This window comes from Nicotiana tomentosiformis, chromosome 5 (genome assembly GCF_000390325.3).
Source record: "Nicotiana tomentosiformis chromosome 5, ASM39032v3, whole genome shotgun sequence".
NCBI classification, from domain to species: domain Eukaryota; kingdom Viridiplantae; phylum Streptophyta; class Magnoliopsida; order Solanales; family Solanaceae; genus Nicotiana; species Nicotiana tomentosiformis.
The window spans coordinates 56002457-56074545 of record NC_090816.1 but is presented as its reverse complement, the minus strand read 5'-3'; the positions used below and the strand labels follow the sequence as shown (position 1 = coordinate 56074545).

The following is a 72089-nucleotide window of genomic DNA, read 5'->3' as shown; positions in this document are numbered from 1 at the left end:
CTATCACACAAGCGCAGAGCATATCCTCCAGTATCTGAATAGTGCGCTCGGACTGTCCGTCCGTCTGAGGGTGAAATGTTGTGCTCAACTCAATCCGAGTACCCAGCTCATGCTGTACAGCCCTTCAGAATCATGATGTAAACTATGTACCCCGGTCAGAGATGATAGATACTGGTATGCCATGAAGCCTGATGATCTCGCGGATGTAAATTCAAGCCAGTTGCTCGGAAGAATATATAATCACCACAGGAATGAAATGAGCTGACTTGGTCAGCCTATCCGTAGTCACCCAAACTGTATCAAACCTCCGCTGAATCCATGGGAGTCCAACAATGAAATCTATAGTGATCCTCTCCCATTTCCATTCCGGAAACTCTAACTTCTGAAGTAACCCACCTAGCCGCTGATGCTCATACTTCACCTGCTGGCAATTTAGGCACTGAGCCACATACTCCACTTTGTCTTCTTCATCCTCCTCCACCAGTAATGTTGCCTCAAGTCCTGATAGATATTAGCGGCACCCGGATGAATAGAGTACCGCGAGCTATGAGCCTCCTGAAGAATCAACTCACGTAGACCATCTACATTAGGCACACAAAGCCTGCCCTGCATCCTCAATATGCCATCATCCCCAATAGTGACCTCCTTAGCATCACCGTGCTGAACCGTATCCTTAAGGACAAGTAGGTGGGGGTCATCATACTGACGCTCCCCAGTACGATCATAAAAAGAAGACCGAGAGACCACATAAGCCAATACTCGACTCGGCCCAGCAATATCCAATCTCACAAACTGGATGGCTAAGGCCTGAACATCCAATGCTAAGGATCTCTCTGATGCTGGAAGATATGCTAAACTCCCCAAACTCTCCGCTCGGCGACTCAGAGCATCTACCACCACATTAGTTTTCCCCGATTGGTACAAAATGGTGATATCATAATCCTTAAGTAGCTCTAACCACCTCCTCTGAAGCAAATTAAGATCCTTTTGCTTGAACAGATGCAGCAAACTCCAGTGATCGGTGTAAATCTCACAAGTAAAGTTGTACAAATAGTGCCGCCAAATCTTCAGGGCATGAACAATAGCTGCTAACTCAAGGTCATGGATATGATAGTTCTTCTTATGCACCTTCAGCTGTCTGGACGCGTAGGCAATCACCCTACCGTCCTGCATCAACACTACACCAAGACCAATCTGCGACGCATCATAATATACAGTGTAGGACCCCGAACCTATAGGCAATACCAAAACTGGGGCTATAGTCAAAGCTGTCTTGAGCTTCTGAAAGCTCTCCTCACACTCCTCTATCCACCTGAACAGAGCACTCTTCTAGGTTACCCTGGTCATAGGTGCTACAATAGATGAGAATCCCTCTACAAAGCGACGGTAATACCCCGCCAAACCGAGAAAACTACGGATCTTCATAGCCGATGATGGTCTAGGCCAACTCTGCACTGCTTCCACCTTCTTCGGATCCACTTTGATCCCATCACTCGATACTACATGGCCCAAGAATGCCACTAAGTCTAGACAAAACTCACACTTAGAAAATTTTGCATATAACTTCTTTTCTCTCAAGGTCTGAAGCACAGTCCTCAGGTGCTGCTCATGATCCTCCCGAGTCTGGGAATACACTAGGATGTCGTTAATGAACACAATAACGAAGGAGTCAAGATAAGGCCGGAACACACTGTGCATCAAATGCATAAAGGCTGTTGGGGCATTGGTCAGCCCGAAAGATATGACAAGAAACTCATAGTGACCATATTGGGTCCTGAAAGCAGTCTTCGGAATATCTGGCTCCCGAATCTTTAACTAATGATAGCCTGAACGTACGTCAAACTTGGAGAACACTCTGGCACCCTGTAACTGATCAAATAATTTATCAATACAAGGCAATAGATACATGTTCTTCACTGTAACTTTGTTCAACTGGCGATAATCAATACACATATGCATAGAACCATCCTTCTTCTTTACAAACAAGATCGGAGCACCCCAAGGTGACACACTGGGCCGAATGAAGCCCTTATCAAGTAACTCCTGCAACTTCTCCTTCAACTCAGGAGGATCCATACGGTAAGGAGGAATAGAGATGGGATGAGTGCCCGACAACAAATCAATGCCAAAATCAATATCTCTGTCGGGTGGCATGCCCGGAAGATCAGTTGGGAACACATCTGGATAGTCCCTCACTACTGGAACTGACTCAACAATAGGGGTATCAATACTGACATCTCTCACATAAGCTAGATACGCGTCACACCCCTTCTTAACCATTCGTTGAGCTTTAAGAAACGAAATCACTCGGCTGGGAGTATACTCTAAGGTACCTTTTCTTTAATCGCGGTAAGCCTGGCATAGCCAGTGTCACGGTTTTAGCGTGACAATCAAGAATAGCATAATGGGGTGACAACCAGTCCATGCCCAAGATAACATCAAAGTCTACCATGTTGAGTAGTAATAAATTGGCTCGGGTCTCAAAACCACTAAGAGCAATCAAACATGATCGATACACGCGGTCCACAAAAAGGGAATCTCCCACAGGAGTAGACACATAAATAGGGGAACTCAAAGAATCCCGAGATACGCCCAAATGTGAGGCAAAATAAGAGGACACATATGAATACGTAGAGCCTGGGTCAAATAATACCGACGCATCTCTATGACAGACTGCAAAAAAAAATGCCTGTAATGATAGAGTCGGAAGCAACTGCCTCTGTACGAGCCGAAAGAGCATAATACCTGGCCTAACCTCCCCCTTTAGGGCAACCTCGACCTCCCCGACCTCCACCTCGAGCTGGCTGAGCAGGTGGGGCGGTAGCTGGTGCTGGAATTATAGCCTGAGGACCCGGTGGAGTACGTGGTGTCTGAGAAATCTGTGGAGGTGCAACCCTCCTAAGTCTTTGGCAATTCCTCACCATATGGCGGGTGTCTCCACACTCAAAATAACCCCTCGAAGGGCATGGCTGATGTGACTGACTCGGGCCAGGTCTGCTGGACTGGCCGCTAAAAGTACCCCCAAGCAGGAGGCACACTAGATATTGGCGGTGCATAATAAGGCTCCTGGGTCCTAGAAGGGGCTAGAACACCACTGGCAGTTGAAAGAGCTGAATTAACGGGGTGACCCACATAACCCCTACCATGGCGAGCTGCTGGGGCACAAGCTCTAGAATAAGAACCAGTCTCTCGAGACCTTTTGGCCTCTCTCTCCCCTAGGTCCCGGGAAAGCATGCCATCCAATCTCCTAGCAATACTCACAACCTACTGGTAAGGAATATACATCTCCAGCTCCCTGACTATACTAATCCTGATACTGGGGTGGAGTCCCTCAATAAACCGATGAACCCTCTCTCGAACTGTGGCAACCAAGGCCGGTGCATGTTGGGCCAAACCACTGAAGCGGACTGCATACTCTGACATGGTTATAGCACCCTGGCGCAGCTTCTCAAACCCTGCGCGCCATGAGTCCCTGAGGCTCTGAGGGATATACTCTCTCAAAACATGTCCAAGAACTGAATCCATGTAAGTGAAGTTGCCTCATCTTGACTACTCAACTCATAAGTACGCCACCATTGATAGGCTGCTCCTCTAAGATGGAAAGTTGTAAAAGAAACCCCACTCATCTCCGCTACGCCCATAGTACAGAGAATACGATGACACTCCTCCAGAAAACCCTGAGCATCATCTGTAGCCAATCCGCTGAAGGTAGGTGGGTGGTACTTCTTGTACCTTTCAAGTCTGAGCTGCTCCGCCTCAGAAGTGGCTATCCTAGTCTCGTGCTGAACTGGAGCTACCAGTGGTATAGGAATGAACTCTAGGGCCTGATCAACCTGGATTCTCTTCTCAGGAGTGCGGGCTACAGGATTTTGTACCCCTCCCCTGATCTGAGATGTGGCGGGAGCTAACGGAATCAATCCAGCCTGAGCTAAGGTGCTGAACTTGCTCATGAACTGGGCTAGAGTCTCCTGGAGGGCTGGTGCAGCAATATGAATCTCTGGTGCCTTCCCTCCAGCTAGAAAACTGCTATGGGCTCCTCTGTCGCAGCTCCCGCGGGTGCTCTGACTGCACCGCGTGGCCGTACTCTACCCCGACCCCAGCCTCTAGCGGCTCTAGCAGGGAGTGCATGTGCCTGGTCGTCAGATCCTCCGGTATGGGTCCTCACCATCTGTGAGAAAGAATAGAATAGAGAATTTTTAGAATTTGATGCCAATAACTCGTACGACAAGGAATCAAAAGAAGTATGTTTGTTCCTAACAGTTCCATAGCCTCTCGAAGATAAGTACAGACGTCTCCGTACAGATCCGCGAGACTCTAATAAACCAGCTTGTGACTCACGACACCTATGAACCTAGAACTCTGATATCAACTTGTCACGACAAAAATTCTCCCTCTGTGAAACGTTGTGACGGCACCTAGTCTCTACGACTAGGTAAGCCTAACACTTGCGGAAACGAAAGGAAAAACATGAAAATTTAACAACTAACAGTAACAGATATTTTAATAAGCAGTTGAGATGCCGCTCGGCATATACAATAATCAACTCTCGAAATATACATGACACTCCCAAGAGCCGGAACACTGTAAGTCACAAGCTTCTATGAAGTTCTAGCTATTCTATACATCAGTGTCTATAGTAATAAGAGAGGCATCAACATAGGGGATAGAGGGGGACTCCGATGATCCGCGGGCACGGGAAGATATACCTTGAAGTTCTCCGAAACAGCAACAACTACAACTAAGGACGAGGCTGGTAAGAGGAACCTGGATCTGCACACGAAAAACATATGCGGGAAAGGCCGTGAGTACACCACATCGATACCCAGTAAGTGTCGAGCCTAACCTCGGTCGAGTAGTGACGAGGTCAGGTTAGGCCCACTGGTATATAATAATAAAAATAGGAGAATAAGTAGTATAATAAGAGACTAAGGTTCAATGAAGGAAAGCACAGTGAAATAACATAACAGTGCACGGAATTAAGCGATAGGGGATCTCCCGAGATACCGTCTCGTAGTCCCAAAAGTAAATATGCAGGGAGAACTCCCGAGGTACCGCCTCATAGTCTCAAAGTAATGTGCAGGGGGATCTCCCGGGATACCGTCCCGTAGTCCCAAAAGTAAATATGCAGGGGGGATCTCCCAGGATACCGTCTCATAGTACCAAAGTAAATATGCAGGGGGGATCTCCCATGATACCGTCTCGTAGTCCCAAAGTAAATACACAGCGCAATCAATTACATACCAGCTCCCATGATAACAATGCTCTTTTCACGAATATCCAGCTTCGAATGGCCCAAATCTAGCCAAAATCAATTACATACCATAAATACAACTATAAGAATTAATCTAATTAATGAAATTAAAGCTAAAGCAAGAAATTAGAAAATTGCCCTAAAAAGCCTCCTCGGGCCCACATCTCGGAATCGGGAAAAAGTCACAAAATATGAATACCCATTCAATCACGAGTTCACTCGTACCAAAATTATCCAAATCCGATGTCAAAATCCCAATCAAAACCCAAAAATCTTAGTTGAAGAACTTCTTCCCATTTTTCCCAATTTTCAACCCAAATCCGAAATTAAATGATGAAATTAATAATAGTTCAATGGGATATAACCAAAATCAAGTGTAGAATCATTACCCAATCGGTGTCCCTGAAAATTCCCCAAATTCTCATCGAAATCCGACCTTCCAAACTCAAGTTTTGATAAAAATGGCCAAACCCTCATTTTTGAAATGTTTAATACTGCTCAGTGATTCCTTAATCGCGATCGCAGAAATTGCCTTGCGATCGCGAAGAACAACTTTGTTGCCCCAGAAATTAACTCTACGTGAACGTGTAAAATACCATGTGAACGCGATGCTATGGCTCTCAGACTCATGCGATCGCGAACGTCCCCATGCGTTCGTGATGAGCAAAGCGCATGGCCCAGCTTTGGCCCACTTAAACCTACACAAACGCGACCTTGTCTCTATGTTCGCGAAGCACCACCTCACTTCACTACGCGTTCGCATGCCCCTGTCCATGAACGTGAAGAACAATTCCATCCTCTCGCCCAGCTAGCTTATGCGATCGCGTATAAGGAAACCAGAACTCAGACACCAGAAACTTCAGCAGCCTCCTAAGTCCAAAAAAAGATCCGTTGGGCGTTCGAAACTCACCCGAGACCCCCGAGACCTCAACCAAACATACCAACCAATCCTAAAATATCATACGAACTTAGTCGAGTCCTCAAATCACATCAAACAACGCTAAAATCATGAATCACCCTCCAATTTAAACTTAATGAACTTAAAACTTCAAATTTCCACAACCGATGTCGAAACCTATAAAACCACGTCCGATTAACCTCACATTTTGCACACAAGTCGTATTCAACATTACGGACCTACTCCAACTTCCGGAATTGGAATACGACCCTGATATCAAAAAATCCACTACCAGTCAAAATTCCCAAAAATTCGACTTTCGCCATTTCAAGCCTAAATGAGCTACAGACCTCCAAAACACATTCTGAACACGCTCCTAAGTCCAAAATCACCCAACAGAGATAACGAAACGATGAAACTCCATTCCGGAGTCATCTTCATACAGTTCCGATTACGGTCCAAATCCTAAGGCTTAAACCTCCATTTAGGGACTAAGTGTCCCAAAACACTCCAAAAACCAAAACGAAACCTCCCGGCAAGTCACAATAGCAGAAATAGATATGGGAGAAGCAGTTAATAGTGGATCGGGGCTATAACTCCCAAAACAACCGGTCGGGTCATTACAATAACTCATTGAACCTCATAGCGTACTCAGACATAGTCATAGTCCCTTGCCGCAACTGGTCAAACTTTGTGCGCCACGCATCCCTAAGGGTCTTTGGAACGAACTCCCACAAAAATAGATCAGAAAGCTAAGCCCAAGTGAGTGGCACTACATCAGCTGGCCTACCCTCCTCATAAGCTTGCCACCACCTATATGCCAAGCCCGTCACCTAGAAAGTAGTAAGGGAAACCCCACTCACCTCCACAATTCCCATAATGTGCAAAATATGATGACACTGGTCTAAAAAACCATGCGCATCCTCAAACACTGCACCACTAAAAGTAGGAGGAAAATACTTCTTGAACTTCTCAAGCCCCTTCTGCTCCTCCTCTGATGTTACTAGCCTGACCTCAGGCTGAACCGAAGTAGCGGCATGTACCGGCATAATACCCAAAACCTAATCAACATGGACCCGCTGCTCTGGAGTATGGGTGGCAGGAGTCTGAGCTCCTCCGCTAGCCTATGAAGTAGCTAGTGCAATCGAGATCAATCCCGCCTTAGCCAATGTACCAAACATGCTCAGAAAGTGCATTAATGCCTCCTGAAGCCCAGGTGTAGTAACGGGTGCCTCAGGTGTCTACTCCCCGACTGGAGCTATTAGTGGCTGCCCAACTGCTGCTCTAGTAGGTGCTCTAGATATAGCACGTGACCCTACTCTGCCTCTACCTCATCCCCGGCCCCTCGCAGCTCTAGCAGGGGGCGCGGGTGTATACTCAATTATTCAGTAGTGTGTGTCCTCACCATCTGTGAGAGAACATAAATACAAAGGCTCAAACTCCAAAATCAATAAATTCGCACGATAGGAATGAAAGAAGTGGAATTTTTCTAATATTTATGTAGCATCTCGAAGATAAGTACAGACGTCTCCGCACCGATTTGCAAGACTCCACTAAACTTTCTCGTGACCCATAGAACCTATGAACTTAGAGCTCTGATACCAACTTGTCACGACCTAAAATCCCACCATAAGGATCGTGATGGAACCTAGTCTCTAAAATTAGGTAAGCCGATAGTTTACAACAGTTAAACCAATTAAATATGACATGGTGAAAACAGGGTTCAATATAAATACGGAAATAAAGGTGATACAAGCTAACGGAGCAATAATCGCAACAATCTTCCCAACACTAGGTAGTACATAGTTACAAACTCTAGCTGAATACATAAAAATATCTCAAAAACGAAGATATAAGACTGTTCTGATAGAGAATTGACAGTATAAACATAAGGAAAGGACTCCAAGGAATAGCGACGATCAAGCAGCTCTACCTTGAATCCTCGCGATCAAGAAGCTAACACTGTTTGGAACCACTGACTCCAACACGTGTATTTGCAGAAAAATATGCATAAGTGTAGCATGAGTACACCACGGTCGTTACCCAGTAAGTATCAAGACTAAACTCGGTGGAGTAGCGACAAGGTTCAAGTTAAGACGCTCACCAAATAACCTATGTAGAATATTAATATACAACTAACAACAGAAAAAAATAGATAAATGCAACGAAGGGAAATCATTTGAATGAACAACAAAATAAATCAAAGCACAGATAAAATACAAGTGAAAGCAATTAAGGGAAGGCAACGAGAGTTCTAATCATCAAATTGTTTGACACAAGGGTCATAACCAGAATCACCCCGAGGTACCACACCTCATAATCACAAATCTAAAGTCACAAATCACAAATCTTATGTACATGGAACCTTGTGCCCACATTATCAACCACCCTCATACGGCTAAGACCTCATGTCACAATATAAGTCACAACCGCACGGACAACTCACGTGTTGCACGGATAACTCACGTGCCAATCTCACAATCTGCCTCACTTGGTCACAGGCTCAATATCATAATCCGCCTAGCATAATCACAAGCTCAATATCACAATCCATCTAGCGTGGTCACAGGCTCAATATCAGAGCCTGCCAAGCGTGGTCACAGGCTACTAGTCCAACCATATCGCAGAGAAAACCAATTTACAAGAATACATGTGCATGATCAAAGAACATCAAGTTTCATCCTCCTAGACTGGTCTAAATGACATGTTATGGTATATGCATGTCCAAGTGTACTAGCATAGCTCAAATCGTCAAGTAATATTAGATACATCGAGTAGCACGTTGGGAACAACACAACAAATCACGTAATATGCATGAAACAAATAAGGAAGTCATGAGCACAAGCACGAATACCTTTTTGTCAATAACACACCCTCAGGCCATCACATATCATCCCCACATAGTCACCCTTATCCCACCGCACTGACAATATCATAATAGCTACTCGTATCGCTCTGCCCAGACAATATATCAATAGCCACCAGTATCGCTCCGCCCAGACAATATATCAATATCTACCCTTATCTCTCTGTCCTGACAATAACACAATAGCCACTCGTATCACTCTGCCTAGATAATATACACAGAGCAACTCGTATCACTCTGCATAGTCAACAATAGTGAAATGCCACCCTTATGCTCCGCATAACCACAATCAATCTATACAACAAGTCTGCATATGTCACGATATTACCAAAATAATAATACCAATATCAGAATAAATCATAGACCACGGCTCAACAAAAATGTGTACAATAATTTCAACAACATCACAATGAAATGGGAGATAACTCAACAATGAAAGATATTACATAGAACAATAACTTTAATTAAAAGCATATTAATAGCCTAAGTGTCTAAACAGGTCAACTACCACATATAAGACCGGGTATACACTCGTCACCTCGTGTACACGTCTTTTGCATAGCACAAATAATACAATTAGACCAAATCCTACGGGGTAGTTTCCCCCACACAAAGTTAGGCAAGATACTTGCCTCGAAGAAGCTAAATCAATACTCTAAGAAGCCCTTCTCATGTGAAACAACCTCCGGATGGCTTGAATCTAGCCAAAATAACTTAATATCATAAATAAAACCCATAGGAAATGATTCTGAATAATAAAACTTCGATCTTTAATGAAAATCAAAAGTCAACCCAAAAGCTCAACCCCGGGCTCGCACCTCAGAACCCGACAAAACTCACAAAATCTGAACACCTAATTCGATACGAGCCCAACCATACCAAAGTCATCCAATTCTGACCTCAAATCGGCCTTCAAATCATCAATTTATGTTTTAGAAACATTTTTACTAAAATCCCTATTTATTTTCAATTCAAATCATCAATTAAAAGCTAAAAACAATGAAGGAATCATGAAATATAACCAAATTCGAGTCAAAAATACTAACCCTAATCCAAATCATAAAAATCCTCTCCAAAACCTCCCAAAACCTAGCTCTCTGACTCAAAAGGTGATCAAATGAACAAAACCCTCGAACTAAATACAATATGCCAGTGAATCCGCTTTTGCGTTCATTTAGTCGCATCTGCGACAGCCGCTTCTACGGTAAAAACCTTGCATCTCCGAGTTCCCAATAACTGCCGACCAACCACATCTGCAGTCAACAACGCGCATATGTGGTCCCTACCTTCTCCGCAGGTGCGATTCTATTTCTGCGCCTGGATTACCGCATCTACGGTCCCTGTCTATTCCAATCAATTTCTGCACCTGCGCTCGCCTAGCCGCTTCTGCAGGCCGCATATGAGGCCCCTTATCTGGAAGTGCGAAAGCATCAGTACTCAGAATCTTCAGCAATTTAACAAGGTTCAAAATGATCCTCAACTTATCCTAAACAAACCTAGGGCCCCGGGACCCCGTCCAATCATACCCCCGGGAAGCAGAGTTGATAGGGCCAGACCTGGTGCATCAGGATATGAAGAAGGTTAAGATCATTAAAGAACGATTGAAAACTGCTCAGAGTCTCCATAAGTCCTATTTGGATATATGTCGCAGGGATTTGGAGTTCAAAGAGGATGATTGGGTATTCTTGAAGGTTTCCCCCATGAAGGGTATAATACAGTTTGGGAAGAAAGGGAAATTGAGTCTGAGGTATGTCGGACCGTACAGAATCATTCAGAGGATTGGCCAGGTGGCTTACAGGCTTGAGCTACCACCAGATATGTCATTGGTGCACTCGGTGTTTTATGTATCTATGTTGAAGAAGGTAGTTGGAGACCTGGCACTCATTGTCCCGGTTGAGGCTATTGAGGTTAATGAAGAATTGACTTCTGAGGCGATTCTGATTGCCATTCTTGATAGGCAAGTCCGAAAGTTGAGAAATAAAGAGACTGCCTTTATGAAAGTGCTATGGCGAAACCAACAGGTTGAAGAGGCCACCTGGGAGGCCGATGAAAAGATGAAGAAGAAGTATCCTCATTTGTTTGAATAACTATGTAGTTGTGCTCTATGAAACTGTTACGAGCTTACTTTCTATAAATTGTGTTCCACTTGTACTGTTTATGTTAAGGATGCTCCTTTTATATAATAAAATGTTTATGACGTTATGATCGATGTTGCTTTCATACTGTGATACATCATTGTGTTATGGTTATGTTGTTAGGAATGGTTTCTAGGATTCTCTGACAGTTGGATTGTCACGCCCCAAAATCGAGGAGCGCGACCGACGCTCAACCGCATGAACCTGACCGAGCAAGCCTGTTAGATTTCCTTCTACCCAAACTCATCCAAGTGTGGAGATAATACATATTTTCATTAATTATACAAAAACATGACCATGTCTACAATACCAATTCATTACCAATAGTTTTCATCATTTTTAAAGTCTCAAATGGGACAAGTAATACAACCACATTATAACATAGTTTCACTTTCCCAAAACCAATACACAACCCACACTATGTCTACGGAGCCTCTATAGATAAAGAAGAGTACAATGATAATGCCGGCAACAAGACCCTGGCTATACCTCAAACAAAATACACAAAGAATAAAAGATACATGACCCCCGGATGAAGTGGGGCTCACCAAGTCAGCTGGGAAGAAGGTGTACTGCTATCACTAATCAATACCTCCTGATGTGGAACCACCTACATCCATTTAAAGATGCAGCGCCCCCGGCAAAAGGGACTTTAGTACCGTCGAATAGTACTAGTATGAAAACCAAACACCAATTTAAGAATTCAGAAATATAATATGAATATGATGAATCAGGGCGGCAATAGAATAATATAGATAACTATTTAAACCAGAGCAAGCTTATTAAGAACTATCAATAATATTTATAGGATCTAAGATGAGATCCTCTGTAACCATCTTCACACAAAGCGGCCTCGCCGCCTCACCCGATGAATGCAGGTGGAGGTGTAAGTACAATACCATAACTCTACTCAAGCGGCCCTGCCGCCTCACCCCAATGTATGCGGGTAGATGTATAACCACAGTACCAAGAACCTACACAAAGTGGCTATGCCGCCTCACCCTAATGTATGCGGGTGGAAATGCATCAACGATACCAATACCAACACAAAGTGGCTATGCCGCCTCACCCCAATATATATATGGGGGTGGTGGTGCCACAACAATACCAAAACTATACCACAACAATACCAAAACTATACACAAAGCGGTCGTACCGCCTCACCCCAATGTATGCGGTGGAGGTGCAGTCCCGCAATACCATAATCCCCACACAAAGCGGTCATGCCGCCTCACCCCAATATATGCGAGTGGAGGTGTATCACAATCAAAATCTCTACACAACTTGGCATAATAACTTTCACATAAATCACAACTTGAAATTATAACATGTGGATACACAATCCATAGTTTGGGACACATTCTCAATTTATAATGCAATATCATAAGAGCATTTGAATCACGAATTAAACATATATCTTTATCACAAAACGGGGGAATACTCGATTTGGAATCAACATCTTGGAACTTACAAGGATAATGGGAATTCCAATTCTTAAAGAAGAGTTTAGCCAACATACCTCACTTGAGCTTCCTTGCACTCTAAATGTTTTGGAATTCTTAGCAACTTCAATCTATTTTAGAAATATAACAAATTGAACCAAAATTAGGAAGATGATCATGGTTCTAGCTCATTTGAGCATTTTATCAAAAACTAGGTGTGCATAAGGTTTCAAGGTCCTTTTTATGGAGAATTCCATCATCCCACAACCCAATCTTTACCATGCCTAGTTCAACAACCTTCCTACACCCCTTGATATCACATGCATGTAAAATAAATAACTCTCATGCCCAAACATTATCTTGCTAATTACCTATTTTCAGAAAATTTTGAAATTAGGGGTTAGGATGTAGAATCTTACCTCTAGGATGAAGATCTAGTGAGTTTTCCTTCTTAATCTTCCAAAACTTGAGCAAGAATTGAAAAACAATTATTGAAGAATACCTTCTCACTCTAGGGCACTCTCTCTCACTCTAAAATGTCAGATTACAGCTCAAAATGGCCCAAAGAGTGTATTTAACGAAATAGGTTCGGGTTTTAAAAACCCAAAAATGAAGCTCTGGAACAGGTTCTGCGATCACATAATAAATATGCGGATCGCATATCGGTCGCATAATTGCTGACCAAAATGACCAAAAATCTGCATGTGTTTGCGGTCACTATGTGGTCTGCATAACTGTTCTGCGGTCGCATAATGAACCACAGAATAGTTATGCAGTCTCATAGTTGACCGCATAATTGTATCCAAGCTGACCCTCTTCTGCCTCACTTCTGCGGCCATTATGCAGCCCGCAGAGTGGTTCTGCGGTCGCATAATGGACCATAGAAATGCGTTTTTCTGCCAAAAAAATTTCTTTACTTTTCGGTGCATTGTTCAACCCAAAGAGTCAGAGCACCATGAAAAAATATTTTTACTTTACTTTGTAAAATTTTACGGGGCCTTACATGGATAGGCCCAATTACAGGGGAAATTCTGCCGAAATTTCTGAAAATTCTGGGAGTTAGCTAAACAATTTGGGGGTTTGACATGTGTGAAAGAAGAGATGAGTTATGTTGGGTGTTTAGGCATACTCTACTCCTCATTCGAGGATGAATGATCCTAAGCGGGGGAGGATCCCCGTAAAATTTTACCTAAAACCAGGGTTTTGTGGTGCCGAGGTAGGCTAACATGTTTGAGGGTTGTAAATAATCTTCGCGGTGAGATGGATGTTTTGGGTTGTGCAATACGATGGGGAGTTGGAAGGAAGATTTTTGCAGAACATGGCATTTTTCTGGTCCATTATACGACCGTAGAACTACTCCGCGAACCGCAGATCCGCCGCGGAGTGGAGCAGAAAAAGGGCTACTTTTTGGAGGTCGTTTTGCGGTCAACTATGTGATCGCATAATCATTTCGTGAGCCGCACATCCTTCATAGAACCAGCATAAGAATATTACGGAGGGAGATTTCGCGGTGCGTTATGCAACCGCATAACTATTCTGCGAGTCGTAGAATGGCCGCAGACTTGAACAGGCCAGCCTAGTTTTGGGGACTATTTTTGCGGTACATTTTTCGGGCCGCAGACCTGATCTGTGGTGCACTCTGCGACCGCATAGTTGAGTTAGGAGGGTCTAATTTCTATTTTTATAAACTGACCCCATTTTGATTAAAACCCATTGGGGCTCGTTTAGAAGGAAAAATTAGATATTTTAAGAAGTGGGGAGGAACTAGAGAGAGAAGGAGGGGATCCAACATCTTCCACTTCAATTCATTGAACAAGCCTTGGATAATTCACAAGGAAAACTTGCAAAATTGTCTACTAAAGAGGTAATGTTCTAATCCTAGCTTTCTATTTCGAATTTGGGGTAGAAGATGAGTAATGGGGAGTGTGATTCTTGGGAATGGGGGTTGTTCTTGTGCATGCATGTATCAATAAAGGTGGTGGGTAGGTCATTGAACTAATATGAGTAAGCTCTTGGTGTTGGATTGGTGGTGGGGTGAAGGAAATCCCATAAAAGAACCATGTAACCAAACTGCACACCTAGTGCTTGATGAAATGCTTAAATGAGATGAACCCATGAATCTCTTCCTAATTATGGTTCAATTTTGTTATGTCTCTAATTAGATTGAAGTCTCTAGGAGTTTCAAAATGTTTTAATAATTTAAGAAAAGCTCAAGCAAGGTATGTTGGTTGAACTTCTCTTGTAGAGCGGAATCTCGTGACGTTCTTGTAAGATTCAAGTATGATTGGCTCATGTTCCGAGTCATCCCTAATATATTCAGATATTCCAAATATGCATTGTGTCAAAATTTATATGCTCAAATGTGTTTCAATTGCTCCTATCATATTATGCCCTCCTCTGGGAATGTATTCAAGTATGGCTTATGTACCAAAATGTTATGGCTTCAATTCATGCTTCAAATGCAAGTTTATTATGCTTAATTTTGGAAAGACAACTTAATGTGCTTAAGACTCCTATTGTTCATATACATACTAAAAGTCTTGATTTCAAATGCTTTTATTTTAGATAACCTATGATGAGACTTGAAAGTGAAAGAAGTGAATATGAGATATAAAATGTGGCCATCGTGCCAAGAATGGAAATTACACTTGTGGCCAATAGTGCCAATGAAATGAAAAGAATGCGTGAAAGATTATGAAATGAGTTGTAACTCCTTTATATAATAAATGTTTTGGGAGTATCGTTTAGTAACCGGGGGAGGGTTGGTTGAAATAACTTGACCCCGTAACTACACGTGTCAATGTAGGAGTAATTGAGGGGTAAATCCCTGTATTGACGTGTTGAGATTATTCCCCTTAAATGGGATGAGATTGATGTGTTGAGATTATTCCCCTTAATTAGGATGAGATGATTGCAAGCGAAAAGTGATTTCGATCCACACGGCATTGTGGTGAGATGGCTTAGCCGATCAGGCTGAGATCTGACGCCATGCTGCGCACATGGTGGTGTTGTGATTGGATATCTTGGGGTGAGATGGATTAGACGATCGGGCCAAGATCAGACTCCGTTATAAACACACGATGGTATATCGGTACTAAAGATCTCCCAACATAAAAATAATGATATTTACTTGGAAAATTATCTTTCTCTTAACTTGATGCTTTAATACTATTTGAGGCTCTCAATGATTCCATGTTTCTTTCTCCTTGTACTGCTATTCGATTCATTGAGAGGGTGTTTAGTCTTACATACTACTACTATTCCATGTGTACTAACGTCCCTTTTGTTGGGGGCTGCATCTTTAATGGATGCAAGTAGTTCCACAACAGGTAGCCTCGATCAGGGATAGCGGTAAACCCTCTCCTATGTTGACTTGGTGAGCCTCATTTCATGTCGGGATCTTGTATCTTTTGTCCCTTTTGTAAAGGATTTTGAGGTATAGTCGGAGCCTTGTTGTCGGTACCATCACATTACTCTTTGTTTCCATTAGAGGCTCTATAGACATAGTGTGGGTTGTATCTTGATTTTGGGAAGTCATACTAGAAACGTTGTATATGTATCACATGTTTCCACTTCTAAGCTATGAATATGTAATGTATTTTGGGAATTATAAATGGAGTAACTAATGATGACGAAACTAGTATGATTACGAAATCCTCTCATTGTCTAACGAATGGCATGTATCTTCACTTTATTCATGAGTAAGGTCGAGTAGGAGGCATCGAGTAGGCTTGCTTGACTGGGATATCTCGGTTGAGCGTCGGTCGCGCTCTAAATGTCGGGGGTGTGACAAACTTGGTATCATAGCCTAAGGTTTTAAAGCATCCTAGGATGTCTCGGAGCCGTGCCTAGTAGAGTCTTTCTTATCATTGTGGTGTCGACCATATCTATAATTACGAGGCTACTTGGGCATTTATGAATGTCACCCTTCTTTGATGATCTAGATCGTGCGATATAGCTAATTGTATGACGGTTCCTCCTTTAACTCGTGCATTGTACTAATTTTCAGTATATGGCGCCTAGGAAGAAGGTAAGAACTGGACAAAGAGCCAATGCCACCCCAGGAGTGACATTTGATGTCACGACCCAAGCTGATGGGCCGCGACGGGCACCCGGTACCTTACTCAACCGAGTACCAACATAGCGTATCTTTTCGTATCATACTATCATAGATAACTGAGCCAGAGAGGCTGCCATGAGATAGGTAGAATAAGACATATGGGCCTATAAAACTAAAATAACCACTCGTACACTGAACATAGGCCGACAAGGCCATACAATCTTTTACGTACATGATATCTGTCTACAAGCCTCTAAGAATACATAATTGTCATAAGGGTAGGGACAGAGCCCCGCCATACCAAACAATACGCATCTAAGTCATACTGACCAAACAAGCAACTCCAGAGCAAATGGAGTGTACCAACATCTTTCGCTGAGTTGATCACCTACTTGGAGGACTCTCGACCAGTCTATCAAGACCTGCGGGCATGAAATGTAGCATCCCCAAGAAAATGGGTCGTCAGTACAAATAATGTGAAAGCTGAAACTGAACTGATAATATAATAACTGAAAGTAATTGGTAGTCAAGATAATCTGAAGATATTCTTACCTGCTGATACTGACTCACCTCTCTCAATATAGTAAGTAAAATAGTTGTCCGACCCTATAAGGCTCGGAATATGTATATATCTGCTCTACCGTAGTCGACTCACTCATAGACGCTCGGCTATACTAGGCTCTGTATCTCGGCCAACTGGGCTCGCTCATAGGCGCTCGGCCACAGCAGGCTCGGTATATAACTTACCATCTGATCAGAGGTTGCCCAATAGGGGCCTGCTCATCGATTATAGCTCGATGGTAATGAAAATACTGTAATACTATATATAGGCTCTCTACTCTCTTAAAATACTGTAATACTATATATATATAGGCTCTCTGTTCTCTTGACTGGAAGAAGACAATACTCAATTAAATATGAAGTCCCGATAAGGAGAATACTGTAATTTATGAGACTAGGATAATGTATATAAATTCAGGAGTATGAACTTCTCTTTATGCCTCATTATCAAACACGTGTAATTATGAGATCATGCCAAAATGAAGGAAGGGCTTAGCCTTATCATACCCGGAGTAGGGAAAAATCCGTATGATATTCTTGGAAAAGGTTGCACTGTACTCCCTTAGAATCGCAAAATCCCGTTGCTATTACCTTATGAAATCTCGTATGAATTTTTGTAACAAATTCTGTATGATCACTTTGTGAATTTGATCACAACCTTGAAAGATACCTACTGAAGCAATAACGTTAGAGTCTTTATGGCTATTTTGTGAATTCCATATCTTTGTGAGTAATGCAAATCTTGATTTTGAGAAGTCATCTTTCAATCATTTCTTTAAAGATTGCCACCTTGCAAAGTTGTTCAAGAGTCACTTAATGGCTCATGTATGTGGCTGCCACGTTAATGGCTTAGTCTTTATCCAAAGACTTTAATTAATCATCCACTCATTATTAATTAACTTGTTAATTCCCCTATTATCTAATAATTACCCAATTATCCACATAATTAGGAATTATCTCAAAATACTTAAAATACTACTCATTTTTAACACATTTTGCACACCTTTCTATTATGGTCATGTGGTACCATGTATGACACTAGTCCATAAATACGGGGTATTGTAGCTTGGACCGTATTTTATCTCAAAATGTCAAACTTCGACGAAAATTTATTTTCTTTGATTTGCTTACCCTCTCACCTTCACGAATTTACTCATCACTTATTTGAAGTAGCATAATGCTTATAATCTCCAAATAATCTTATTCCCGAACTTACGTCGATTAGCTTACGATGAAACTTTAACGTACGAAAATGCAGGATGTAACATCTCATTTTCGAGCTTCCATCAATTTACTTATGGCGTACTTTCGCGTACGAAAATATGGGGTATAACATCATTCCCCCCTTTGAAACATTCGTCCTCGAATGTTGACTGATGCACTTATCATTATCATAACCTATAGCTCTTGCGAATACTTTAGTACTCCTCTTGCCATCTAAGCAACTGTGCTGTGAATGAATCCCAAAGGCCAGGGCATTCCCCCCTTTTGGCCTTTTTCTCACACCACGACTCGTGGTCAGAATCCTCCCAATCTTGTAACTGTTTCTACCTTCTATCATGCAGCATGTACAACTCTGACTTTGTAAGTGCGCCTATGCGACTCTTCTCTCCTTTTTTTTCCTCCAGCTTTTAGCCAATCTTTAGGCTTCACTTTGTGTTCATAAATAAAATTATGTCAAGTTGTCCCTCTGGGCATCATTAGCTTTACTTCATCTAAGTAGTCCATACTATACCATAAATCTTACTTCAATTAATGGTTACTGAGGTCTGCTACCAAACTCCAGGTTACTCTCGTTGCTTATCCTATATGCATAAAGCTAAGTCTTTTAATGCTTCTTCATTACTGTTCATCTTAAGACTGATAGCCTAATCTCATCTCGTACTTTGCAGCTTTTACCCATCCATTGTTGATTTACCTCAATGTTTATCTACAACCTTCCATTGATAACTTGAAACTTCTTACGTAATATATTGCCACTAAGGCTTACACTGCATCGTGGAACATTTGAAGTGATTTTCCTGATCCACCTGGGGGTGATACTATACTTTCATAACCATATTTCATAGCATCCCAATGTGATTTTCCTCATGTGAGTATTTTAATCCTATACAATTCATGAAATCATTACTCAATCGAAGGCCCAAACGTCATCATTCATTTATCACAATTACACCCTTATTCTACTACCAGGGCAGTATTCCATCTCTTCTAAATGCTACTAGTCTTAGACTCCTTTGAGTTTACTCAAGCTATACTGAGCTTTCTATAACATAGAGAAATTATTAGCTCTCTTGTCTTCATGGGCTTACTCCTGAGGACTTATCCATTCTCGTCACCTTCTCACTCGCCCTTTCTTATCCATACTCCTGCCTTCCTAAAACCTTGTCGCTTTACCATACTTTAGCTTGCGACCTACACGTATCTATTTATACTACTCGCAACCTTTCTTCAACTTGCTTGCACCATAGATTTCCTCGTGTTATTCTGGAACATCAAGCGAGACATCACATCGTCTCTAACTCTTCTTTACTCTTTTAACTAGACAATTCGATACATAGAAACCATAGGCCGGAAAATATTCCACTGACGGTGCCGTTATCATTCCTGGATACTGAGTCTCAGCGCTTTTGGCCTTCTATCTGAAGTGTGGACTATTCACAACCTTCTGCATTTGAGTATCTCGTACGTTGTTCACCTTTACCTTACTTACCTTAAAATATCACCTCACATCTTCTATCTCTTTTATGACCTCCCTTATACATAGGTATAATTCACACCCACGACTTGATACTTGCACCTCTGGTGCATACACAATCCGGTGGGATCTTCATACTGACTTCTTATGAGGATGGTACTTTTCTAATTGGCTTTATTGTAGAGCCGTTATACAATATGGTTTTTGTACTATCTTTCTTGTACCTATGATATTAAGAGTGATTCTGCAGTGTCCTCAATCACGATTTTTATAATTTTCTGGGTCCAATAATCAGACTCCTGACTTTACTTTGTTGTTGTAACTCTTTAGTTTCCTCTTCCTTCTAATCAGCCTTTATGTAGGTGTAAGTTATCTTCCGATCTGCGGCTCATGGTATTACTTTAGCCTTTCGTGGACGCTATGGAAACCATGATATAATCTTCTAATGATTCAATCCTTTGTCTATGACCTGGACCTAATTCCTTCTTTTAACTTATACCGGAGTCTTCTACGGCTGATCATTAATCGAATAATTTCTTTTTTTCCATCTCAGCTTTCTTCAAACGTAAGCAATTGATTTTCCTGGTCTTTTTGCCCCCTTGTTGGGTGCATACTTAGCTTATCTGAGTTCTCACGCATGCCGAAATTTTTGTGCAACTCATATGGTCTCGAATATTACTTTTGGTTTTATTCCCTGCTCATTAGCCATGGTAGGTTCCACTTTCTTTTGGAGTGCATAAAATTTTGTAGTGAGACTATTGTTACACGAACATTTCCTCTTTAGGTCAATGTGCTTAGGTTGAAGCCTTCTTCCTTATTTCCTCAGCTAGTCTTTCATTGTAGTACTTAGGGAGAATCCTATGACTCTTGTAAAGCTACAAGCTTATCACATCGTATACTTGACAGAATTTTTGATGTTCTTCTCTGCCTATAATTATCCGTAACACTCATACGGTATTTTTATCTACCCCAACTCCTATCTGAATATTTCTCAAGGTTCACGATGTCATATCTGCGAGACTGAATCCCCCATGTTAGGATTCACTATGTTTATCTTGCACAATCTATTGATTTGTATGTATCCTCTTGTCTAGCCATAACTAGGCTCTTCCTGAATTAACTACTAACTACTCGTTGGCCCATTCTCATATCAATATTCCGCGTAATCTTTCTTGGGTTATTTTCTTTGTCTTAACTTACCTCTCGCACTGGATCCTTATTTATTAATAACATCTCGGGCAGGAACCCTTACTTCCTCTCCTTGACGTCATGCTTGCATAATAGTCTGGAATCATAGCACATCTGTAGGATTTGAATAAGTGTAATCTCATCCCCTTTTCATTTTTGTCGCACTCTTCCTTTACCATTCCATAGTTACTAGAATTACTTAATTCCGACTTAGTGCCACATAACTCCATATTCCCCCGTTTAGGGGAGCACTAAGATTTAGTGCTACGATGATCTACATATAGATGTTTTACCTTCTCATCTTTGGCATCTTTTCACATCATTGATGATCCTTACTCGCCTCGCGGTAATCCTTCTGTACCAAGGATAACGAAACTCCTCACTTACGAGGGTGACACTTAGTGTAACTGGCACATATAGTCCCTTAAGCTTAACTTTACTCACCTTGCTTGCTTTAGGGAAGCGTCTTCCTGAATGACCTTTAAAGGGTATTCTTCTGTCGTCCATTCTATTATCGCCGGGACGCAATCTCTGAAATTCTCATGATGCCGACTATTACTCAGTCCCTAGTTCATGTTTAGTTTATCTTGTTCATCAGTCCATGCTGATTTCTTATTATTATGGGGTCTAATTTTTTTCCTTTTGGTAATCACGTTGGAGTCACAAATTTATTTCTTGAAATAAGGATACGACTTTATGGCCTATACTCTTTTGTTGTCTCAAGGCCTGTCACCTCTCATCTTTTCCTTCACTTGACTATAGACTCTGTAATATCATTTATTTCATTTTTTTTAATCATCCGTTGTCATCCATGTATCACCTCTTACTAATAATGCTTCATTAACTCTCTTCTTTTTTCCCTGCTAACATTTCTTTCTATCACTTTATTCTCAAAACTTCAACAAGACATTCTTTTGCTTTTAGCTCCCCTTGATCCATCCACTGGTTCTTCGAATTGCCTTACATTCTCTCCCTACTAGGGACGGGAGCCATACTAAGGTAATATTTATCCCTTCAAGACTTCTAGTGCCTATCTTTGTAGTACTCATATCTAGCTGTACTATTTTAGAATGCACCATCTCGGTGTCTCACAAAGAGATCTATTAGCACATTTGCAATATCCTTCGGAAATGTCAATTAATACAAACAATCCATTCACCATTCTGGGTTACTCAAACCCCAGCCGGATCCTGATATCCGTCCTTCTCTTATACTACTTTTGTTAGCCCCCATACGGCATAACTGAGATGGGTGTGGCCAATTGTACATACCTCTATTACTCTTGAAGGTAACTCAAAATGCTTATATTTCTCTGCATGAATTGTAAATACTGTTAAGCTTTATTAACTGGGTACCTCGTACCCTTCTTCACCTACTTGCTGAAACTTGTGTCTACCTTCCAATTCTCTTATTCCATTTTACCATAAGAGTGGATAGGCATTCTTGCCTTAGGGATCCTTATCAAGAAGCTTACACATCTTAGTACACACATGATCAACTGAAGACCTTACATTTACTCATCATAAACATAATGAAAAATCGAGTTCCTCTGACTCAACTCTTCTATAGACACATTCAATCTCTTACCAATTGTCATTCTGGATGTAGGCATCGTCATATTATGAATAAGATAGATTTTAGGAAATTGAGTTCTTTCAACTGAGCTCTACCACATGATCCAGAGTAAGAAGAAAGAGTGACAATCCTAAATGCCCTGTAGCCCACTGCTTATAAGTGTGGTGCACAACACACCCATAAACAAGACTCTAGACACGGCTTAAAGACTCCCTAGGACAGAACTTCTCTGATACCACTTTTGTCACGACCCAAACCGACGGGCTGCGACGGGCACCCGGTACCTTACTCAACCGAGTACCAACATAACGTATCTTTTCGTATCATACTATCATAGATAACTGAGCCGGAGAGGCTGCCATGAGATAGGTAGAATACAACATGTAATACCAACTTATACATAAGACATATGGGCCTATAAAACTAAAATAACCACTCGTACACTGAACATAGGCCGACAAGGCCATACAATCTTTTACGTACATGACATCTGTCTACAAGCCTCTAAGAATATATAATTGTCATAAGGGTAGGGACAGAGCCCCGCCATACCAAACAATACGCATCTAAGTCATACTGACCAAACAAGCAACTCCAGAGCAAATAGAGTGCACCAACATCTTTAGCTGAGTTGATCGCCTACTTGGAGGACTCTCGACCTGTCTATCGAGACCTGCGGGCATGAAATGTAGCATCCCCAAGAAAATGGGTCGTCAGTACAAATAATGTGAAAGATAAAACTGAACTGATAATATAATAACTGAAAGTAACTGGTAGTCAAGATAATCTGAAGATATTCTTACCTGCTGATACAGACTCAACTTTCTCAATATAGTAAGTAAAATAGTTGTCCGACCCTATAAGGCTCGGAATATGTATATATGCTCTGCCGTAGTAGGCTCGCTCATAGGTGCTCGGCCATACTAGGCTCTGTATCGCGGCCAACTGGGCTCGCTCATAGGCGCTCGGCCATAGCAGGCTCGGTATATAACTTAACATCTGATCAGATGTTGCCCAATAGGGGCCTGCCCATCGATTATAGCTCGATGGTAATAAAAATACTATAATACTCTATATATATATACACACACGCGCTCTGCTCTCTTGAATGGAAGAAGACAATACTCAATTAAATATGAAGTCCCGATAAGGAGAATACTATAATTTATGAGACTAGGATAATGTATATAAATTCGGGAGTATGAACTTCTCTTTATGCCTCGTTATCAAACACGTGTAATTACGAGATCATGCCAAAATGAAGGAAGGGCTTAGCCTTAACATACCCGGAGTAGGGAAAAATCCGTATGATATTCTTGGAAAAGGTTGTACTGTACTCCCTTAGAATCGCAAAAATCCCGTTGTTATTACCTTATGAAATCTCGTATGAATTTTTGTAGCAAATTCCGTATGATCACTTTGTGAATTTGATCACAACCTTGTAAAATACCTACTGAAGCAATAATGTTAGAGTCTTTATGGCTTTTTGTGAATTCCATATCTTTGTGAGTAATGCAAATCTTGAATTTGAGAAGTCATCTTTCAATCATTTCTTTTAAGATTTCCACCTTGCAAAGTTGTTCAAGAGTCACTTAATGGCTCATGTATGTGGCTTCCATGTTAATGCCTTAGTATTTGTCCAAAGACTTTAATTAATCATCCACTCATTATTAATTAACTTGTTAATTCCCCCATTATCCAATAATTATCCACATAATTAGAAATTATCTCAAATTACTTAAAATACTACTCACTTTTAACATACTTTGCACACCTTTCTATTATGGTCATGTGGTACCTTGTATGACACCAGTCCATAAATGCCTATATCACTTCCCAAACTGAAAAAAACTACTATTTCGCTTTGCAAATACACGGGGCAAGTTCTAGACATCAAATGTAATGCATAGAATAACACAAATACCTCACACACACATGGCACATAACTCACTCAAGATTGGATGATCAAGACTCTCTAGTCAAAGCAATTAAGCAAAGTTAAACTTATACAATTTAAGGTGGTTATGCCATAGTCAAAAACTGAGCCTAAGCGTCACAACTAAAACGCTCACTATTCTCAAGGCATAATAAAGTCAAGAGACATTGCTTCCAATTCAAATCATAGCCCAAGGTTTCCTACTTCTAAAAACAAAAATTAACTATACCCGGTTCAAACATAACCATTGGAAAAGAACCGTGGCACAAAGAAAAACCAAGGGGGAATTATTACACTACCTAACAAAAAAAAATCTTTTTATATTTTACTTTCGACTTAAATCCTTCAAGAAACTTGTAGAAGGATATCCATCGTCGGGAAAAGTTGAAAATGTTTAAAAAAATAATTTTTTTTTAATTTTACAAAACAAAAACTAAAACTAACATACATACAACATATAATTATCCCCCCTACCCCACACTTTAAGTTGTGGCATGTTCCCATGACACACAATTAAAAAGCATAAAGTAGAGTAAACTTCTCTGAATATCTAGTCGGGGTCTGAGTCAAAATCGGGCTCCATTCCACTTGCCCGAACCAGTGCACACATCCATGCAGACAGCTTCTTCTTAGCCTTTTTGGGGTACACCCCACACTTATCTTTTCCACTCGTTGTAGCCTTTTCTTTCGAACTTTTTACCTTTCATTCAGCACTTGCAGCTGGCTTCTCCTTTTTTAACCCATGTTTCTACATTCATCTCAAAATTTACAGTCTCCTCCCCCACTCTAAGCATGCGTTTTCTAGCATGTATGTCTAATATTGCTCTATCCGTTGCTAAAAATGGTCTTCCTAAAATGAGGGAGACCTCCTTATTCTCCTCCATATTTATTACAATAAAGTCCACAGGAAATACAAACTTATCTACCCGCACTAAAACATCTACCACTATCCCCTCGGGTATCAGAGTTGTTTGGTTAGCCAGCTGCAAAGATATTGGTACCGACCTTATCTCCCCAATCTCACTCTCTAACTTCCTGTAAATAGACAAAGGCATTAAATTAATTGAGGCACCAGAATCACATAAAGATTTATCAAATTTAATAGAGCCTAAAGAGCGAGGTATAGTAAAACTCCCTGGATCTCCAAATTTTTGTGGGAGTTTATTTTGCAAGATAGCACTGCAATGCTCTGTGAGTTTGACCACTGATGTCTCCTCGACCTTTCTTTTCTTTGTAAGGATCTCCTTCGAGAATTTTGCATAAGTTGGCATTTGGGAGAGCACCTCTATGAATGGCAAGTTTACATTAACCTGTCTCAGCATAGCTAGGAACCTCTCAAATAGTTTATACAGCTTCTCTCTATAAAGCTTTTGGGGAAAAGGTAAAGCATACATGGGCTTGCTCTCTTTATTAGATTCATACCTTCTCGAAGTGTCCTCCTTCTTCTTGTCAGCTCCCTTCTTTCCTGTCTTCTTTTTATCAACTTCATTTTTCAGCTGGTCCCCAATTTCTTTTTCAGGCACACTCTCTTTTTGGACCGGAGTGGGCTCTTCCAACACTTGTCGCTTCTCAGAGTTACAGCATTTACATTTTCTTTGGGGTTTCTTTCAGTGTCAGATGGCAAAGTACCTGGGATCCTCTCAGACAATATGGTTGCAATTTGTCCCACTTTCTTCTCCAAATTTCGCAACTCTATGCCAAGTTTTTGATAGGTGCACTATGAGCATCTAATCTCTCATTTGTCTTGACAATGAAGGACATCATTATATCTTCTAACCAAGATTGAATTGGTTATTGAGGGTGAAACTGCTGGCTTTGCTGATTTTGGAAAACAGGCGCCCCTTGTCCCTGAGGTCTGGCGTTATTTTGTTGCCATACATTTGCTGTACCTCCTGGTGAACTCCATGAAAATCCGGGGTGCCTCTAACCCATTGCATTAAAGTTGTAATTTCCAACAGCATTAACTTCCTCGGTTAAGGCTTGACACTCATGAGTAGGGTGTCCTCTTCCACAAATATCACATGTTGCATGAGTCTCACTCTGTATTGAGGCTAAGGTCAGCTTTTTAATTTCCTTCGCCATAGCATCAAGTTGTACCTGCACAGATGTGTTAGCATCAACCGGGTGAACACCATTCACCCGTCTTCTTTCAGCACTTTCACAGGGCCATTGATTTGCATCTTCAGATAATTCATAGAGAATAGTGAATATCTCCTCTGGTGTCTTCTTCATTAACGAACCTCCAACTGCATTGCTCAACGTTCTGTGTGAGGCCAGTGTCAACCGATCCCAAAAATCATGGAGTTGCATCCAGAGTTAAATACCACTGTGTTGACACTTTCTGACTATCTCCTTAAACCTCTCCCAAGCTTCAAAAACTGTTTCATTATCTTTCTGGCAGAAGTTATGGATCTCTCTTCTTAACTTGCCCGTTTTAGCTGAGGAGAAATATTTATCAAGAAATTTTCCGGTCATCTCCTCCCATGTTCGAATTGATCTTTGAGTCAAGCTCCAAAGCCACTGCTTCGCATCATCTTTTAGTGTGAAGGGGAATGCCCTTAGATAAACTACATCTTGTGAAACACCATTATATTGAAAGGTGTTCACGATCTCCTCGAAGTCCATTAGATGATTGTTTGGATTTTCGTTCATCTTTCCTCTGAAGAAACAACAGTTTTGCAGAGTTTGAAGCAACCCTTGCTTCAACTCGAAATTGTTTGCTGCAACTGGAGGAGGTCGAATGCTTGGCAAATCTTATTTATAGACCAGTCTAGAGTAATCACCCAGTGGTTTCCCAGCACCTGGAGTTATGTTTCTAAATAGGCCTGCACCCACGGGTTGATTTTGATTAAGTCTGTGACCCCTCTCTCCTTCATAAATACATTGTGCATCTCTAAAACCTGCTTCTTCAGTGTCTCATGCCACTTTTTCTCTTTGTTGGGCTGCCTCTCTCGCAGCCAGGTCCACATTATCTTCACCATTTCCGGCAATATCTTTGGTTGAGGATTGCCCAACCTTTTCTAATGCCTCGGTGAGATTTCCTTCCTTCTTCAGCTGTTGCAGTTGTTTTTCTATTTCTGGCTCGTATGGTAGCAATTCTTTCCCAGAAGATCGAGTCATGCACCAATCTAACCTGTAACCTGCGCACAGTCAAAGAACACCAACCTAAAAAAGGGAAAAACAAAAGAAAAAAAAATCCTGAATTAGCACTACAAACTATTTCAAAACTATTGATTTCCAATCCCCAGCAACGACGCCAAAATTTGACGAGCGCAAAACACACACCTATATATGCTCGCTAGTCAAAGATAGTATAGAAAATTATCGTATCCACAGGGATTGGAGTAAAACAGTATTTTCGTAGCTTGTAGCTAGATTGCTATCCAAGATGATCAACAATTGAGATTATACGATTAAGAACTAAAATTAACTAAGACTCTAGATCTAATTGACTAATGACAATTAAACAAAATTAAGCAAAGAAGATATCAATAGGAGAAAATATGGGTTGATTAGATAGGTGCAAGATAATTGTCTGGGATTTAACTCTTGCTAATTCACTTCTAATGTTCAAGTTTTTAGTAGAAACTCCTCTGTCGATTAAGTCTCAACATCACAATATGAACCAATTTATGCTCGGTGAAGATATGCACGAATTCGTAGTGGACTGGTCTTTAGGAGAACCTTTTTCGATTATCCTCCTAACTAGGTCTAAACAATAATTCAACTAGCCTCTTTCGATTACTAGGAAGAATCAATGAATTCAACCAACAAGATGATGCAAAAATATCACAAGTTATGCCTCTCTCGATTATATGAACATGTGAATATAGATGCAATAATTAAATCACCCAAAACAATTCAATACATAAAAACTAGAGTTAATATCCACAAACAATCATCAAAACACCAAATCCATCAATCCCTAAAACGAACTACTCCATAGATATGGAGTAATTCATCACAAATATAAAGAAAAGCATTAAACGATCCAAACTCTTGTCTTGAGTGAGGATTGAATGATGAACTCCTTGTGCTTTGGCTTCTCCACCTTCTCTCTAGCCTCCTTAGGTCATAGATGTGTCAAAAGTCCAGAAAATACCGTTTTTGCATGTATTTATACCAAGTAGGGTCGGAGCCAAATGAAATCACCCTTTCCTAGCCGAAATAGGAAAACTTGCAAACTTATTGTATTTCATGTGTCGCAGGGTGCGTAGCATTAGTGCTTTTTTCTGACAAATCCCAAAAACCTAGTCTCTTAAGTTTGCTATTTTCTGATAGATTTTTACATTGATGCGTTGCACTCTGCGTCGCAAGGTGCATTTTTTCAACAGATTATTCTTCCTTGAATTTTGACGCCCAGAAGTGATCCTCGACCCCTGAACATGATTCCGGCTTATTCCTTTGGGCTTTTACTAAGACCTCAAAGCTCCAATTATCTCGAATTAGTTCCATAACATCTACATAGCTCGGAATCACTTCTACAAGGCATAAAGCACACAATTAGTGCAAAACACTAGCAATTAATGCTCAAACTCAATTAAAGTGCAGTAAATTGGAATGTAATAAGGGACTAAAACACAAGATTATAGCCTACCATCAACACTCCATACTTAAATCATTGCTCGTCCTCGAGAAATCACACCACACGTTATATAGACACAACCTTACGAAGCAACTCTTCTAACTCATTATACCAAGAATATTTAAAATAAACTAAGCATAATAGTGTAACATCTTCACCTCAAGAATTGAGTAAAAAGCACCATGCAGTATTTACAACTCACTCACTTACTCTAATATAGAGGTCAACAACATTGCCTTTCCTTCATGAATCAAGTGCCCTCACAATAATAGACAGTAGTTCCGCACACAATAAAAGTTAAGAATAATTAGGAACTCAAGATAAAAAGAATTCACTCACTCTTAGAAACAACATTCATATGCCACAAAAGATGCACCATAGACTTGCCCGTAGTGTACTACTCAACTAATCGAGCCCATTCAGTCAAGGATCAAATAGGACTTTCATTGGTTGTAATGTAAGCTGCGGGACGGGTAGGATACATTTAGATATAAGAGTGACTATACCTCCCTAAGCACTTTAACACATACATTCATTGTTCGAAACCCCAGACTAATGTCAAACTATAACTCCACCTTCATATCAATAGTATATTAATTCCTAACTAATTTATGCACAATTACATCATACGTAACCACTATCAAGGAATATTTTTCACAATCGTACAATTAATCTCTTTATTTATTTATTTTCAATTCAAGTGGCTCTTACTTTTTCAAAACAATGCACCCTTTTCCTTATTTCAATAGTTCCACTCGAAAGCCCAACCAACACCCCACACTTTAACTTTTACAAAGTTCATACCAAATTCAAGTGCTCACAGGAGGCAAATGGTTCAAATAGATAGTCAATTCAAACAAATGGGTAAGGCTTATAATGTGGTTGCCAAAAGAAACAGGATTACATGCTCAACGGGGTTTAAAAAGATACATAACAATTATGTGGATAAAAGCATATAATTGGCGCAACAAAGAAATGCCTATATCACTTCCCAAACTGAAAAAAACTACTATTTCGCTTTGCAAACACACGGGGTAAGTTCTAGACATCAAATACAATGCACAGAATAACACAAATACCTCACACACACATGGCACATAAATCACTCAAGATTGGATGATCAAGACTCTCTAGTCAAAGCAGTTAAGCAAAGTTAAACTTATACAATTTAAGGTGCTTATGCCAGAGTCAAAATCTGAGCCTAAGCATCACAACTAAAGCACTCACTATTCTCAAAGTATATAAAGTCAAGAGACATTGCTTCCAATTCAAATCATAGCCCAAGGTTTCCTACTTCTAAAAAAAACTAACTACACCTGGTTCAAACAAAACCCTTGGAAAAGAACTGCGGCACAAAGAAAAACCAAGGGGAAATTATTGCACTACCTAACAAAAGAAAATCTTTTTGTCTTTTTCTTTCTACTTAAATCCCTCAAGAAACCTGTCGAATGATATCCATTGTCGAGAAAAGTTGAAAATTTTAAAAAAAAGATGTTTTTTTTCAATTTTACAAAACAAAAACTAAAACTAACATACATACAACATATAATTATCCCCCCTACCCCACACTTTAAGTTGTGGCATGTCCCCATGATACACAATTAAAAAGCATAAAGTAGAGTAAACTTCTCTGAATATCTAGTCGGGGTCTGAGTCGAAATCGGGCTCCATTCCACTCGCCCGAACCAGTGCACACATCCATGCAGACAGCTTCTTCTCAGCCTTTTTGGGGTACACCCCACACTTATCTTTTCCACTCATTGTAGCCTTTTCTTTCGAATTCTTCACTTTCCATTCAACACTTGCAGCTGGCTTCTCCTTTTTAACCCCTGTTTCTATATTCATCTCAAAAGTTACAGTCTCCTCCCCTACTCTAAGCATGAGATTTCTATAATGTATGTCTAATATTGCTCTACATGTTGCTAAGAATGGTCTTCCTAAAATGAGGGGGACCTCCTTATTCCCCTCCATAATTATTACAATAAAGTCCACAGGAAATACAAACTTATCTACCCGCACTAAAATATTTTCCACTATCCCCTCGGGTATCAGAGTTATTTGGTCAGCCAGGTGCAAAGATATTGGTACCGACCATATCTCTCCAATCTCACTCTCCAACTTCCTATAAATAGACAAAGGCATTAAATTAATTGAGGCACCAGAATCACATAAAGATTTATCAAATTTAATAGAGCCTAAAGAGCAAGGTATAGTAAAACTCCCTCGATCTCCACTTTTTTGTGGGAGTTTATTTTGCAAGATAGCACTACAATGCTCTGTGAGTTTGACCACTGATGTCTCATCGACCTTTCTTTTCTTTGTAAGGATCTCCTTCAAGAATTTTGCATAAGCTGGCATTTGGGAGAGCACCTCTGTGAATGGCAAGTTTACATTAACCTGTATCAGCATATCTAGGAACCTCTCAAATTGTTTATCCAGCTTCTCTCTATAAAGCTTTTGGGGAAAAGGTAAAGCAGCCATGTGCCTGCTCTCTTTATTAGATCCATCCCTTCTCGAAGTGTCCTCCTTCTTCTTCTTCTTGTCAGCTCTCTTCTTTCCTGTCTTCTTTTTATCAACTTTATTTTTTAGCTGCTCCCCAATTTCTATTTCAGGCACACTCTCTTTTTGGACCGGAGTGGGCTTTTCCAACACTTGCCACTTCTCAGAGTTACAGCATTTATAGTTTCTTTGGGGTTCCTTTCAGTGTCAGCTGGCAAAGTACCTGGGATCCTCTCAGACAATATGGTGGCAATTTGTCCCACTTGCTTCTCCAAATTTTGCAACCCTGTGCCAAATTCTTTGATAGTTGCACCATGAGCATCTAATCTCCTATTTGTCTTGATAATGAAGGACTTCATTAGATCTTCTAACCAAGACTGAATTGGCTTTTGAGGGTGAAATTGCTGCCTTTGGTGATTTTGGAAAACAGGCGCCCCTTGTCCCTGAGGTCTGGCATTATTTTATTGCCATGCATTTGATATACCTCCTGGTGAACTCCATGAAAAACCGGGGTGCCTCTGACCTATTGCATTAAAGTTGTAATTTCCAACAGCATTAATTTCCTCAGTTGAGGCTTGACACTCATGAGTAGGGTGTCCTCTTCCACAAATATCACATGATGCATGAGTCTCACTCTGTATTATGGCTAAGGTCAGCTTCCTTATCTCCTTCGCCATAGTATCAAGTTGTACTTGCACATATGTGTTAGCATCAACCAGATGAACACCATTCACCTGTCTTCTTTTAGCACTTTCAGAGGGCCACTGATTTGCATCTTCAGATAATTCATCGAGAATAGTGACTATCTCCTCTGGTGTCTTTTTCATTAACGGACCTCCAACTGCATTGCTCAACATTCTGCGTGAGGCCGGTGTCAACCCCTCCCAAAAATCCAGGAGTTGCATCCAGAGTTCAATACCACTATGTTGATACTTTTTGACTATCTCCTTAAACCTCTCTAAAGCTTCAAAAACTATTTCATTATCTTTCTGGCATAAGTTATGGATCTCTCTTCTAAACATGCCCATTTTATCTGAGGAGAAATACTTATCAAGAAATTTTCTGGTCATCTCCTCCCATGTTTGAATTGATCCTTGAGGCAAGCTCCGAATCCACTACTTCGCATCATCTTTCAGTGTGAAGGGGAATGCCCTTAGATAAGCTGCATCTTGTGAAATACCATTATATTGAAAGATGTTCATGATCTCGTCGAAGTCCATTAGATTATTGTTTGGATCTTCGTTCATCTTTCCTCTGAAGATACAACAATTTTGCAGAGTTTGAAGCAACCCTTGCTTCAATTCATAATTGTTTGTTGTAACTGGAGGTGGTCCAATGCTTGACAAACCTTGGTTGTAGACCGGTCTAGAGTAATCACTAAGTGGTCTCCCAGCACCAGGAGCTATGTTTCTAAATTGTCATGCACCCACGGGTTGATTTTGATTATGTCTGTGACCCCTCTCTTCTTCATAAATACGTTGTGCATCTTTAAAACCTACTTCTTCAACATCTCGTGCCACTTTTTCTCTTTGTTGGGTTGCCTCTCTCGCAGCCAGGTCCATATTATCTTCACCATTTCCGGCCATATCTTTGGTTGTGGATTGCCCAACCTTTTCTAATGTCTTGGTGAGATTTCTTTCCTTCTTCAGCTGTTGCAGTTGTTTTTCTATTTTTGGCTCGTATGGTAGAAATTCTTTCCCAGAAGACCGAGTCATGCACCAAACACTATTGATTGCCAATCCCCGGCAACGGCTCCAAAATTTGACGAGCGTAAAACATGCACCTAAATATGCTCGCTAGTCAAAGATAGTATAGAAAATTATCGTATCCATAGGGATTGGAGTTAAATAGTATTTTCATAGCTTGTAGCTAGATTGTTATCCAAGATGATCAACAATTGAGATTATATGATTAAGAACTAAAATTAACTAAGACTTTATATCTAATTGACTAATGACAATTGAACAAAATTAAGCAAAGAAGATATCAATAGGAGAAAATAGGGGTTGATTGGATAGGTGCAAGATAATTGTCTGGGATTTAACTCTCGTTAATTCACTTCTAATGTTCAAATTTTTAGTAGAAACTCCTCTCTCGATTTAGTCTCAACCTCACAATATGAATCAATTTATGCTCGGTGAAGATATGCACGAATTCATAGTGGACTGGTCTTTAGGAGAACCTCTTTCGATTATCCTCCAAACTAGGTCTAAACAATAATTCACCCAGCCTCTTTCGATTACTAAGAAGAACCAATGAATTCAACCAACAAGATGATGCAAAATATCACAAGTTATGCCTCTCTCGATTACATAAACATGTGAATATAGATGCAATAATTAAATCATCCAAAATAATTCAATACATAAAAAACTAGAGTTAATATCCACAAACAATCATCAAAACACCAAATCCATCAATCCCTAAAGAGAATTACTCCATAGATATGGAGTAATTTATCACAAATATAAAGAAAAGTATTAAACGATCCAAACTCTTGTCTTGAGTGAGGATTGAATGATGAATTCCTTGTGCTTTGGCTTCTCCACCTTCTCTCTAGCCTCCTTAGGTCTTAGATGTTTCAAAAGTCCAGAAAATACCATTTTTTTATGTATTTATACTAAGTAGGGCCAGGCCCAAAAGAAATCACATTTTCCTAGCTGAAATACAAAAACTTGCAAACTTATTGTATTTCATGCGTCGAAATGTGCGTAGCAGGGTGCGTAGCATTAGTGCTTTTTCCTAACATACCCCAAAAACCCAGTCTCTAAAGTTTGCTATTTTTTGACAGATTTTTACATTGATGTGTTGCACTGTGTGTCGCCCAGTGCGCTGCACTAGTGCATTTTTTCAGTAAATTATTCTTCCTTGAATTTTGACCCCAGAAGTGATCCTCGACCCCCGAACACGATTCCGGCTTATTCCTTTGGGCTTTTACTCAGACTTCAAAGCTCCAATCAGCTCGAATTAGTTCCATAACATCTACATAGCTTGGAATCACTCCTACGAGGCATAAAAGACACAATTAGTGTAAAACACTAGCAATTAACGCTCAAACTCAATTAAAGTGCAGTAAATTAGAATATAATAAATGACTAAAACATAAGATTATAGCATACCATCATGCATAACGGACTAAATTGGAATTATTGGTATGGTTTTGTTGTTGGTGTGAACTGTAGGTCTCGCATTTGCAAGGAACTGTTCGCAAATGTGAATACGCATTTGCGAAGTCGAACTTGCATTTGCGATAAGGGGGTGGACAGGGCAGTCTTCGCATTTGCGAAGAAATGTTCACAATTGCGAACATCCCAGGATCGCTTTTGCGATGACTTGGTCGCTCTTGCGACTGCGCACTAGACTTAGGCAGGTTCACAAATGTGAACCTTTGACCACATTTGCGATGGATTGGGACCTCGCAAATGCGATGTTTTTGTCGCATTTGCGACCTATGTTTCGCATTTGCGATTATCGCAATTGTGATACCTACAGATGGGTAAAGATGGAAAAATCGGGACTTAACTCATTTCACTCTATTTTTCCAACCTAACACACTCTAGAGGCAATTTTCTTGAGAGCTTTTCTTTCCACAATCATTGGTAAGCAACTTTAACTAGTTTTCAATCAATTCTCATTACTTTTCCTGAAATTTTAACATCAAATCTAGAAATTTCATGGTAAAAATTAGGAGTTTTGGGTAAAATTTAGGAATTTGGTTAAATGGAGATTTAGATCTCAAATTAAAGTCGGATTTTGAAACAAATCACATAAGCCGGCTCAAGGGTGAATGGGTAATCGAATTTTAGTCTGAATTTCGACCAATCGTACATGGGGTTGACTTTTGTTGACTTTTTCAAAAATGATCAAAATTGAACCTTTTTCATTTTCTAAAGCTTAATTTGAATTGTTTGAATGATATTTGGCTAGATTTGGTTGGTCTGGAGGCTTGTTCGAAAGGAAAAGACGTGGTTGAGTATTGATTTGGTTGCGGAAAGAGGTAAGTGTCGTGTCTAACTTTGACTTGAGGGAATTTGAACTTGTTGGTCTATCTGCTACGTGAAGTATGTGGGAAAAAGCGTATATGCAAGGTGACAAGTGTATATGCGTTGTCATGGGTTAAAGCATGCGGGTTGGGCTATTTACCTTTACGTCATTATTTATTCCATGTTATATTTCATTACATGCTTGATTGCTACATGTCCTTACTTATTATTCATGCCCTACTTGTTATCTGTTATTTAATTGCTACTTGTTTTGATTTATTCATTCCTCACTCAATACCTACTTACCTTCTACATGTTCCTACCCGTATTAGTTGTATATCTGCATTTTCTCATATTTTTACCTATTTTTATTGTCTTTACATTGCACTTCATTATGTTATTCCGATTGTGTGAGTCCTTTAGCTATTCTTGAAATGATATTTTTCGAGGTTTTTGAATACGAGGTATTGGGTATTCTTTGTTTGTACGGGTAGTTCTTTGAGGTTCTATACGCTTTATTTCCTTTGTGTTGAGATTACGGAATTGGGTTGTGTTGAGTTGTTCGTGTTAATGAGTTGGTATTGGGAACGGGTTGCGTGCCGCAACAGTATTAAAATGAATTGATAATGAAAACGGGTTGCACGCCGCAATAGATACTAATATAATAAAATCGGGTTGCACGTCGCAAAAGATATTGTGAAATGATAATGGGATCAGGTTGCATGCCACAACAGATATTGTGATAAATATTGGAATCGGATTGCACGCCGCAACAGATTATATTGTGTCGTAGCTGTAGTGCTTTATCTCGGTACTGCGATATGGGACAAAGTTAGTGATGAGGACCAAAAAGTACAAGTTGATTCACATCAATTAAGAATAACATGGCCATTTCTCTTTTTTAATAACGTCGTACGCTAAAGAAATTGTTAGTTCACAAATTCCTCTTTTTTGTTTTTATTTCATAGCATTATATAAGCATCTATGTAATATTATCATAGAGGCATATATGTATATCATAAGAGTACATAGCATATTTGACCGCTAGTTCTTATTTTCTACATGTATGCTAAGGGTAAGGTTTGTCTTGCGCTCACATTAGATGAACTAGCTAGGTAAGGTCGAGTCCTCTTACTTGTACTCTTGTTTTTGAGATTTTTATTATTAATAAAATATGCCACCAACACCCGGTGGTATATCAGCTTTAAATAATGCTCACAGTTTTATCTACTATCTTTGTAACTTTTTAACTTTTTACTTTTCCACGTTATACCTAGTTTCTTTCACAGTAAGTAGTGCAGAAGATACAATACTTGAGAATAAAGTGGACACCACTTGTCTAAAATTATCATGTTCCATTCAGGTTAAAGCATAGCACTTTCTGTTCAACATTTTTTTCCGGTGAGGGAAGGGGGGCTGTGAAATCTGTAAATTTAATCATGCTGAATTACCAAGCACTAATATGGAGAAATAGTTTCTCTTGTTTGTTTTTTTGTTGCACGGAAATTGCGGAGAAAAAATTGTACTTCATTTGTTTGACATTGCATCCCTTTGAGCTCGAACTTTGAATTACAAACAAGTGTTAACTTTTACATGATTTTGGCAGAAATAGAAACGAAAAAAGAATTATTTTGTACTATCCTACTTGACTACAGCAGCAACAATTTCCAATTTGCAACAAATGAGATCTAAATATGTGTCAATTGACAGCTTTTAAGAGTTTCTGGAACTGTGCTAAATGAAACTTTCACCATGCTCGGGCTTTGAGAGATGACTTGGCTAAAGAGAAACAGTTTTCCTTCTGCTTCTTGTACTCATTATAGCGCAGGAAGAAATAACTGATGTAATCAAAATCAATGGGTGACATTTTCGCCTGGGAATGGCAAAAATAAAAAAGATCAAAATGTAAGGTTTTCTTCGGACTGCATCCAAATATATATAGCATAATAATATTACCTGGATCAAAGCCCAGAGAGCCCAGTATAGGTGTGAAGCAAGCATGTAACTACTGGTCTCAGCATATAAAGCTTCAAGGTCCTTCTCAGATAACTGTAATCAAAGAGCAACTTCAGATGTACTTTGCCAAATGTGCAACAGTTGCAAATTATTGAAGAGTAGCTCTTGGGAGTAAAAGAGGCATTAAAGAGTATTATTTTCCAAACATCACTAGGTGCATGTAAAGCTCTCTGATGAAAGAAAATTAATTCTTCCGGACTTGATTAGAAGAAAGTCTTTCAAACTTGTAGGACACTAAATTATGACGCCGTCATAAAACCTTCATTTTTGGTCAATTAGATAAGGCTTTCTCCGAGATTGTTTTGCACAAGCTTTCCATCCATGGAACTTCTCCATCACTTTTGCTATATTATAACCTCCTCTGTAGCCTTTCGAATGCTTCTGAATTGTTTTTTGGGGGGGCGAAATAGTTACTTCAGAAATAATAGCACTAGACATGTCCACTCAGCTATACAACATGCACAAGTATAAAAAGTTCTAACATTCCCCATTTACCTCATTCGATTGGTCAGGCTCCAAATAGTGCCTGAAGAAATGAAACTGCTCATCCTTACTTGGATATCTATATATTGAACCATCTCCAAAATTAGTCTTCATTTACAACAAAATATCACCATAAAAAAGAGGGAAAAAAGGGGACTGGAGGACAGAGAAAAAAAGATATAGAGAGAGGGAGATGCAACATACAAGCTGTAATCACAGTCATAGCCAGCATATTCATTGAAGTGATTCCCTAGGTCAAAACCCCTATAATTGTAGGATCCGTACTCAAAATCAATGAAATACAGCTTTCCTGGTTTTTGATAAAAAGAAATGAGGTTAGTACAAACAGTAAAGTTCAGCGTTAAATCGTAACTAAGAGCAAACTCATCAAGCATTATTCCAATACGATAACAGACACCAACATCAAATTTAGAAATGTAAATCATTTGATGCAATCCTAAAAACCAGGTTAAAGACTTAAAAGATCCTTCATATATATTTCTTAATGGGATAGACTATTTACTTGATGATATTAATCATTTGGAGAATTTGTCAAATGAAACGCATAAACGGAAGCCGGAGTGACCTGGTAATCCATTGAAAGACTTATGTTGCGTCTATAACATAAGAGTATAAGATTCGCATTGCAGAAAATTAGTTCTCTTACTAAACAAATAACCTTGAGGAAGACGAACAAGAATAGTGACCAGAAATAGGATCATGTAGGCATAAACATTTACAGAAGTAACACCAAATAGGATGTCCGCAATGTGCATAAACAAACAACGTCATATAGATAGGGTTTTCTTCTCCAATAGACGAAAAAGCATATGGAGGTTCAGAATTTTATCATGAGAGGGGAGTGCGGGAGAACAAAGGAAGTTCTAACACAAAATGTCACAACAGAAGAAATCACCTAGATCAAGATGTAAATACAGTGGAAAGCTGGACCATAAGTACCTGTATCCTCATTAAGCATCAGATTTCCAGAAAGTAAGTCATTGTGGGCAAAAACCACTGGGGCGTTGAGACGGTTAGTCAATTCCTGTTCCAGAATTGCACGTCACTTTTGAAACATAAGAATATACCATCCAATACATAGCTATTTTAATACAATGCCAAATTACACTTTGTATTATCATCCGCTTTACGTCAATGTAAGTATTTAAGCAGATAAATTAATCATAAAGAAAACTCCTCAAGTTAACTTACATATATTTCAGGTTTATTAAGTTCAAAACTATTTTAAAATTTTGGAGATGTAAGACAAGCCAAGAAATATACACCCTATTTGGAAAATAAGTTCTCTTAACTTAGAAACGTACAACATTTGATCTATGCCAGCTTTTGGAAGTGCTTAACAACAAGATAGATGTAAAATGGAAATATATACAAAGTCATTCAATTTGAAGCAGTCTGCACCAAAGCATGATGGGAGGTGAGTCTACACCTAAAAACATCTTTGAAGTTCATAATGCCGTAGCTGCCATAGGAGATGCCTAGATCCCTCCAGGAGATAAAAAGAGAAAAACAATAGTTGACTTCAGAAAGTGATGCACTGGTGATGGTAGGCTAGAATCACGTGTTTTAGTCGTAGTTTGCACTCTAATTACTGCACTTTACTTGTGTTTGAGCTTAAAATGTTAGTGTATTGTACTTATTAAGTGTTTTATGCGGTGCAGGAAGTGATTTCGAGTTAAAAAGATATTCGGGAGCTAAATTGAACAAGTTGGAGCTTTGAAGTCTGAGTAAAAGCCCAAGTGATTAAACCGGGATCGCGTTCGGGGGTCGGGAACCAAGTCTGGATGTCAAAACGCTAACAAAACAAATCACTCTGGAAAATTTGTACTGCCGCGCCGCATGGGGCGGCGCAGCAGTGTATTTCTGTTGTTGCCCGTCAGAAGCTGCTCTCTGAACTTCTCCACAAGCGCCCCGCATGGGGCGGCACGCCTGTGCAATTTTCTCAAAGTATTTGTCCTGTTTCGGCTAGGAAAAGGTAATTTCGCCTGGGCCCAATCTACAGGGTATAAATACACCAAAAAGACGTTTTTGAAGGGACTTTTGACCGAGGGAACTATTAGAGAGCATTGGAGGCTCCAAGACACAGGATTTCATCATTCTTCCATCAATTCAATACACGAGTTTGGAGTGTAACGTTGGATTAATGTTTTCTATGTTCTTAAACTTACTTGTGATGACTTTCTTCATATCTATGGAATAGTTTGCCTTAGGGTTTGACATGATTTGGTAATTTGGTTGTTGTTTATGGATTTGATTACTATTTAATTACTTGAATTTGTTGGAGGAGCTTTAATAGAGTTGTGATTTTATTCTTTATAGTGTTTAATCGAAAGAGGAACATCTTATTGAATATCATTGCAGCGTATGCCTTAGTTTATTTTGGTGATTATTTGAAGTAATCGAGAGAGCTTTTTGAGTTACCGTTTAAATTAAGATTAAGAAATATTCATGAAAAATTTCTCTTAGATCATTCCTACCAATAGATTCTTGCAAGTTTCGCCGCACATCACATTAGTTTATTTGAAAGATTTAGATTTAATCGAGAGGAGTCTGAATCGGAAGTATAAACTAACCACCTATTGAATTCGTGATAATCGATAGAACCTCAAGAGTGAAATATAACAGTATCATATCCAGAATAACAACCTTGCAGCTATCACGTCAAACCATTGTTCCTCACATTGATAAGAACCCGACTTTGCTAATCTCTGGTTTGTTACAGTCAATCGCCAATTGCTTTACTTTAGTAGTTAATCGTAGTTTATAATCATTACAAATCAAGTTTTGATCATCCTGAATAGCATTAAGCTAGAAATTACTTGAGCATTGTCTAAATCCAATCCCTGTGGAGACGATAATTAATCTATACTCTCTTTGGCTAGCGAGCATTAATTTCGTGTTGCGCTTTGCGCTCGTCAACTGGGCATCTTATAGCGCTATTGATTTCTCCAAAAGGGGGTGAACGGAAAATTGCTAGCTTATGGTTTCAAACTAGCATATCTGTGAAAGCAAACTGATATAATACAGATCAAGAAAAACTTTAATTCCTTGTAGGATTGAAATTTGCACTGTTATGAAGAAGAGAAAGAAAGAATCCCCTCCCCCAAGTAACAGCAAATAATAAATAGAATAATAACCAACTGCAGGCTCATGGGAAGTTGAACTACCTTGAGCGCTGTGATTTCATTATGAACTTCCTGGAACAAAATTGTCTCATACTTTGACTTCTTCTCACCATCATCAAATTGGAGAGTTGATGCTGCAAAAATGGAAACACGCTCAGGCATGAGATGGATCTTTCATGGTAGCAGTTAATCTGATACAAGCTTTCCAATTATTGAGACTACTAGGAAAAATGATGTCTCAGAATATATATTTGTAAAGGAGTATTCAGTAAAGAAGGACACACCTTTTCTGAAGAACTTGAGCACATCATTCCACAGTTGAGGTTCTTTGGAGCCTGGAATTTCCACCTGATGGAACTTTCGAAGTTGCTTTGCTATTTCAGCAGCAAGCTTAGGATTTCTCATGTCTGTGAAGAAGTTAAGAAAATGGCAACCAATATGCATATTATAATAACAACTGAGGTTGGGAGAAGTGAAAACTGTAGGTATCCCTGAAAAACCGAGGGCCAGAAAATTATTTCGACAACCCCAAGATACACATAAAGTAACACGTAAGTGCAACAGGCCAAACAAAAGCTCTTGTGAAAAGACTTAAAAGGCAACTTTTGTATTCTAGTCCTGCCGCACGGGCTTATAAAGCTTTCCTTTCTAAAGCTCTCTTCTCAACCTAGTCCATTCATAAGTTTTATAAGATTCAGAACACAGCCTTCTTTTCTATTAAACTACTTCAGAAGAAGAAGAGAGGCAGACACAGAAAGATGACGAAGTGACGATGTTGATCAGGCAAAGAGAGATGAATCTTGAAGAGAGGGTTGTACAAATGAAGATGGCTGGTCAAAAGTAACAGGCTTAGGATAATTAACTATCTCGAAAGACTACATATCTTTTATGCTCATTTTGGTTGCTGATTATAAAAGCAATACCAGCCTATGCAATAAGCATCTTTTTATTTCTTCAAATTGGACCAAATAATATTACATTCTTTAAGAGATCTAACAACTACTACAGCATGAAACATGGACAGAACATGTCAAGCATATGGTATGGACTATTTATTACCAGATGTAGCTCTTTCAGCCCTTATGTGGATTCTTTGGAGGGAGAGGAAAAGAGAACATTTGAAGAGGTGGAAATGAGTCAGTACAGTGTAGAGCATATCTTTTATTTTTGGTCAATTTTTGGTGCAACCACAAAGTTCTGTTAGTATTGATAATTAGGCTTCATTCATAGAGAATATTCTTTTTCTTTAGGTTTTTACTTTTTGTAAATAACTAGTATACAGGATGTTCCCCATAACATCAATAAATAATGGGAAGAGGGCCAAATATACCCCTCTACTTTCATATATTGTCTACATTTAACCTCCGTTATACTATCGGGCCAAATTTACCCCTACAATCAACAAATTTTTAAAAATACCCCTTGATCTATTAGTAATCCAAAATCTCCCAAATTCTTTTTATTTAAATCACTCATTGTTCTTCTTGCTCCATTATTTTCAAAAATTACTATTGATGTGAATGCTAAAGTTATTAAACTATACAAATTATTCATATTTTTTTTAAATTACCAATACACCCATTTCTCTTCTTGTAATAAATAAAATTGGTTTAGAATTTTATTTATTTTTAATCATATACACACCGTATAATTTAGTGGGTTTATTTATTGTATATTATATGCAGCTGATCATCATGTATGTACATGTATATTCAAATATATTTTGTCATTGCCTGGTTAATATAGAGTTCGATCGACTAACTTAAGAGTGCACATTGTGTAGGCATTTAATTAAAGCAAAGTTGAATTAGACAATGTAAAGTCTCCGAGGAACTTCAACTTCAATCACTAATACTTGCAAAGTCTCCATACATTTGGTGCAACGAATTCATTAAAATTGGGATGTTGTAAATACTTTTAGAATTTTAAAAAGCTACATAATTTAGATTTTTCAATTTACTATACTTTGTTTATTCAGTTGTATTATTTAATATTTTTTTCTCTTATTTTTTTTTTCTCTAATTCAGAAAGCAAGTAAATGCCAATTATTTCAAAAATAGTGGACCAAGAAGAACAACAAGTGATTTAAATAACAGGATTTTGGGAGATTTTGGATTACTTAACAGATCAAGAGGTATTTTTAAAAGTTTGATGATTGTAGGGGTAAATTTAGCCCGATAGTATAACAGTAGGGGTAAATTTGGCCCGATAGTATAACAGAGGTTAAATATGGACAATATATGAAAGTAGAGGGGTATAAAAAGGGAACTCTTTATTAGATGATTGGTTGTACAAAAGAAGCTAGAGCATCCGAAAGTCAAACCTTAAACCGAAGGGAATAAATTTGCTTTTGAAGGTTTGACTAAATACATGAAGTTCTCTTTACACAAAATGAAAACCAATAGGGAACACCACAGCATAGGATGAAGAAGGATTGGAAATTATAAATTCAATGTTCACTTTCACTTTCACTCTTCAACAAATTTAACTACTTAACAAGTTCCTTCAATATATATTTCTTTAAATTATGGTTCCGTGAAGTCTATAAATATTAAGTATTATGTTTCTCAAGAACCTTTGGAACAATTGACATTGAGAGTTCAACCTAGTAGAATATAGTGTACTTGTAGAATGTTGTGTTTGCTGTTAATGAAAGATTGTTGAAGGACTTCGATGTGAACAGAGGGCAACAACGTGTGCTATCCATTTCACATCTTCAGTGTGCGGATGATAGTCTCACTTCTCCTGAACCAGCAGCATGTCAAATAAAGTACTAGATTGATTCTGAATGTTTCGAGGCTGTCCAAAAGACTTCATGTTAATTGGTCAAAAAAAATCAACTACTACCAGTCAACTCAGTGCAAGATTTACAAGGCCTGGCAGCTATTCTTGACTGTCGAACAGAAAGTCTTCCTACGGTTAAATTGGGTCTGCCTTTTGGGGCAAAGCATAAGTCAGAATCTATATATTAGGAGGTGGTGGAAAGATGTGAAAAGAGATTATCCAACTGGAAGAAACAATACCTTTCTCTAGGGGGACACTTGATTCTTTTTAATAATGTATTGGATTCAATGCCAACAGATATTATTTCTTTGTTCCCAATGCCTGTTAAGGTAGAAAAGAGAATTGGCAAGTTAAGGAGAGGTTTCTTATGGCAAGGCATCAGAGAGGAACTTGTCAAGTGGAGCATTATCAATGTAAAGAAAGGAGGGTTGGGCATCAAGAACTTATTAGTACAGAACAGGAGCCTTTTGATGAAATGGCATTGGAGATTTAATGGTGAAGACAATGCTCTATGGTGGAAGGTTATAAATACTCAAGTTTGGTCAAGAGAATGTGCAGAGTTCAAAATGGGCCCTCCACCACAAGGAATAGGTGTGCAGAGAAATATTAGAGCTCTACAGCAAAGTTTTTCTCATAATATAGGAGTCAAGATAGGCAATGGAAGAAAAGTCTCCTTCCAGCAAGATAATTGGCAAGGGCACTCTCCCTTTAGGGATCAGTTTCTCACTCTTTATAAATTTTAGACAGGACACCAATATTACACTATCACAAAGAAGGGAGGGCAACACTTGGAACGTCACTTTTAGAAGAAAATTTAATGACTAAATAATTAGAGTGATTGAAGAATTTTTCAGTTTTTTATCAACATTCCAAGGTTTTAGCTATGAAGATCGACTAATTTGGAAGGGCCAGGCAAATGATTCCTTTACAGTTAGTTCATGCTACAGCCCGTTTTATTTGCCTTGGTGATAGATGTTCTTACGCGGCACATTCAAGGGGAGGTGCCATAGTACATGTTATTTGCGGATGATATAGTTCTGATTGACGAGATGCGAAGCAGTGTTAACACGAGGCTGGAGGTTTGAAGACAAACCCTTGAGTCAAAAGGTTTCAAGTTGAGCACGACTAAAACAAATCACTTGGATAGCAAGTTTAGCGACGTCACTCCTCAGGAGTGACGTGGAAGTGAGGCTAGGTTCACAAGTCATCCCCAAGAAAGGTAGTTTCAAGTAACTCGGATCTATTATCCAAGGTAATGGAGAGATGGACGAGGATGTCACACATCGGACCGAAGCGGCGTGGATGAAATGGAGGCTAGCTTCCGAAGTTCTATGTGAGAAGGTGCCACCAAGACTAAAAGGTATGTTCTAAAAAGTGGTGGTTAGACCGACCATATTGTATGGGGCGCGGAGTGTTGGCCTGTCAAGAACACACATGTCTAGAAGATGAAAGTAGCAAAAATGAGGAGGTTGAGATGGATGTGTGGACATACCAGGAGAGATAAGATTAGGAATAAAGATATCCGGGACAAAATGGGAATGGCCCCATGGAAGACAAGATGCGTGAAGCAAGGCTGAAATGGTACAAACATGTGAAGAGGAAGTGCATAGATGCCCCAGTGAAGAGGGGTGAGAGGTTGGTCATGGTGGGCCTGAGGAGAGATAAAGGTAGGCCTAACAAGTATTCGGGAGAGATGATTAGGTATGACATGGCGCTGCTCCAGCTTACTGAGGACCCTTGATAGGGGTGTGGAGGTTGACAACTAGGGTAGAAAGTTAGTAGATAGGCATGTGTGTCTCCTTTTCATGCCATAGCATTAATATTAATATCGTATTTTCGCAGCTTCCTATCCGCACATTTCTTTAGACATATGTTGTTTCATTCGTTTTGATTATTCTATCACCTTATCACCTTATCTCTTTATTCTTGTTGTTGTTACTACTTGTTATTTCTGCCTCTTTTAATTTTTCTTTGAACTGGGGGTCTATCGGAAACTGCCGCTCTACTTTCCAAAGGTCGAGGTAAGGTCTGCGTACATTCTACCCTTCCCAAACCTTACTTGGGTCTTTGTGGGATTATACCGAATATATTGTTGTTGTTGTTGCAGCCAAAAGTCATTTACACTAAACCATGCATAGTGTGCACTACAGGCTACATATACGCTACAAGCGGAAGTTTGATTAAATGCCTACCTGAGGGCGTTAAAGTTCGTGCATCAATAAATGACTGAACCATGCCATTCCCAAAAACTCCTAGCAACTTGGCACCAAACCCAGCAGCTGAGAGGTATTGAATCGCCTAAAGACAAGTACTTAAAGTCATAAAGTGCGTATGCTTCATGTCCCCTAGGAGACATCCCATAAAAGTGTGTATGACTCATGGAGATGGCCGTAGTTACAAGAACTGAATCAACAAAACTTCTAAGTTCAAAGTTCAATAGAAACATCCACTGAAAATACAGATTTCACCAACGAAGACGTGGAATTATGGGCTAAAATTATGCAAGAAATAATGTATTAACTGATCACAATAAGTTTAGCACAATGTAGTCAAAATCTAACAAGAAATATATCCGAAAAAGAAAATTAAACCTGCATTAAGATCAATCAGAACATTTAGAATCAAACAGCCGACTTCTTACATAAAATCTGAAGAATAATATATGTACAACTTCTGACAATAATCTATGGCAGCCCGGAGCACTAAGCTCCCGCTATGCGCAGGCAGTGTTATCAGGTCTGGTGGGGCTTTAAACGCAAAGCGCAAATAAAGCATGGGCTTTAATGAAGAAAGACGTAAATGGGGAAAAACTATAAATATATATATATATATATATATATATATATGTGTAGTCCTAGACTAATATCTATAAACAGGAATACAAAATATATGGACAAAGAAATTGAAGAAAATTTATGATAAAGTAAAATATCAATTGTTTAGTGTCGTCTCTTCAGGATTACGCTCATTGGCAAGGAAAAATATGCCTTAGAGCCTTGATGACAACACTAAAGCGCCCGCTAAGCGAGGCGAAAAGCTCAACATGTTTTGAGCCTCGCTTCAGGGCTTAAGCGCGCTTTAAACCCGCCTTTGATAACACTGTGCGCAGGATCCCGGGAAGGGCCGGACCACAAGGGTCTGACAATAATCTATACTATATTAAAAGCACGATGCCCCTTAGCGAAATATCGTTCGCCTTTTTACCCTTTAAATAAATTTCACATAGGACAAACTTGCAATTTAAGTTATTTTCCTAAAATTTAAGACTTTAAAATCAATTAAATTTTTGGTAATAAATTCTTCCTTATTTAAACTATGTAAAAAGTTTTTTCTTGAACCCTCCTAAGTTTCCAAGTTTATTCTAAACATTTTACGCATCGTTAGGGAAGTTTTATTTTCAAGTCTTTAACTTTTTTTATTCTGTTAGAATCGATTTAATAAACTTAAAGATAATAAAACTCAACTTTATTCAATATCTTTATAAGTCTAATACCACAGGCTTATTGGCTATTCTGGTAAGCAAAAAAGAAATATCATGCGACATAAAATTTTAAATAAATACTTCTTCTGGATTTTGGTTCGCGGTCAAAGAGTCTTTTTTATAATTTTGTCAAATTTTTATCGTACCATTGCAATGAATGAAGAGAGAAGGAGAGAAGTTATTAAACTATCCAATGTTAAATACAAACCAAGAGGACTTTTCCTATTTGTTGTTGAAGTTCATGCAGCAAAAAAGGATCAATTATAGGCACCTTCCACTCAATTAATTCTAAATTGACCCATAAGAAAATTTTGTTAGATTAAATCATTTAAATTTAACAGAACATATAGAGGTTGATACAGCGATGTTAAAAGCGATCGCTTCCTTGCTTAAGCGAGAAGAGATGAGAAGCGAGGCATCTGGTGCTTCTCTGATCTGAAGTATATCGGGTACACAAAAGCGATCGCTTCCCCTGAAAAAGCGAGAAGCGAGGAAGCGAACAAAGCGACAGAAGCGAGCGCTTCTCTTTATAACTGGGCTGCCAACTTTAATTAATTAAAAAGGCTCTCCTCCTCCTCCTCCTCCTCCTCCTCCCCTTCTTTCACTGTTTCAGTGTCCAAATAGCAGCAAAATGCTGGCGAAATTATTTTTTCCCCTTCAGTTCTTTTTCTCATTCTCCTCTTCTTCATTTTCTTTCACTATTTCAGTAATAAATTGCTGAAACATTTTTCTCTTCTCCTCTTCATTTTTCTCATTCTCCTCTTCTTCTTCTTTTTCTCATTCTCCTCTTTTCTTCATTTTCCTCCTCCTTCTTCTTCTTCTTTCACTGTTTCAATGTCCAAATAGCAGCGAAATGAAGAAGAAGAAGAAGAAGAAGAAGAAGAGAATGAAAAAAAGAAGAAGGGGAGAATGAGAAAAATGGAGAGGAGAAGAGAAAAATGTTATGAAAAAAAGGGTAGCATACTTACTGCATTTTTTGGAATACTTACTGGGAAAAAAATTTTCCCCTTCAGTTCTTTTTCTCATTCTCCTCTTCTTCTTCTTCTTCTCCTCCTCCTTCTTCTTCTTCATTTTCTTTCACTGTTTCAGTTATAAATTGCAGCGAAATGCTGCCCATTTTATGGCATTTTTCATACCATTTATTCTTAGTTGTCTATGCAGTATTTATTTTATTGTCATTCTCCTCTTCTTCTTCATTGTCTATGCAGTATTTATTTTAATTTTTTTTTTTTAAATTCCGCTTCACTTCGCTTTTCCTCGCTTCACGCTCTTCACAACACTGGGTTGATAATAAGGAAGAAACATGAACCTATCATACTTGATACTCCTAATAAATATGAAGGAGTCATCGACTAACTCCAATTAAATTTCTTATATGATAACTAAGCCTAACAATATCGAGTCTCTTTTTATTTTTCGTATTTTCTAATTTGAGTTCCAATAGGAATAAAATGAAATTCATATTATAATGGAGCAAATAGAATTCCTTTTTTAAGGCCATAAAAAATATAATATCATTGCATGATATTGAGTACAAGTTAACATATTATTCTATTTTGTCTAAGCTACTCAAGCAAATGCACAACTCATATATAGAAGTTATGATAAAGCATTTGAATACTTTTGTATGACATAATTGTTTTCTTTAGTAATTGGTTAAATGTGACCAATATTCATCATTTTCAAGAGCTTATGCGTCTTTGAAAGTATTTTATAACTCAATCACATAGTTCAATAATTTTTTGTATAACTTTTAAAATTTTATACTCATTAATATGAGTATACGCACAACGCGCGTAGTCTGAAACTAGTTATTGAGAATAAAAATTACAATTAGGGATTGACATGTAGATTTCGTGATATAAATGTGCTCGGATACTTGGAGTTGTTTGTCAAAAATATTTTCTCCGAATGAAATAATTGAACCAGTTCCCTCCCCCTCTCGTTCCCCTCACCTTGAACAATACATAATCGAAAGTGCAAAACCAAGGTATGCTGCCCAATTAACTTGACAAAATATGATACTCCGGTTGTTCCATCTTCTATTACATTATTACTATTTGGAGAGTAAACAATTTTTTCTTAGCTTACAATTTTCGAACATTATAAATGTAGTCTTATACTGGATTTGTCTCTTGCAAAAATGCAGGGTAAGAATGCGTACGATAGACCCCCGGGAAGTCCTCGTGTTGCATTCCTCTTTTCCCCACTTGTGGGAATATACTGGGTTTGTTGTTGTTGTGTATAAATGTAGTCTTAAATAAAAATTATTTATACCACTTTTATGTAGTCTTTAGATATGGACACTTTATTTCAAAAGTAATCAAGGAATCGATGTCTATACCAACAGTAAAATACTTTGAATTGTACTCCGAAAACCTTTCTTCTTTTTTAAGATAGGGGGAGTAGTTTTCAAAATGATTGGGAGGTTGACTGGCTTATTTGCCCACTGGGAGTACAAGACTTCCATGTGAGGTCTACTGTATACTCTTCTTGGTAGCAATCACACTTACAGATTAGAGGAGATCAGCAGAAGTTTATGAAGCAACACCAGTTTGACAGATCAAATAACCTTGTAGTTTAAAATGAAATACAGGTCATCCAAGTACGGTTAACTTAATTTACTCAAAAGTCAACTGTTAGCGCTCCATATGATAGGAATACTGCACGGAACAATATAATCAATAGAAGCCTCAGAAACTAACCTGTAATTCTCGTTCACGGTTAATGACATATTCAGTATTAGGACCATATAACCTAATTGTCATATTGACATTCTTTCCTTCATCTTCTCTTACAGATACTTTTAGCACTGGATAAGGAAATAGAATATTGTTAGGACATACTACAATCTCAACTGATATGTTAAGTCTTACAAATTTTCGGGCAATAAGGATTTTGAAAGTAAGAATCAGTGTTTTTCATGGGAAACAACAAACTGCACTTAATTTTAGCATGATAAGTTTGGAACGAAAATGAATGCTTACAAATAGCAAATTCTAACAAAATAAATACGCACATAGATTTGTGATGCCACCAGACACTGTCTCAACAGAAAAGTGAGAATCATCCAGATCTAACCACTGATTGAACAGGTCCTTGCAAAGTTCTCTGCATAGTTTCCAACCAAGTTCAGAAACAGAAGAGGCTGAACAAAAATCAGTCTCAATATACAGGTGCAGGCCTATGTATTATATATACGTTTGAGTGTGGGAAGAAATATAGAGTGCATCCACTTTAGATACCTGTTTCATCAGCCTGTTAACTATATACCATTTAATTTCACATACAGAATTAACCAGAGAAAGACATTTTTCTTTATAATAGTGGTGGCCATACAAGCTTATGCACCTAGACTTGTTCAGTGGATACCTGCTGCCTCCTAACAACGCATGTGGCAGGTAATTTACCATGTAAGGCTTAGACAAATGGAAAGAATTCACCTAGAGCCACCTCCACTAGGATTCAATCCTAGGTTACCCAGGTTGTTTCCAACTCACAGACCGCTAGACCACCACCTTGGAGGCATAACTAGAAGCCACTAAAAGAGAATAATATTGTGTTTTGATTCTTCTCAAAACTAAAATCCACCCTTGAATAATACGTCCTTTCCGTCAAGCTAAGTAAAATAGATAAAGTTATGAACTCATAGCTAATAGTATAAGCTTGCTAAAAATTACTAACATTCCACTAATATTTCTTTTTGAGAAGGTAACAGATTCCAATATATTGATAAAATGGTGTGTGATGCTCTAGGAGCAAGTGAAATACTTCAAAATAAGCAAATACTGATTCTATACATCCAACACTTAGAATTCTGGTTTTCAAACCATAAATGAGGATTTATAATGAAAAATCTACTCCCTAAATGATAAAACATCACTTCGACATGTAGTATCATGAAGTTTTTATATCATATCTAACAGTGTTATGTGTCGATAACAGACTGAAGAGAACAATAACCTTATAGCTTAGATAAAGTCAACCATTTTACACTGGTCACAGTAAGTTAATGTTAATTGAACAAAACATCTGTAACCGATATATCAATCCAAGTCAAATTAAACTTTTCTTAAAGTGAAAGAAATTAACAAGACCTCCATCAATCCTGCTACTCCCTCCGTCTCTATTTGCTTGGCATGGTTAATTGGACACACGGTTAAAAAAACAGAACAAGACTTCTGCACATACGTTAACATAAATAAATACAAACCCTTTAGCAAACTTTGTTTGTATCTAGCGGCGCTTACAACAATTGATGTCAATAGCAAAATGGAAAAGTAAAAAGTTATTTATTACTAAATATAGAAAGGTACCAACCACTTTGGGACATACAAAACTGAAATAGTACCCAAAAATTTGAGAGAGATGGAGTATTTTATTAGTACTATATATAGAAAGGTATTAACGCTAGACCTTGATTAACTTTTTCTTCAGCTTCACAATACTTTCTGTCTCAAAAGCAAATATCAAACTTCAACACAGACGATCTTAATTCTCTACCTTTGTCTCTTCGTTTTTATAACGGCAATATCGAACAATCTTGCGGGGCGTAGACGACCTAAAATCTTAACCTAAGGATGTGGACCTAATTAGAACCATATTTCCTGAAAGCCAGCTAATGAGCTCCGGTGAAACACAAAAGGATATAAAACCGATCTAAAGCAACGAAAATGTGCACAAAATAAATATTTCGAAAACGTACACGATTTTGGGCTTCATTAGAGGAATAGAGAGAGAGTGATCGACGGTGAGGAGCGAAGATGGAATCTTGGAGGAAACGCTGTGGCGAGCTCCCTCTGCTACTTCCATGGCGTTCCAGATCTTCGCTGCCCCCATGTCTTTGCTAATACTATTATATATATATATATATATATATATATATATATATATATATATATATATATATATATTATCCTATGCACTAATTCAGTTCTTCTTGGGTCACTTTGCGGGTATTACCCATATCACTTACTAGATGCCATTGGTCCCGCGCTAGCACGGGCCAATAATTTGTGTTACACTATTTCTAATCCAAATTCTAGTTTGTATTAAACCCAAATTTATAGTCTCGCATCCTGTATAATATATTAATACCAAGATTTTGGTATAAAATTTTATTCCGCTATTAATTAATACTAACAACCAAATATATAATCTCAAATTTTACACTGAAATTTTGTATAATTATTTCGATAACCAAACATCCCCTTAGTAATTATAAGAATATCTTTTGTCTGAAATTATCCATTATCTTTCTTAATACATGCAAATAAACATGGAAAACTCTTATAGATGTTGTATATAGTATCATTTATTAGAGCAAGGTTATGAAAAAAGCATGTTTTTTTAGTTTATTAAAATGACATTTATTTTGGATCAAATATGAAAAGCTAACATATACTTATTTTGAACCGGGAGAAATAATGGATTTTACTCGAGCATATATTGTTTGTCATTGTATAATGCATATCATATTGTTTGTCATCGCACTTTAGCTAGATTTAAAATACAAACATGTACAAACCACATTATCTAAGTAAAACTTCTAACATTTGAAGAAAGCAGTGAACCAAAGTTGTAACGACCCGACCGGTTGTTTTGAGTATTACAACCCTACTTCCCCATTTTCTACTCAAATTACACTTTACAGTTGTTGTTTGGCTTGCCGGGTAATTGGTTCAGGTCCGGTGAGGTTTTGGAATGAATTGAAATACTTAGTTCCAAGGTTTAAAGCTTAAGTTAAAATAGTGGCCGAATATGGATTTATGTGTAAACGACCTCGGATTCGAATTTTGATGGTTCCAATAGCTCCATGTGGTGATTTTGGACTTAGAAGCGTGTCCGAAAAATTATTTGGAGGTCCGTAGTGGAATTAAGCTTGAAATGCAGAAAGATGAAATTTTGTTGTTGCTGTGCTCGATGGTTGCGGGATTTGAAGATGTACCTGCATTCCTGCTATAGCTACCTCTTGTTCAGGGTAGCCTTAGATTTATAAAAGCTCTGTTTATGTATTATTCAAACAGACTATGTATTTATTTCATTTCCGCTTTGTATACTCTATTCTTAGAAGCTCATGATTTGTACTACCAGTTCTTGGGGAGATGTATTGATTTTAGATATTTTCTTTTAATTAATTTCACTGGAATTGGATAGATGAAAATTGGCTTACCTAACGGGTTGGGTTAGGTGCCATCACGACTAGTGAAATTTTGGGTTGTGACAAGGTGGTATCAGAGCTCTAGGTTCATAGGTTCTACAAGTCATGAGCAAGTGTCTAGTAGAGTCTTGCGGATTGGTATGATGACGTCCATACTTATCTTCGAGGGGCTACAGGGCATTTAGGATATATACTTTTCATTTTTCTTTCCTTATCGTGCGAGATTGATTCAGCTTGAGACTTAAACTCTTTGAATTCCTTCCATGTATTCGTATGCGCACATGAGCGCTCAGTATTAGTTGTGCATCGTCGTCTTGTGATTCTATGAACGAGGTTCGAGGTGAGTATTTTGTGTTTTGGTGGTGGGCCAGTCTGGAGGACTTAAGGCCATGGTTAGACCACAGCTTAAGCTCGGTAGCTTCAGTTGTAACCTGTATAATTTGACTCATATGTCCGGTAATGACCCTGTAGTGGAATTTATGGCTCGATGAGCGGTGGAATAGCTTTGTGATGAGTATGATATAACTGCGGAATGTGTTAAGACGATTTGAATGTGACGAGAAGTGTTTCCTTGAAATGTAAAGGAAAGTCATTGGGTGCTTGATTTTCGTTTTGATGTGATGTACAATATCGAGTGTTAATGTTTTGAAGGATCTTTCACGATTGTTAAAATTTTGGGACTAATTTAAATTCTCATGTCTGATTAGTGAGTTTGGACTCAGATAGACTAAGTGATTGAATAGTAATTATGGTTGCGAAAAGATATAACAAGACGTCAATTTGAGGCTAGGGAGGTGGGTTATCTCCTGGAGAGTAATCTACGTAGGTGTGTTCCTTGTAATGTGAGTGGAGGGTTTCTTTTCTGCCAGTGGGGCGTATGTGTGGAGATTTAAATTTGAATTTGGCTGAGAAAGTCAACCTGAGTATCAAGAGAATGATTGCGATCTTAGCGGATGATTTGGGGTATTTTTATGGTTGGCATTACATGAGCTTGAGAAGAATTTTGTGGCACTAACTACGGAATTATGACAGTAATAGGGTATGGATATTGTGAATTATGGAGTATTTTAATCTATGGCTTTGAGCCAAGTGGGGGAGCCTGCTATAGACAAATCAATTCATAGGTATGTGTCAAATTTTGCTTGGGTCTAAAGTATACTTGGGAATCAGTAATGACTTGCAGAGGTGGAGTTCGAAAATGACTAGAATAAGGAAAATTCCTAGTTGCGGATTATATTGCATGGATGAGTATATGAAAAATCGTGGGATGAGTGATTTGTTATTGGTGAATGATGTAATGCCCACGGAGTATGAACTTGGTATATGGTATTAAAGTAAAGTTACTTCTTTGAGTGTTGTGGTGCTAATGGAGCGCGTGTCTTTTGGCCCATTTGGGCGGTGCAATTAAATTTGAGCAAAGTGGGTGACTCCCGAAAAAATTTCAGTGGGTTTGAGAATTATATATAGCAATTGAGAATGTTTCCGGACTTATGTATGGATAAAAAAATCCGAGATTTGCGTTTGATGGTGCCTGGACTTGCGAAAATTCTATATGAATATGGATTCTACATTTTTTGTGTAAGGAAGATAAGAAGAGCAATTTCAAATTCACATAATGTATTTTTAGAGCGAGTGTTATAGTTGTGGTATTTTTGAAGGTGCTTAAGAAGAATACATTTGTTTATGGGTCGTAGGGCATTGTAGTTCTATGCTAAGGTTTGTAGGGTGAGTTGTGGGTAAAGATCATGGTATTTTAGCAAGAAGAAGTATCAATCTGAAGACAAATTCGGAAGGGACTCGGAGAAAATAGGACAACTGGGTAGTAGGTTGGATCAGTATGGTAATGGATATGATCGGTTCTTTGGGTGCTTATGATGTGGGGGTTTTCTATAGGTGCTTTGTGGCAATACACCTGGACTTGGCGACCTGCGTGGCTTGGTCGAGTTAGAGGAATTTAGTTTTAAGGGCTTGATTATATGCAAATGGATTTCAAAGTATTCTTGATGGTTTCTACCGGTGTGGAGAACGTGTTGTGTATTGTGATTTCCTCATGGAAAGAAGCAAGAGAAAGGTTTCTAACTAAAATGGCATGTAAATTATTGGTGACTCAAAGTTGATAATAAGATTCTTGTGCTTTTCACATGATGGCAAGATAGATGTTATGTGTTGTACGAAAGCTAGATTTTCATGTATAAGGTGGCAGTACAGTCCTGAAGAGAAGGTAACGAATGTTGGAAAACAAGGACGGTTTCAAATAACTAGATAAATACTATTACTACTTGGTGTTGTATGAGAAATGGGGCGGACTTCAGAAGGCGCATTGTATTTTGACTTACGGATGTATAAATTAGTATTGCGGTACTCACATGGTTGATAGACTGCTGATATTCAAATTTTGTCAAGTGGTACGGAAGAACTTTCAAAGTATTTCTCGTGGGATGATCGTGTATGAGAGAGGTGTGGAGATGGAATCAAATATGGTGATTCGCGTGTTCTATGGATTTGGAGATTGGGAGTTCCCAGGAGCAGATTGTTTCATAGTTGTGGACTGTGAAGTTGTGGCCGGAGCTAGCCGGATGATGAAATGTATTATGATTCAGTCATTATGGATTTTCGGAGGGAATTTTTACCTATTTGTGGGTAACCCGAGTTGATTTGGGGGTCCTTAGGCAGGCCCATTTAAGATGTGTATTCTACACTGAGCCGGAATGGTTGGCCTCATACTGCTATTATTGAAGGATGTGTCATTCGGTTAATGTTGAACTTATTCGTGTTCTCAAATGATCTGTGAGTTACTCATTTATGCCACGAAGAGTTGTGATTCATTGGTTATGTGCACAGATGGTGTAGTTATATTTGAGCTTTATAGTAGAATTTGAGTGTGATGACTACTTGGGTATTGCATGATTGATAGCATAATGGTTATGTCCTTTTCAGGTTTTGTGTGGTATTTTTGTCATTTGCCTCTCCGTCGTTATTAATTCGGAGCAGGGTGGCTCGGAGTATATAACATGAACCTCGTGTTAGAATTGGATGATGGTTCTACAGTGTATGATGAATTTTCAACGTTTCGTTGTGGAGGTACTTGTTAATCTGGCGGGGCAGTTCTCTCATTTGATTCATTTTTCCATGGCTGGGTACATTTGAATTGTTGCGTATTGGTGCACGGATGGCACGAGTTGTGGCTCTGAGTTATATTGGTGAGGCATGTCTATGGAACAATTGTGTTTAGTAATATAAGGTCATTGGACCTAGAATGGGTACTATCAGGTTTGATTTCGGTATATTCGGGAGTATAATATTGAAAGTCGGCTCAGAAATGGTTCTGATTGGGGTGAGAGGGCTCCATGACTTGTTGATCTGGTAAGTGGTCATGAATTTTCGCGTGTTTCTTTTATTATCAACAGTGTACGAAGGTTTTGGGATGAGGTTTGTTTCGATATGGGTTTAATACTAGTATGCAGTTGGTTTTGGAGTAGTCACTGCGATCAGGAATGGTGCTACGGGCAGGCGAGTTGTGTAATATATTGGTTGATTATATCCGTGTTTATAGTTATAGCTCGATGCAACTTGTTGGGACTTATACGGTGTGTAAATGTAGGATTTGTGTCTTGAAAGAAATTCTAAAGGTTGGAAATTAAACTTCAAGGTTTATGGGATAAGGTTAAATTAATGATTTTTAGTTGCATTGTGTAGTCAAGCTTATGTGGGATAGGGTGACGTGGGTTCACCCCCGGGTACGTGTGTGGTAAGATGGAATAGTGATTTGATGGCTTAAAAATAACTCTTGGCACGTTCGAGGACGAATGTATGTTTAAGTGGGGGAGAATGTAACGACCCGACCGGTCATTTTGAGTATTACAACCCTGCTTCCCCATTTTCTACTCAAATTACACTTTACAGTTGTTGTGTGACTTGCTGGGGTAATTGGTTCGGGTCCGGTGAGGTTTTGGAATGAATTGGAATACTTAGTTCCAAGGTTTAAAGCTTAAGTTAAAAAAGTGACCGGATGTGGACTTATGTGTAAACGACCTCGGATTCGAATTTTGATAATTCCAATAGCCCCGTATGGTGATTTTGGACTTAGGAGCGTGTCCGGAAAATTATTTGGAGGTCCGTAGTGGAATTAGGCTTGAAATGCCGAAAGATAAAATTTTAGGTAATTTGACCGGGGGTTGACTTTTTGATATCGAGGTCGAAATATGATTCTGAAAATTTGAATAGGCCCGTAATGTGAAATATGACTTGTGTGCGAAATTTGAGGTCAATCGGACGTAATATGATAGGTTTCGGCATCGGTTGGGGAAGTTGAAGTTTCAAAGTTCATAGGCTTGAATTGAGGTGTGATTCATCATTTCGATGTTGTTATGTATATTTTGAGGCCTCGAGTAGGTTCGTGTTATGTTATGGGACTTGTTGGTATGTTCGGACGGGGTCCCGAGGGGCTCGGGTGAGTTTCGGATAGTTAACAGATCAAATTTGAACTTAAGGAAATGTTGGGGCTGCTGCCTACTGGTGTGATTGCACCTGCGAAGCTTTTGATCGCAGGTGTGAATCCGCATGTGCGCGATATCAGTCGCAGAAGCGGCCAAGTGTGGAACTGGGCAGTGCTCGCAGGTGCGAGGAATTTGCCGCATCTGCGAGGCCGCAGGTGCGAAGGTGTTGGCGCAGATGTGGACTGGGGCTGGCGTGAGGCTACTGCAGGTGCGAAGGGGAATGCGCATCTGCGAGCCCGCAGATGCGAGAATGGCGCCGCAGATGAGAGATTTTAGAGGGCCGGCTGTTTCCGCAGGCGCGCATTTTTATCCACAAAAGCGGATGCGCAGGTGCAGAAATGCCTGGGCAGTGTTTAAAAACGAGGGTTTCCGAGATATTTTTCTCATTTTGGACATTTTGGAGCTCGGTTTGGGCGATTTTTGGAGAGGAAATTTTCCACACAACTTGGGGGTAAGTGTTCTTAACTCCCATGTGATTATATTCCATGAATTAATCTTTATTTTTGGTATAAGATTATTGAATCTTCAAGAGAAATAGAAGAAAATTTCTATAATGTCACAAAACGAATTTTTCAAGTTTGAATACCGATTTGGTATCGAATTTGAGTGAAATTAGTATAGTTGAACTTGTAATTGGATGGGTTATCGTATTTTGTGAGTTTCGTCGGATTTCGAGACGTGGGCCATAATTTCGGATTTTTTTGGAAAATATTAGCAGTTTGATATGGAATTAATTCCTATAAATTTTGTGGACTGAATCAAATTAATTATGATAGATTCGAACCATTCGGGAGTTAATACGCGCATAATGGGATTTCTGGAGCATTGTGTAGCTTGGTCGATATTGGATTTGGCTTGTTCGAGGTAAGTAACTCTTCTAATCTTGGAGATAAGGGTATGAACCCTGAATATATGTATTATGTGAATTGTTGGGAGGTGACGCACATGCTAGGTGACGGGCGTGCACTATAGATTTTGTGACATAATTGCATCTGTGAAATTTTGTAGTTAAATAATCTTGGCATTTTCCATGTGGTTTTATGAGTTAGAGAAATTAAGTTGAGAAGCATATTAAAAATCATGATTGAGGCTATGTGCCAGTATTATTGGGACCCACATAGGTCATATTGCTATGAATTATTTGTTTTAAATTGAAAATTCATACTCAGTCATATTCATTTCATTACATATCATAACTCAGTTTTATGACTCTATTTTAATGCATATAAATGTTTTGGGTCGAATGCCCTGTTTTACTGAAATGTCTGAGTGGCTTGAGAGGTTTATGATTGAGTGAGGCCGAGGGCCTGATTTGTGAGGATATTTATGGGATCGGGCTGCACGCCGCAGCATGTTGCATATTTATGGGATCGGGCTGCACGCCACAGCATGTTTGATATCGGCCGAGGGCCTGATTGTGAGGATGAGTGTGGATCGGGACTGCCCGCCTGTAGCATACTTTATTATTATAGCACGTGAGTTTTCCGTGCAGCACATGAGTTGTCCATGCAGATTATAGCACCTGGGCTGAAGGAGCCCCTCCGGAGTCTGTACACACCCCCGACGAGCGCAGGTACCTACTGAGTGCGAGTGCCGAGTGCGGAGTGACTGGGAGGCATGAGTGATTATGAGGTATGCCCGAGTGAAAAGAGTGATTGTGAGGTATGCCCGAGTGGCACGAGTGACTGTGAGGTTTGCCCGAGGGGCTGTATATGAGTGATGTTCTGCCCGAGGGGTTGTTTATGATTTTATCACTAAATTGCATTGCATTGGCATGCACACATGACATACGGGCATAGAGATGTATTTTTTCTCATGTTGTACAATATCACATCATTCATGATTTTTCACACATTTTGATAGATGGGCATAGTAATGCATTTGGTTTATATGGGTTATCCGAAAGGAAAATGAAATATCCTATTTATTATTGAAAAGATTTTTGGAGAAATTTATTGTTTTCAAACTATTCATATTATTGGTAACTTCGGCAAACGATTTGGGTTTTTACCGATGTATTTGAAAGAAAGAACTACTATTTATTTTGAAATCATTATTTGACTGAGTATTTTATCCCTGAGTTACTTCTGGTATTATTTGCTTTGTGTTGTTATGGATTGTTGTGGACTATTAGTTTTGGATCCGACCTTGGTGGAAACTCGTCACTACTTTCAACCTACGGCTAGGTTTGTTACTTACTCAGTACATGGGGTTGGTTGTACTGATACTACACTTATGCATATTGCGTGCAGATGTTGGCTATTGTTGTTGCTGTGCTCGATGGTTGTTGTAACGACCCAACAGGTCATTTTGACTTTTAGAACCCCGTTCCCCTAAATAAAACTTCCCGTATGTTCTTTAAATGATTTATGACTTGTGGGATGGTTGGTTCGGGATTTGGAAGTGTTTGGGTTGAAATCGGAACAATTGTTTCCTTAAGTTGGCTTTTAAAAGGCCAAGTTTGACTTTGGTCAACTTTTTGAGCAAACAAACTCAGATCAGTGTTTTGACAGTTTCGGTAGGTCCGTATCGTGATTTGGGACTTGGGCGTATGCCCGGAATCAAATTCCGAGATCCCTAGCCCGAGATATGAAATTTTGATTAAAAATAAAATTTAACTTCAAATAGTGACCGGATGTCGAATTATGTGAAAACGCCCCCGAAATAGAATTTTGATGATTCCAACAGCTCCGTATGGTAATTTTGGACTTAGGAGCGTGATCAGAATTTTATTTGGAAGTCCATAGTGAAATTAGGTTTGAAATGGCTAAAACAAGAATTTAAGTTTGGAAGTTTGACCGGGGAGTTGACTTTTTGATACTGGAGTCGGAATACAGTTCCGAAAATTTTTATAGCTCCGTTATGTCATTTATGACTTGTGTACAAAATTTGAGGACAATCGGAGTTGATTGATAGATTTCGACATCGAATGTAGAAATTGAAAATTCTTAGTTTCCTTGAGCTTGAATTGGGGTATGATTCGTGGTTTTAGCGTTGTTTGGTGTGATTTAGAGGTTCGACTAAGTTCGTATGATGTTTTAGGACTTGTTGGTATATTTGGTTGAGGTCCCAAGGGCCTCGGGTGAGTTTCGGATGGTTAACGGATCACAAATTAGACTTAAACAGCTGCTATAATTTTTTTCTCTTATGCTCGAAATTCTGGGCTATGATCGGGCCCAAAATCGAGCTCCCAAGATCGAGTTCCCGAGATCGTGCTCCCAAGATCAAGCTCCCGAGATCGAGCTCCCGAGATCGAGCTCCCAATATCGAGCTCCCCGAGATCGAGCTCCCAAGATCGAACTGGGTAGATCTGTAAGGTATAAAAACAGAGGCATTCGACCCATTTGCCATTTTTGACAAACTTGAGCTTGAGCAGAAGCGACGTTTGGCAGATGTTTCAAGGAAAGACATTTGAGGTAAGTGATTCCAACTCGGATTTGGTCTATATACACAAATATATCATTATTTTCACCATTTAATTAGTGTTTTGAGATTGAAATTTGGAAAATTTTAGAAATCTCATAGAAACGAATTTTTGAGATTTCTGTATCGATTCGGAGTCGGATTTGAGTGAAACTAGTATGGTTGGACTCGTAATTGAATGGGTTGTCGGATTTCATAAATTTTGCCGGATTCCGAGATGTGGGCCCCACGGATGAATTTTTATTAATTTTGGGATTTTTATTTAAAATGTAGTATTTTCTTATAGAATTAATTCCTATAAATTTTAGTGATTGTATCAAATTATTTTGGCTAGATTCGAGCCAGGCAGAGTTGGATTATCGTGAAAAAGGCCTTATAGTGGATTAAATTGGAGCAAGACGAGGTAAGTCTCTTGTCTAATCTTGTGAGGGGGAAATTACCTCCTAGGTGATTAAAAATTAAATAATTATTGCTAATTGTGGAGGGCTACGTACGCACGAGGTGACGAGAGTCCGTGCGTAGCTACTATTAAATGCTAAAGTCCGGGTAATTTAGGACTCAAAGCATGCCTTACTTGTGTAGATTGTATTCTTTGATTTATTTATATTAATTGATATCTATATGAATATATTGTGAATTGTTAGATAAAGATATTAAAGGATGGAAATCTCATATTCTTAATTTTTGTTTAAATCAATTAATTGTTAAAAAAAAATTGTTCTCCTCCCAAATTTATCTTATAATAAACATACTGTCCTTCCGGAGGCACATAAGAAAATGTCCTCCTTACACGATACTTGAACAGTTCATTACAGCTTGTAAAGTTATTTGATAAATTGGAAATTTATTGAAATTTAATTGTAGCTTGTAAAGCTATGTGATAAACTGAAATTTTTATTGAAATTGAAGGATTTAGATTAGAAATTATTTGAATTGAAGGAATTTAATTATTATACTGAGAATTATTGGAATTGAAGGAATTTAATTACTTCTACTGGTTCAATAAATTATTGTTAATTATGTGAATCATCATTGATATAAATATTTCTATTTTCATGATTATTTAATATTATTGACCCATAGTGAGTATTATAGTCGGCCATCTCGTCTCTACCTCTTCGAGATTAGGCTTGATACTTACTGGGTACACATTATTTTTATACTCATACTGCACTTGTTGCACATTTTATTGTGCAGGTACATATACGTATAACGGCCTTGTGGGCGCAGAGGTGTTATAAAAATTGTGGGGACATAGGTGAGCTGTATTCTATATTACGATCCGCAACTAACAGAATCTCCTTCAGAGTTATTATATTTTCCTGTCTAATTTGTATTCTGGACAGATGCTGTATTTTATTTTAATTCCCTAGTAAATGCTCATGCACTTGTGACACCGGGTTTTGGGAATAGTTGTGAATTGTTTAGAAATTTAGCTGCAAAAATATTTATCATTTACTCTATCAGTTTTTATCTCTACAATTTATTAAAGAAATTTTTATTTCAAAAATACTAAAATGGGTAATTAAGTTAATTGATTATGGTTGGCTTGCCTGACAGTGGTGTCCGGCGCCATCACGACCTTTTGGATTTTGGGTCGTGACAACATGGTATCAGAGCACTAGGTTTACTTAGGTCTCACGAGTCATGAGCAAGTCTAGTAGAGTCTTGCGGATCGGTACGGAGACGTCTGTGCTTATCTTCGAGAGGCTAAAGGGCTGTTAGGAATACTTCCCTTTTTGATTCTTCATCGTGTGATTCAATTTCTTTGAGGCTTATGCCTACATTTCCTTCCTATTCAATCTTATACGACGTGAAGCGCTTGTTATACATTGAGGATCGAGGAAAATTTTAATGGTACTACAAATGTAGTACAAGGTACTTCCCCTTGTGTAATTAATTGGGCTATTGTCATCGCCTTGCGAAAGGCCGCTCTGTTTAAATATCAGTACTACCTAAGGTTTGAGATTTGGCATTGATTGTTATGACGATTCGTGTGTTGTTATCACACAGTGTTTATGAAATGGAAAAATGCCTGTCTATGTGTCAGGGCAGTAAACGACTTGAAAGAAGGTTTTCTCAGTACATGATTCAGAGGTTCCATGTTTTAATTCCAGCGGAGAAAAGGCAACCGGACTATGAATGTTCATGTTGAGGGTTGATGGAGTAACGAAGCTTGATATTTTCGAGTGTGGTAGAGTTCTCAATTTTGATGTGGTGTCATCGCCTTGTAAAATGCGTTAAGGTTCGCCAGTGTTATGGTTTTCTTCAACTCGCCTTCACGACGGGGTGTTAGGAATTGGTATAGGGGAAGCAGTCGTTAGAGATCGCGGTGTGCAGTAATTCAGGATCGAAGCAGCATTTCTAGTATTGATGTCTCGAGAAGGATGATCGTCAGAAAGGTTTAAAGCTGGTAACAAGCTATTGGTTCAAATGCTACAGAGATGGATTTTGAGTTAAGGCAACAACTGGGCAGCGAAGGATGAGGAAGGACATGTGGAAGGTGCCTTGCGGTGGTTAGGTTCCGAAAAGGCCAAGTGTAAGAAAACAGAAGCAGAGTAGTTGCTTAAAGGAGATGGTTGACCAAAGGGGAGAGTGGCAAGGTAACACATGGGTTACGTGGTAGGATGATTACATGTCTTGAGGAACATTTTGAGTGATTTGGGATGTAAAATGGATAGTGACTAGGTCTACAGACTTAATTTAGAATAATGGCTGCTATATTAAGGAAGATTGGATAAAACAGGAGGGAGTTGCTTGATATGAAGAAGGATACAACATGACTTTGGATTGGAATGTATTGTCGCACCTTTAGTTGATGTCCGTGAGGAGTGAACGGACTGGTGCAGCTGGTGAATGAGCTCGGACTCAGGATGATCTACTAATTTCGTAGTAATTGCACCCAGTGCAGCGACGTTGGAATATGTCGGCATGTAATTTCCACAGGTGGGTTATCTCCTGTGAGCAGGTTAGCAGTCGCGTGGTGTTGACGAAGCTTCTACGAAGAATTCTACTACCTACCTGATAAGAGATTTAATATGTAAATGTGGCTAGTGGTTCAGAGTGTTTATTAAAGGTTAATAAAAGGATTTCGAGAAAATTTGGCGAGTTGCGTGTGCAGGATCATGTCAACGATAAAGAAAGAATCTCGGTGGATTCTAGAATTTTGTAATTGTAGCTTCAAGCTAAGTGGGAGAGCCCCATCATCTATGATTGGATTGCGTAGTGTCAAGTTGTGCGGTTTCTGGTTATCGGTGTATTGGTGGGTCATTGCAACTAAGGAAAGAAAACATCAGTGGTAATTTGAGCAAAGGATTTGGGGAATGTGTGCCATATTTGGCCTTATCAATTCATATTCAGGTTTTTGGAAGGCTCAGAGTTTATGCTTCGTGTAGATGTAATGCACAGGAAAGTGAGACAGTCAGATGTTTCCTTGATAAAGTGCCCATGTGCTAGCAGGGCCTTGGAATTGATCATGTTCGGGAACAAGTCAGAGCAAGTGACTCTCAATAACGGTCTTAGCGGGTTCAAAAATTTAAAGTGCGATGTCTAAGGATCTCGAGTTCGTAGTATGGTTGAGTATCGAGCTTTTACAGCAGATTATGAAACAAGGCTTGGTGTACTCTGCGTTATCTTTAGGTTGTGGTGTAGCATTTGAGAAACGGAAGAAAATAACTTCGGATTCATAAAAGAAGTATCAGAATGGGTATAACAGTTGAAGATGAAAAAGTACGCACAAGGAGGGGTATGAGATGATTTGTGTATTTTGAAACAGCGTGGTCTCGTGAAATAAGGTCACTTGGGATGAGTGCGGATTTGAGTTCGTGATGTAATGAATGAAGCTATTATTATTTCTAAGGCAAGTTGAGAATAAATTGAGAAAAAGACGGGTCGTCTAACAACAGTTGAATCAGCATGATGGTGGCAATGACCAGTTCCTTCAGCGCATAGAGTTATGCATGTAATTTGTGGCGGTACGTGCGAGGCTTGGCGGCCGCCGTAATTGATTTTATCTGGAGGAATTCAAGTATTATGGCATGTTATGTGTAGAGGGATCCCGGAAAAGTTATGGTGGCTTAGACCACTACTTGAGGTCGGTATTTTCTACGGATATGGGAATTCAGTCATGTGTTGCAATGGTTCTCTTGAAATGAGTTAAGAAGAAGGTTTCTATATTATGAAGTGTTTACTCTATTAGTGGTTCGGGAGTTATGATGGAATTCTTGTACTCCTGCGTATTGGCGTGGTTAAGTGCACTAAGTAGCATGGGATTCGAAAGTTGAGGATTTAAGATTTCGGTTCGGTGTTGACAAGGATGTCATGAGCTCGGATGAACATGAAAGGGATTTAGATGTTTAAAGTAAGATGTTATTGTTTTTGGCATCATCTAAGGTCGATGTCAGGTGTAAGAGACCTTGTGTATTGATTTGTGGATTTTTGATATGCTTTACAGCATTAGTGTAACCGGTAGTATGGATGTGCAGACTTGTTACTTGGTGCGAAAGGTCGTGGGAGCGTGTCTCATGAAAATATGGTGTAAGAGTGACATGTAGTCACTTGATTGAGTGAATATTGAAACCAAGTATGAAATCTCCCTATATCAGAGTGACATGTGTCTCTATATCAGGCCGGATGTGTTCATTTCAGCATAAAAGCTCCCTATGTTGGAGTATTCGGACGTGGGATGTCATTTTGTCGTAGGTTATTTCATGTAATACTATATTGTGCCGTGTGAGTTATGAAATGGCTTGATAAATTTCTTATGTGATGAGGTTCTGCATAGCGATGGTATTATGTGAGCAGGATGGCTCTCGAGATTCAGATCATATATCGTACCTTAGTTGTGCTTGAGTTTTGTAGCGTATGGCGCTGTCGGTCCTTCCAGGGATGATATTATGCACTGAGCGTGCTTGTGTCCGATATTCGGATATTTTGTAGTAATGAGCATTTTAGCTCGGTAAGTATTTTCTTATAGATTCTTTTTGTGCGGATCGGGTGGCACGCCACCGCAGGTATGTTGTTTGGATCAGGTTGCACGCAGCAACGGTATCATGTGTGGATCGGGTTGCACATCGCAATAATGTGATGTTGAGTACAGTCTCCTATATTCTATTTTGTGTGTTTGTGTCCCTTTTTCTAAGGAAGGTTCATGACACCTTTTCAGTTGTCTAATTAGTCACGTGGGTTGAGAAATCCTTTACAGAGTTCGTTTTTCTTATGTATCGTAATCGAGTCCGTAGCTTATTAGCTCATTATGGCGACATATGAGGCTTTTTGATCACGTCTGAGGTGGTTTATTGCCTGAGCAGCTTATACTTGGTGAGACGAGATTATTGGATTCAGGATCAGTGCGATCGGATTATATGAAGTGTAATAAATAACAAATACCATTATTTGGTTATAATAAGGCAATGGTTCTTGTCAGAAGGAGAAACTCAATAATTGTTGACTCGGCAGTTGATTATGAATTTCTACACATTTCTTCCATCGTGGAAGCATTTCAACAGTTGGAACATGACTTATATGTATCATGAGGTGTGTTGTGAACATCAGATTCATGGAATTTTAGCTATTGTTATCGGAGGATGTTATTATAGTCATGTGAATGATGCGGTGCATGGTCTAAATTCAACAAAGGTATGCAATCATGTATTAGTGCATCGTGTAGTGATTGTTACGACATTCATAGGTTGGAGACAGGCATGGTGGAGAATTCTAGATGTTAGAATTAGGCTCTAAGGCTTATTTGCCTAAATAAATGGGATAATTTTAAGATTGGCTCGAGTTAATGTGCTCAACTGGGTGTGGTAGCACGGGTAGGTGCACGAGGTGTTCAACAGTAATTTTGGATAACTCCGGAGCACTCCTTAGCACGTTCGAGGACGAACGTATATTTAAGTGGGAGAGAATGTAACGACCTAACCGGTCGTTTTGACTTTTAGAACCCCATTCCCCTAAATAAAACTTCACGTATGTGCTTTAAATAATTTATGACTTGTGGGATGGTTGGTTCGGGATTTGGAAGTGTTTGGGTTGAAATCGGAACAATTGTTTCCTTAAGTTGGCTTTAAAAGGCCAAGTTTGACTTTGATCAACTTTTTGAGCAAACAGACTCAGATCAGTATTTTGACAGTTTCGGTAGGTTCGTATCATGATTTGGGACTTGGGCGTATGCCCGGAATCAAATTCCGAGGTCCCTAGCCCGAGATATGGAATTTTGATTAAAAATAAAATTTAAATTCAAATAGTGATCGGATATCGAATTATGTGAAAACGACCCCGGAATAGAATTTTGATGATTCCAACAGCTCCGTATGGTGATTTTGGACTTAGGAACGTGATCGGGATTTTATTTGAAAGTCCGTAGTGAAATTAGGCTTGAAATGGCTAAAACAAGAATTTAAGTTTGGAAGTTTGACCGGGGAGTTGACTTTTTGATACCGGAGTCGGAATACAGTTTCAAAATTTTCATAGCTCCGTTATGTCATTTATGACTTGTGTGCAAAATTTGAGGACAACCGGAGTTGATTGATAGGTTTCGACATCGAATGTAAAAATTAAAAATTCTTAGTTTCTTTAAACTTGAATTGGGGTATGATTCATGGTTTTAGCGTTGTTTGGTGTGATTTAGAGGTTCGACTAAGTTTTTATGATATTTTAGGACTTGTTGGTATATTTGGTTGAGGTCCCGAGGGCCTCGGGTGAGTTTCGGATGGTTAACGGATCACAAATTGGACTTAAACAGCTGCTGTAATTTTTTTTCTCTTCTGCTGGAAATTTTGGGCTATGATCGGGCCCAAAATCGAGGCCCAAAAATCGAGCTCCCAAGATCGAGCTCCCGAGATCGAGCTCCCAAGATCGAACTGGGTAGATCTGTAAGTTATAAAAACAGAGGCATTCGACCCATTTGCCATTTTTGACAAATTTGAGCTTGAGCAGAAGCGACGTTTGGAAGATATTTCAAGGAAAGGCATTTGAGGTAAGTGATTCCAACTCGGATTTGGTCTATATACACAAATATATCATTGTTTTCACCATTTAATTAGTATTTTGAGATTGAAATTTGGAAAATTTTAGAAATCTCATAGAAACGAATTTTTGAGATTTCGGTATCGATTCGGAGTCGGATTTGAGTGAAACTTATATGGTTGGACTCGTAATTGAATGGGTTATCGGATTTCATAACTTTCGTCGGATTCCGAAATGTGGGCCCCACGGATGAATTTTTATTAATTTCGGAATTTTTATTAAAAATGTAGTATTTTCTTATAGAATTAATTCCTATAATTTTTAGTGATTGTATCAAATTATTTTGGCTAGATTCGAGCCAGGCAGAGAATCAAATTATTTTGGCTAGATTCGAGCCAGGCAGAGTTGGATTATCGTGAAAAAGGCCTTATAGTGGATTAAATTGGAGCAAGACGAAGTAAGTCTCTTGTCTAATCTTGTGAGGAGGAAATTACCTCCTAGGTGATTAAAAATTAAATAATTGTTGCTAATTGTGGGGGGCTACGTACGCACGAGGTGACGAGAGTCCGTGCGTAGCTACTATTAAATGCTAAAGTCCGGGTAATTTAGGACTCAAAGCATGCCTTACTTGTGTAGATTGTATTCTTTGATTTATTTATATTAATTGATATCTATATGAATATATTGTGAATTGTTAGATAAAGATATTAAAGGATGGAAATCTCATATGCTTAATTTTTGTTTAAATCAATTAATTGTTAAAAAAAAATTGTTCTCCTCCCAAATTTATCTTATAATAAACATACTGTCCTTCCGGAGGCACATAAGAAAATGTCCTCCTTTCTTGTGGAGCAGGCCGAACGCCTCGGCAGCATAGATGTATTTATGGATCGCGCCGCACGTCCCTCGGCAGTGTACACGACACTCTGGATCGAGCCGTACGTCCTCGACAGAAATCGTGCTTAATAATAATAATAATAATACGATACTTAGACAGTTCATTACAGCTTGTAAAGTTATTTGATAAATTAAAAATTTATTGAAATTAAATTATAGCTTGTAAAGCTATTTGATAAAGTGAAATTTTTATTGAAATTGAAGGATTTACTTAATAGATTAGAAATTATTTGAATTGAAGGAATTTAATTATTATACTGAGAATTATTGGAATTGAAGGAATTTAATTACTTCTACTAGTTCAATAAATTATTGTTAATTATGTGAATCATCGTTGATATAAATATTTCTATTTTTATGATTATTTAATATTATTGACCCATAGTGAGTGTCATAGTCGGCCATCTCGTCTCTACCTCTTCGAGATTAGGCTTGATACTTACTGGGTACACGTTGTTTTCGTACTCATACTGCACTTGCTGCACATTTTATTATGCAGGTACATATATATATAGCGGCCTTGTGGGCGCAGAGGTGTTATAAAAATTGTGGGGACATAGGTGAGCTGCATTCTATATTACGATCTGCAACTAACAGAATCTCCTTAAGAGTTATTATATTTTCCTGTCTAATTTGTATTCTGGACAGATACTGTATTTTATTTTAATTTCCCTAGTAAATGCTCATGCACTTGTGACACCGGGTTTTGGGAATGGTTGTGAATTGTTTAAAAATTTAGCTGCAAAAATATTTATCATTTAGTCTATGAGTTTTTATCTCTACAATTTTATTAAAGAAATTTTTATTTCAAAAATACTAAAATGGGTAATTAAGTTAATTGATTATGGTTGGCTTGCCTGACAGTGGTGTCCGGCGCCATCACGACCTTTTGGATTTTGGGTCGTGACAGTTGCGGGATTTAAAGATGTACCTGCATTCCTGTTGTAGCTGCCTCTTGTTCAGGGTAGCCTTAGATTTATAAAAGCTCTGTTTATGTATTATTCAAGCAGACTATGTATTTATTTCATTTCCGCTTTGTATACTCTATTCTTAGAAGCTCATGATTTGTACTACCAGTTCTTGGGGAGATATATTGGTTTTAGATATTTTCTTTTAATTAATTTCATTGGAATTGGATAGATGAAAATTGACTTACTTAACGTGTTGGGTTAGGTGTCGTTACGACTAGTGAGATTTTAGGTCATGACAAAAGTATTCACAAAATGTTTTACTATACATTTGACATAGCTGTTACATAAAGAGTTGCTAGAGTTGAACTTTTCAAACTAATCATAGTAAAAGGTTTACTAAATGAAACGATACTTCTTTTTCTCTAAAATAATTTGGTTGCTTGGAAAAATAATATCTCACCTGATTTTGATGTAAGTTAACACATATAACTCTTAATACACTAAATTCCAAGCAAAAATGCCAGTTATCATATAATACAATTTTAAAAAATCAATCATCATACAATTTAATTTTTGTATATGATTGTCATTACATTTAATTATGAGTATTTTCACAAAATTAAATACATCATCTAAGTTATATAATAAAATTTATTCTTGTTCCTGACTTTTTTGTTCAGCTCTTGTTCATAAGTTGAAATTTAAGTACTATAAGGAGAAAAACTAATGAGTCTTCCACTCAGCTAATATAAGCTAAAAGTGTATTTTATGTTTTACAGTAGCAAAAATATCTAAATAATAAAATATTTCTTTCTAATTTACCTTTTTTATGCGGAAATTAATATAATTTAAGTAATCATAGTCATATTAATATAAATATTGCGTTCATATTCAAAAAAAAATTAATATTCTTCATGTGCACACAAACAGGGAAAATATTTGTTCCCTTTTTATTTAAGTAGAAAAGAAATAAAAGAAATACTTATTTTATTAGTATGAGTAGATAACTTCGAGAATACGTGCGTATATAATATGCTATAACCAGTTAAACTGTATCATACAATAAAAAAATTTATGCTATAAGTATATTTGACGTGAATCTACAATCTCTCTCTTTATCGGAATTCAATTTGATTAATTCTAAAGTTAAGCATTTAAATACGATTTTTCTTTTAAATTAAATTATATAATTTAAATTTTCAATGAGCAATCATTTTGTGTAATATCAAGTGGCAATATTTGTCTTGAATGTTTTCTTTAATTCTAATTAAATATGTAGTACCATTTTTTTTACCTAACATGTTCCAACTTGGGGTATTATCAATTTTAACCCGCGCCAGAAGCTATGTACATTTGGTAGTCGAAAAGTGTATAAAACTTGTATAATTTTTGTATATAACATACAGAATATATATATATATATTAGGAGTATCTATATTTTTAGGACGACTATACAATGTCATTTTTCCTTCCAACTTAGGTTTAACAAAATAAACTTATAAGATATGAAGAGGATTTTACACAAAATACAATATATTCAAGACTTATTTAAATAAGTTACAACTACTTTCAAAATATTACATAAAATACAATTTCTTATAATTGATTAACTTTCTAATTAGATTGTATACCACTTAATGTCCCTT

General features: G+C 38.5%; 2 protein-coding genes and 2 non-coding genes across 4 annotated transcripts; 2 read left to right on the top strand and 2 right to left on the bottom strand.

The window, feature by feature from the left end:
* Window positions 1–25317: 25317 nt before the first annotated feature.
* Window positions 25318–26842, bottom strand: LOC138892392 (uncharacterized). Its single transcript, XM_070176103.1, has 4 exons — window positions 26539–26842; window positions 26190–26302; window positions 26033–26106; window positions 25318–25645 (listed from the first exon to the last, which is right to left on the bottom strand). The coding sequence occupies exons 1-4, from the start codon at window positions 26840–26842 to the stop codon at window positions 25318–25320; spliced, it is 819 nt and encodes a 272-aa protein (XP_070032204.1).
* An 88-nt stretch (window positions 26843–26930) lies between these two features.
* LOC117278847 (small nucleolar RNA R71) lies at window positions 26931–27037 on the top strand. The gene has a single exon (XR_004509208.1). It is a non-coding gene; the product is annotated as a small nucleolar RNA R71 (small nucleolar RNA).
* A 5572-nt stretch (window positions 27038–32609) lies between these two features.
* LOC117278849 (small nucleolar RNA R71) lies at window positions 32610–32716 on the top strand. The gene has a single exon (XR_004509210.1). It is a non-coding gene; the product is annotated as a small nucleolar RNA R71 (small nucleolar RNA).
* A 4467-nt stretch (window positions 32717–37183) lies between these two features.
* On the bottom strand, window positions 37184–52453 carry LOC104104603 (probable ethanolamine kinase). The gene is made up of 11 exons (XM_009612738.4): window positions 52293–52453; window positions 50607–50698; window positions 50293–50399; window positions 46299–46404; window positions 41607–41729; window positions 41365–41456; window positions 39137–39221; window positions 38381–38486; window positions 38189–38255; window positions 37634–37726; window positions 37184–37550 (listed from the first exon to the last, which is right to left on the bottom strand). The coding sequence occupies exons 1-11, from the start codon at window positions 52424–52426 to the stop codon at window positions 37425–37427; spliced, it is 1131 nt and encodes a 376-aa protein (XP_009611033.1). The 5' UTR covers window positions 52427–52453; the 3' UTR covers window positions 37184–37424.
* Window positions 52454–72089: the final 19636 nt, after the last annotated feature.

Coding starts and splice junctions, on each gene's coding strand:
- LOC138892392 (XM_070176103.1), bottom strand. CDS start 26,842: ATGAAGAAGACACCAGAGGAGATATTCACTATTCTCTATGAATTATCT. Junction 26,303..26,538: donor TTACAACTTTAATGCAATGG/GTTAGAGGCACC, acceptor AACTTGGCATAG/AGTTGCGAAATTTGGAGAAG. Junction 25,646..26,032: donor AAGGAGGACACTTCGAGAAG/GTATGAATCTAA, acceptor GTCTATTTACAG/GAAGTTAGAGAGTGAGATTG.
- LOC104104603 (XM_009612738.4), bottom strand. CDS start 52,426: ATGGGGGCAGCGAAGATCTGGAACGCCATGGAAGTAGCAGAGGGAGCT. Junction 39,222..41,364: donor ATGAAATCACAGCGCTCAAG/GTAGTTCAACTT, acceptor ATTCTGGAACAG/GAATTGACTAACCGTCTCAA. Junction 38,487..39,136: donor GATGCTTAATGAGGATACAG/GTACTTATGGTC, acceptor ATCAAAAACCAG/GAAAGCTGTATTTCATTGAT.